Source organism: Amblyraja radiata, chromosome 5, assembly GCF_010909765.2.
Source record: "Amblyraja radiata isolate CabotCenter1 chromosome 5, sAmbRad1.1.pri, whole genome shotgun sequence".
Lineage (NCBI taxonomy): Eukaryota > Metazoa > Chordata > Chondrichthyes > Rajiformes > Rajidae > Amblyraja > Amblyraja radiata.
This window is the reverse complement of record NC_045960.1, coordinates 30,822,960-30,882,170: the sequence shown is the minus strand read 5'-3', so window position 1 is coordinate 30,882,170 and position 59,211 is coordinate 30,822,960. Positions and strand designations below refer to the sequence as shown.

Genomic DNA, 59,211 nt, shown 5'->3' with positions numbered 1-59,211 from the left:
GGCCGAGATGGCCTGTTTCCGTGCTGTAATTGTTATATGGTTATAATCAAGAGATCATAGCAAGATGAATCAGCTTGTTTTTTTTCCTCAGGGTAGTGGAGTCTAAAACCAGAAGGCACAGATTGAAGGGGAAAGAGGGAAAATGTAAAGGGGAGCTGATGGCAATCTTTTCACACAGGTGATGGGTATGTGCAATGAGCTGCCAGAGGCAGCTGTAAAGACAGAGTTACTCCAGCATTTTGTGTCTATCCGGTGTAAACCAGAATCTGCAGCTCCTTCCTACATATTTATAGGATACTTGGATAGGAGTGACTGAGGGATATGAGCCAAATGCAGGCATATGGGACTAACTAGTTAGGCAACTTGGTTGGCATGGATGAATTGGACCGAAGGACCTATTTCCCTGCTGAATGACTCTATGATCGTAAATGACAGATGGTGTATAATCCTAACAAGTATGAACTGTTGGATTTTGGGCGGTCAGTGCAAGAGAAATGTATATAGTAAATGGCAGAACTCTTTGGAGCATGGAAGTACAGAGGGATCTTGGGATTCAAGTTCATAGCTCCGGGAAAGTGACAACCGAAGTGGATTGGGAGGTAAGAAACGTGTATTACATGCTTGCCTTCATCATTTGGGGCATAAACTGTATAAGTTGGCAAGTCATACTGTAGCTCATTAAATCCTCGGAGAGGTTGCAGAAGTGGTTTATCATGATGTTGTCTGCATTGGAGAATATTAGCTTCAATATAAGGAGTTTGGATAAACTTGGATTGTTTTCTATGAAGTATAGTCGGCTGAGGGGCAATCTGATAAAAGTATACAAAATTATGAGAGGCATTGATAGGGAAGATAGTCAAAATCTTTTTCCCAAGGTAGAAAATGCAAAATACTGGAGGGCATAAGTTTAAGGCGAGAGGGGGAACTTTTTTTACACAGAGAATGGTAAGTATCCAGAACAAACTGCCAAGGCTGGTGGTAGAAGCAGATATGACAGTCATGCTTAAGTGGCATTAGAGGGATATTGAGCATGAGCAGGCAAATGTGATTAATTATATTTGGCACTGTGATCGGCAGACTTGGTGGCTTGAAGAGCCTGTTCTTGTGCTGTACTCTCCTACACTCTATGCTCAGATAAAACTAACCTACATTATCTGACATCATGTCTGTGTCTTTTAAAGGGAGCTGATCTCAGACTAGAAGTGTCACACAGGTGAGATGGTGATCCAAAGTGAGCCAGGCCTACTCACTGTCCCCCATGATGCATTGACTGCTTCCTTTATGAAATGGAAGCAAGGAAGAAATCGTTACAAACTTGGCTGCAGATAGGCAAGGGTGAGTGGGAAACAGACGCAAAGGAATGCACAAGGGTGGTTAGTCAATGCAGAACGCAAGGTGCTGGAGTAACTCAGCGGGTCAGGCAGCAACTCTGGAGAACATAGATAGGCGATGTTTCGGGTTGTCACCCTTCTTCAGACTGACATTTTACACTGATTGGAACTTTAAATATTCATGGCATGTTGATCTTCTTGATTCTGAGGCAGAGAGGATGTTTCCACTAGTGGGAGAGTCTAGGACCAGAGGGAAGAGCCTCAGAATGAAAAGTTGCACCTTTAGAAAAGAGATGAGGAGGAATTTCTTTAGTCAGCGGGTGGTAAATCTATGGAATTAATTGCCACACACAGCTGTGGAGCCCAAGTCATTCGGTATTTTTAAGGTGGGGATTTACAGATTCTTGATTAGTAAGGGTGTCAAGAGTTATGGGGAGAAGGCGGGAGAATGGAGTTGAAAGGAAAAGATAGATCAGTCATAATTGAATGGTGGAGTAGACTCGATGGCCCAAATGGCCTGATTCTGCGCCTCAGATTTCATGCTGAAGTGAATACTGAAATCAGCAAAAGAGGGATGGTTGCAAGGGAACATGGTTCCTCTGAGGATTCAAATTTCTCTGGTTTCATTATCGGTTTTGAATGGTGAAACATGCTGGGAAATGGGACTCACTAGTTAGGAAACTTGGTTGACATGAACAAATTGGACCGAAGGACCCATTTCCCAGCTGAATAACTCTATGACCCTAAATGGCAGATGGTGCACAATCCGAACAGGTATGAACAATTTGCATTTTAGGAGGTATATAGTAAATGGCAAGACACTTGAGCATGGAAGTACAGAGGGATCTTGGGGTGCAAGTCCACCGCTCCCTGAAAGTGACAACCAAAGTGAATCTTTTTCCCCAGAATGGAAAAATGAAAGACTAAAGAACATAGCTTGAAGACAAGCTAGGTAAGGTTTAAAGGAGATGTGCAGACCAAGTGTTTTACACAGCGGGTGGTGAGTGGCTGTAACGTGTGTTGGGGGTGGTGGGTGAAACAGATGTTGGTGGTATTTAGAAGACTTTTGGATAAGCATGTGGATATGCAGGGAATGGAGTAATATGGGTTACGTGCAGGTAGATAAGTGGGTCTTGACATCATATTTTGCTGACACTGTGGGTCGAAGGGCCTTTTCTTGTGCTCTCATCTACATAGAACTGAAATGCAAATTTTGGTAACCACTTTGCATTATAAGTTTGCTTATAATGTTGCTTTAATTCATTATTCCAATCCCATTTCTGTCTTTGACTTGCTGCAATGTTCCAACATAACATAAAATAAGCTTAAGGAACAACAGTACCTCATCTCTGTCTAACAACATGCAGGCCTGGGAATCAATAATGATTTTGATAATTTCAGATAACCAGCCTTTCCTGTTTGCATCAGCACTGGCCCGTTCTGATACAAGATCATCCAGGTGTAACATGAACTCTGTCTTTCTTTCTTCACCATTATCGCAGTTAGTTTTATTTCAGAATTCCAGCAACTGTTCTGTACATGATTGCATTCCAGAAGATTATTTTCTCCCTTAATTTTTTTCAGTTACCTGTTAGCAACTCAACTCCGAAAGCAGTGTCATCTGGATAACCTAGTTCTCCACTTAATCACAGGTGTACGTTTTGTGGTCTCCATTCTCAATTCTTTTGTACATTAATGCAAATTTTTTTTTTTTTTACTTTTCCAGTTCTGACAGAGGCTGTCGACAGGAAACACTATCTCTGTTTATCTCTCTCCATGGAATGCTGCCGGACTCACTGAATATTTCCAGTAGATTCAGATTTCTTAACATCTACACTTTTCTGATTTTAATTTGAAGTTAATACAAAATGGCGAATAAGCAATCGCACTGACTCCAGCAATTCAAGACTACAGGAATCAGCATTTTTATCTGACAAGTTCTCAGAATAGGTCCTTGTGTGTTGCCATGTGTTTGGTGACATTTTTTTGGAATATCACACATCAATCCAATAAGACTGGTTTAGAAAAAAAAAATTTGAATGAAGAGCAAGAGAAGAACTAAAAGAATTTGACTCAATTACATGAAAAGGAAAATAGATGGAGGAAAATAAAATCACACAAGAGCAAAACAGTGTTGGAGGATCTCAGCAGGTCAGGCAGCATCTATAGAAGGGAATGTACAATTTGGGCCAGGGTTCTTATTCAGACTTATAGAAGTAGGGGGGAGAGAGTTAAGTAAAGAGTATTGTCAGAAATATACTCGTGAGATTGGGGACGGTCAGTATTAGAGACAGGCATTAGAGTTAAGAAATAGAATCAAACTATTCAGTCATGGTTGATCTATTTTTTCCCCTCAACAATTCTCCTGCCTTTTCCCAGTAACCTTTGACACCCTTCCTAATCAACTTGTTAAGCTAGAAGACACTAATGCAGAAAAGATTCAGGAGAATGTTGCCAGGACTTAGCTATAGGGGGAGGTTGGGCATGCAAGGGTTTTATTTCTTAGAGCGCAGGATGCTGAGGGGTGATTTAATGGAGGTGCGTAAGATGATGGGAGGGATAGGGTGGTGAATGCAAATAGTCTTTTACCCAGAGTAGAGCAATCAAGAACCAGAGGACATAGGTTTAAGATCAGAGCAGAAGAGTTAACAGGAACCTGTGGGACAACTTATCACACCACCAGCTACCCACTCATCTCTACGACAGACGAAACACAAAAGCTCACCTGGTGACTTTGACCATGTCACCTCCTGACATGCCAACGTGGCTCTGGGCATGGGGAGCTGTTCTATAAAAAAAAGAGAACGCTGACTGGGCCTACAATATCCCGAGTTCACAAGAATGGGCAGAGGAATCAAACATGTTTTGCACCAGTTGTTAACGAAAAAAGATTCTACAAAGGCCCAAAATATACAGCAAGGAATTAAATATCACAAGAGAATTAGTACTAGGTCAAATAATGGGCATGTTACCAATGAATCATCGAGATCTGTCGCATCCCAAGATCTTAAGGCAGGCAAAAAAAGAATGTGGAAAGTAATTGTAACTTTCTAAATATTGTTAGATTCTGAAGTTCAGGAATACTGGAAAGCAGTCTGTTATTCAAAATATGGCAAAATATTCATAGAAAATCAGAATCTAATATTTGTTTGCCAAGCCTGCATGACTTAAAAAATTATTATAGGTCTTTAAGCAAGTATCAGCCCAAGTCGATAAAGAGGAATCATATATTTGGATTTTCAAAGCTGTATGATAATTGGCCACACATGTTGCTTTCAAGCCAAGAGCTTATCGTGTTGAAGGTAATATTAGCATGGACAGCGGTTTAACTGATTAGCAGATAGGAATGAGTAGTGTTAAGCCCCTGTCCCACGATGCGAGTTTACCCAAGAGCTCTCCCGAGTTAAAAAAAAATTCAAACTCATTGTATTTCATCACAAGTGTTTTTTACTCTTGGAAATTTTTCAGTTGAAAAAACTTCACGAGTTTCCACGTTTCCCAGGTACCTGCCGTTAGCATTATGAGCCGCTACGAGACATCCACGAGCACCGACGTACCCGCTACGTACTTACAACTCGGGAGAGCTCTTGGGTAAACTCGCATCGTGGGACAGGGCCTTTAAGGGAGCCATTTTCCACCAGCTGTAATCAGTGGAGTGCCACAGGGATCTGTGCCACTGCAGCTATTTACAACATACATATGGTAACGATTTAGAGGAAGGAAGTAATTGGACTGCAACCAGATTTGCAGATGATACGCAAGCAGATGGGAAGAGAGAAACTATAAAGTTGGAATGTGGAATGTGGAAATGTGAAATTATTCACTTTGGAAAGTAGAATAAGAGATTTAAAAAGGAAGGCGTACATGTTTGTAACACTCCAGACGTGTAGGTTTGTATGTTAATTGGCTTGGTAAATGTAAAAAATGTCCCTAGTGGGTGTAGGATAGTGTTAATGTGCGGGGATCGCTGGTCGACGTGGACTGTATCTCTATCTGTAAATAACTTGCATACAACAGTAGCATAAAGAGGTTATGGAATCCTTGTACATGCAACACAGAATGTTAACATGCAAATATCACAGGTGTTTTGACTTTTATCTCAAATGGGTTGGGATAAAATAAGGACATTTTATTACAACTGTACACGGCATTACTGAGATCATATCTAGAGTACTGTGAGCAGTTTATCTAGATAAAGTTTATCCAGAGGAGGTTTACACAAATAATTCTGGGAATGAGTGTGTTAACATATGATGAGTGTTTGACGGACTGGGTTTGTACTCACTAGGGTTTACAAGAATGAGGGAGGACCTCATTGAAATGTACAGAATAGGCTTGGATAGAGTGGATTTGGAGATGTTTCCACAAGTGGAAGAGCATCTAGGTCTCAGAATTAAAGGACATTCCTTTAGGAAGCTGAGGAATTTTTTTAGCCAGAGGGTTGCAAATCTGTGGAATTCTTTGCCACAGAATGCTAGGGTGGCCAAGTCAATGGATCTATTTAAGGCAGATAGATTTTTGATTAGTAAGAGTGTGAGGGGTGAGGGGTTATGGGGAGAAAGGTGAGGAGATATAGATCAGCCATGGGTGAATGGCAGAGTAGACGATGGGCTGAAGGGCCTAATTCTGCTCCTATCACTTATGACCATATGCATTCAAAGGAGTTTAAAAGAATGAGAGTTTAAAAAAAAGCGTCCAGCACTAGCAATCAGTCTCAGAATAAAGGGAGCAGAAGTAGCAACTATTTTACATTGGAATGGGGAAGAATTTCATCTCTTCAAAGTAGTTTATGGAATTGCCTCAGAAAGCTATGGAGGTAGAACCATATTCAGTCGATATTGTATTTTAAACGGCAAGGGAATCAGTTACGCCAACTACAATCTTATTAAATTATGTAGATGATCCAGGGGCTCAAAAAGGCAAACTGCAAGTCTGGTACTTCCCTTAGATGGGATTGGCCAAAACTGGGGAGTTACAACATCAAATTCAGTGGTCAGCTGTTTAAGACTGATCGATCTCACCTGGAGGGCAATAAATTCTAAACTAAAGAGGGCAGTGGAGGCTCAGTCGGTGAGAGTTAAGATTCCCGAGTATTAAGAGAATCCATGGATTTAAGAAAGCAGTGTACGGATGACTTGACCATGATCAAATTGAATGGAGAAATAGGCACGAGTTGACATATAGTCTAAGTCTACTTCTTCTACTTACAGATGAGCCAGGTCTAACATATTACCTTCCCTTTCTCCCCTAGTAGAAATTACACCAGTTTTGTTTTTTCAACAGCCAATGTACAGTATATCTGCTGTACTGTAGTCAAATAGTTCTTAAGTGGCACCAACCAAATGAAGGAACTTTCTTTCCTCTCAAAATTATCTTCAGCTTTAGCAACCTGCTTCCAAATGGAATAAAACATTTCAATATTTGTCCCCCTCGGTAAATATATACATTCCATTTCAGATATTATGTGTCGTTACTCTTATTCTTTTTAAACATCAAGACTAATGATTATAACATGTCCTAATTCACCTTTGTCAATTGAGTTGAGCTCAAAACATCGAAATTCCAGGATATTTAAATTTAACATCTTTCATTCCCAACCAATTAGACATTATTAACTTTGTGATTCCAATTTTTATAGGCTACATAGCAAGTGCATGCATTCATATTCCAGACCACCAGTGAAAATTCCAGAATGCCATAAAGCAGAATTTGACATTGTGTCATATCCTTATATTTAATCTTACATATCACGAACACAGAGGCCCAGAGCTCCCTCAGTTAGTTTGGCAGAGGAGCAATCCCATTTGTGGCTAATTCATTAATTGCAAAAAATAAGTTAGATATCCTATTCCTGCATCTAGAAACTGTGCTGCGCCAGGTATTTTAGAGTGTCTATCCTCCAAGTTATCATAATCCACTGCTCTCCATGTTATCAATGACTTGTATGCACGTGCTCTCTACAAAAATTTCATGTTGCAATTTCTTGATCAAACTTTATCTCAATATCTTAATGTTACCTAATTTTTAAACTTTCACTCATGACCTAGTCTTTTTTATTAAATCAGCAAGTGGTAGGGGTAACATAAACATTTGGCTGGTAGACAAAAAGCTGGAGAAACTCAGTGGGTGAGGCAGCATCTATGGAGCGAAGGAATGGATGACGTTTCGGGTCGAGACCCTTCTTCAGACTGAAGGTCTATCGTAGATTTTTCCAGCATCTGCAGTTCTTTCTTAAACTTAACATTTTAGCTGGTACGGTCAAATATTTAATGTTGTCTGTTATGGCTCTGGTAACAGTGATACTGAACAGGCTTGAACCACTGCTGCTTGTATGTTGATGTACAGCAGCATTGGTGGGTAGGGAGTGGCAATATTTTGATTTGGCCTCAATAGAAACAATATTTCCAAATCTGGAAGATTTGCAACTTGGATGAGAGTTTGCAGTCCTTACTCTAAGGTAAAAATTACTTAACCGAGTGGGATTGTTGAAGAACTGTTGTCTGCGTATCTTGTAGGCATCTGGGATACCCATTTTGCAACAGTTCCAATGGTTGCTAATTATGCAACCCATTTGATCTTGAAAAATGGTGCTGTGATTTGTGTAGCATTGTACCGATCCATAGGTGGAAGCAGTCCGTAACACCCCTTCTGTGCTGAATGGAAGGTGGAAAATATAAAAGCATCATGAAAAAGCCATTAATCAAAGAATCAAAGTGGGGGGAAGCATCATCAGTTATCATGGCCCAAGACTGAATACAGGTTCAAGTGCTCCAGCATGTGAGACTACACTGTTTCACGATTTGAGATATTGCAAACAGAACTGAGCACAGAAAGTCCCCAATTCTGATGAAGTGGCAACAACTATTAATTGATGGCAATCCCATTGACATCAGCCCATGAATAAGCTTGCTGAAAATGGCTGGTACTGGGATATTGCTTGGATGACTTGTTTCCAGCAATCTTTTCGCGAGCACTTAGTTGGACTTTAGCTTATAATGTATTCTTCAAATCTTCAATGACTTCAATTGTAGTCAGCCTTTTTAGATCCACCTTTTAAAATAGGGTTGTAAATAAACCAGACTGTTCACATTCTAAGTACATGATGATTTCTGCCGTGTGGGCACAACATTTTTTTTAGAATATTGTCCAAAGACAGTAACATGAAAGTGGTCTTCTATCAGTAGAAATTGATTCAAATGTCATTATGTAAATATTCTGTTTATCTAAATGCAATGAGCAAACAATTTAGTATGTCAATTAATTGTACAGTACAAATCTAATTCACATGGAAATCCAAGTTAACAATTACTTCCATTTTCCCTGTTAGAGCACAGGCATCAATAAGCGCATATATCACAGGCATACAAAAATACAAGAGACTTCTTTGAAATAATTAGTCTTGCGAATGGCACCATGAAACTTTGTGGAACATCAGTTGATCTGTTTTCATTGGAGGACCATGCCATTCTTACCATTCCATGCTTTTGATAGGCAGTGCATTTCCTTCCATGCAGGCCAATTCTGATCAGCTGCAATAGCCAATTTTTATTTCCTTTAAAAATAAATGGTGTGCCTAGGTTTTGTTTATCCCAGGCAAATAAAACTGAAACTCATCCATCGAAATACATTCCAACAAAGAAGCTTTGACACTTTGATCTTAATGAAGTGCTCATAAACCAAGCTGACCTTGCACCTGAAAGTTTCAAAACAATCAAAAACACATTTTCATCGAGTAGATATAGACGTTTTCCTGAAATTACAGATTTACATTTGAAAGTTACAAGTTTTCTATGAAAAACGTCTACTAACTCAACTACATTTTAGCAACACAAGCACTTGGTCTTTGCGGTACATAATTGTCTTATCCCACCTTAATTTCAAAAGGAAAGGCGATTTCCAAGATATGGCATAAAAGTAATTCCATCTATTGGCAATTGGAATGAAAACAGAACATCTAAGCAAGAATGCTGACAGATTTTGAAGTGACTATTTACATGACAGATGCACTCTGTCGTTCAACATAACCCTTTGAGACCAAGGAAGCCTTGCTGCACAATATAAACAACAACCATGAAAGTTAAGATTACATTTATTATGTGAATAGTGTAAATTGGTATGTTACAATTGTGTACATCCATCTACTTCAACTTTGTAGAGAACTGGAAATTTACAAAACAAAACATAATTGGTCTATAAAACAGAAAAAAAAATAAATGCTATTCAAAAGTGCTTTCCAATACTCAAAGGATTATGTTCAAGTAAATTTGGATTCTAATTTATGCGCTGTATAATTTGAAATTTTTGCTTGCAGATTACATGAAATTGCAATGATAAAAGATGACATTGTTTGAAGTTCAATGGAATATTCTTGTTTCAAACAGGTGGTAATCGCAGCGAGTGAGGATTGATACTCAACCTAGGAACAGGAGTTTGGCTGGAAATATGGATGCTGAGCCAATGATCAGATTCACTGCTAGAGTGCAGCATGCTTTCTAATGACAAGCCTCATTTTTTTTGAACATCCAATTTATTGAACTAAAATCTTGTTCTCATTATAAATAAAATCTGATGAAATACTGGCAATGTCATACTTTATTATGCAGAGCAGAGCCAAACTAACTGCTAAATTTTCTGGTAGAAACTGTGGACGGACATTAACTAAGACGATTTATTTTTATTTTTAAAAGCAACATTTGCTAAAAAGTTGCGTTAGGAACTTCAGAACAATGCTATGCATCATAAAGCATTTCTTTTCAAGTAAAACTGGGCGTAGAAAAAAATCTCGCTGGTAATAGTTGCAGCAATTCTTTTTGGAGTATGAAAGATTCATCTCAAAAGTTACACTGATCAGTTTGTAGCAAATTATAAATGATAAACGCCTGGAACTCACCAATAGTGAGATTCTCTTTATTGAAAAGGCATGAGGCTCCTGGTATAAGTTTAAATTAACTTCTGCAGCATTATGGGCTATATAGTTTATTCCCAATTTTTTTCTATTACGTTTCCTAAGTTACTACTTTAAAATCTTAATGCAATACTTGTTTTTATGTTTTGATATATTTCCAATGGTTGATATACAGTATGCATCACACCATGTAACTATTTTAATAAAACTAATTTACAGTGCCTTTTAGGATCCATTTGATGATGCTGTATATGAAGTTTTCTTTTTAGCTTTAGCTGATCAATTTTAAAAATTAAGATCAACAAGCAGCCATGCAAATATTTAAGTGATTTTCAATACCCTAAAATCCAGGAAAGGTTTGATGCACTAGCTTTTCTAATTAATAGGATGTGATTTGATTCCAAATTTAGGAACCCTCCATTTTCATAAGCTCACCAAATATGCATTCTTTTAAAAAATAAACATCAAATTCACATTTACCTGAATTTAAAATAATTTGACCATCCACAATCCTTACTTGGGAGGACCCGTTAAAGTCAAAATAGCTTTCACAAATAATATTTTGAATTCACCAATGAATGTAAATTGTAACATTTGTAAATTCTTCAATAAATTATGACTTATAGCAGGGTTCTTACTTAAAATTAAATACACATCTATTAATTGTATTTAAACACTATAACCAAATGAACAACATTGGTGGCATCTTTGGTTTTCATATACAGCATAACGTTTTTTTTTTTTAAAAGACCTTACAATAAAACACTAAGCTCAACCAGAAAAAATGGTTCAACTTTAAATGTAGTGCACATTTTACAATCCTGTTCCCTTACTGCAGAGACTATAAGGAGGGCTCTCCTAAGAAAAACAGCAGCATCATGTCATGTAAACAGTTCACAATAAAACAATATTAACATCCCAATATGAATACATTTGCCTTGTGTTCATATATTCTCACAGTCTCTCATTTGCTGTATGTCCATTCCTGGAATAGTTATATGGTAAACTTCGCCTCTGTAGCCATCCATTCAGAGCCACTAAGATGGTCCCGTAATAGGAATGGTTATTTGATCGTCTTTCTAGACTCAAAAATCAATGGATAGGCTTGTTCCACTGCTGTAGCAACAAACTGTATGCAGGGTGCTAGGAATCAGGGAAAATAAAAGTTAAAGATAAATTAGACTTCACAGTTATCAGAATGTAATGTTATCAAAGATTAAGATGTTTTCTTTTAAATATATTGGTTTAATGCTGCTGATTATGACATTTCCATGAATATATCATATGTTTAGAATATCACCAGGCAGATAATCTCACGGATATAGTCTAAGTATCTTGTTTATTGGGGAATTCCAATACTGCTCAATATACCAAACAAGTACATAGCAATATGTAGTCTAAACCAGATAACGATGGTTCTGTTATATGCCTTTAAATCCTTAAAAAAAAACTGGACCCAAAACCAAAAAGGGTGGTGAATCTGTGGAATTCATTGTCACAGATGGCTGTGGAGGCCAAGTCAATGCATATTTTTTAAGGCGGATATTGACAGATTCTTGATTAGTACAGGTGTCAGGGATTATGGGGCGAAGGCAGGAGAATGGGGTTGAGAGAGAAAGATAAATTAGCCATGATTAACTGGCAGAGTAGACGTGATGGGCCAAATGGCCTTATGCTGCTCCGAGAATTTATGAACATTGGGTAAATGAGTGGGTGTTCCAATTAAACTGTTTTACCACACCATACCAACAGAAAGCCCAAAAATTAAATTAACCTAATTTTTCAGTCATACTATAACAAAACAATTCCTATTTCTATTAAAGAATGGTGAAAACAATTGTAAGTAATAATTTATTTTGCCACACCTTTGTTTCAACATTTTGAGTGACCACTGTTATTTATTTTAATGCTTTATACTCAGTGAAATTAGGCAACTATCAATTTCGACCTCAAGATTTCTCTGTGTCGGTTACGTTATTTTAGTGATTAGTTTAAAGATAGAGCGCAGAAACAGATCCTTCGGCCCACTGAGTCTGCATCGACCAGCGATCCATGCACGCTAACACTGCCCAACACACATGAGGGACAATCTTACATCTATATCAAGCCAATAAACCCACAAAGGTACACCAAAAAAGCTGGAGAAACTCAGCGGGTGCAGCAGCATCTTTATGGAGCGAAGGAAATAGGCAACGTTTCGGGCCGAAACCCTTCTGCAGACTGATTGGGGGGGGGGGGGGGCTGGGACAAGAAAGGAAAAAGGAGGAGGAGTCCGTTTTTATGGAGCGAAGGAAATAGGCAACTGCAGTTCCTTCTTAAACAATAAACCTACAAACCTATACGTCTTTGAAGTGTAGGAGGAAACTGAAAGTTTGGGAGAAAACCCATGCAGGTCACAGGGAGAACGCACAAGCTCCATGCTGACAAGCACCCGCAGTCAGGATCAAGCCTAGGTCTCCGGATCAGTAAGGCAGCTCCTCTACCGCTACCCCACCCACACTGCAGCCTTACCGTAATGGCAGCAGGGAATGTAGCCGGAGGTAGACAGGACGATAGGGGATGGTCAGGCAACCCAAACCACCCCCTCCCCATGTCGTTTCCTCTGCATCGCCAAAGATGAAACACCTGCTCCTTTAGACCCTCCCTCGACTCTGTCCAAGGATCTCGATAGTCCTTTCAACTGCATCTACACAATGTCCCAGATCCCAGTCGCTAAACATTAACTCCCCTCCCATACTGACCTTTCTGTCCTGGGCCTCCTCCACTGTTACGAGTGTGGCCCAATGCAAACTGGAGGAACAGATTGTATCACAGCAGTATAAATATTAATTTCTCTAGCTTCAAGTAACCTTTGCTTTCCCCCTATCTCCATTACAAGAATGATCCCAGGAATGAGTGGGTTAATATATGATGAGCATTTGACGGCACTAGGCCTGCATTCGCTGAAGAACGAGGTGAGACCTCATTGAAACTTACCGGATATTGAAAGGCTTGGATAGTGTGAATGTGGAGAGGATGTTTCCACTAGTGGGAGAGTCTCGGACTAGAGGTCATAGCCTCAGAATTAAAGGAATTTCCTTTAGGAAGGTGTTGAGGAGGAATTTCTTTAGTCAGAGGGTGGTGAATCAGTGGAATTCTTTGCCACAGAAGGCTGTGGAGGCAAAGGCAATGGATATTTTTAAGGCAGAGGTAGATTCTTAATTAGTACTGGTATCAGGGGTTATGGGGAGAAGGTAGGAGAATAGGATAGATCAGCCAAGATTGAATGGCGGAGTAGACTTGATGGGCTGAATGGCCTAATTCTGCTCCTATCACATGGAGAAAAATTGAGGCTCTGGTCAGGTGAAAGGAGGCGGCATGGACCACATATAGGCAGCTGGGTTCCAGTGCCTGATTAATTTTACTGATTGTATGCCTCCTTGTCACCTTCCCAATAGCTAACAATGAACCATTCTACATTTCCTTTTCATCGTCGCTTTGATCTGTCGTTTTCACACCTTACCCTTCCATAGCTCTAGACTCGCCCTCCCCTGACTGAAAAAGGATCTCAACCCAAAATGTCACACATTCCTTCTCTCCAGAGATGCTGCCAGTCAGGCTGAGTTATTCCAGCATTTTGTGCCTGACTTCAATGTCAGTTTGAAGAAGGACCCAGGCCCTAAACATTTTCTGTCCATTTCCTCCACCCAATTCTTCCAACACTTAACAAGGGACGAGGACAGCCCGGTGGACGCCGAGAACAAAGACCCAATGGACGTGCAGCGGAAGCTGGAAGCCCTGAAGACCAGAGAATCGAGGAGGGAACCGCTGGCAGCGACGACTGAGCTAATCTCTCGTCCTCCAGGAACTCACCTGTAGCTACATTAATGACTTTATGAATCCAATTGCAAGTTTTGAAAAGGCAGTTTGCACAATAAAATAATGATTTCCTGAGGGAGAGGAAGATGTAAAAGTTGGTAACAACTGTTGCTGACATAACTGTGGGATGTGCAGACATACCTGTTATTGTTATACTCCCCGTTGAAAAGATTTGAAGTGTAGCTTTTAATGCTTTAATTCTGTAAGATGCTGCCGGATGAAGTTCTGGCTCATAGCTATAAGAAAGGCAAGAACTTGCATATAACTAATTAAAATTACAATGGATTAAAATGAAATCGGAACACTCAAGTCCAGGAATCATTTTTTTTTAAAAGCTTCAAAGTTTAAATATAAACAAAATCTGGAAATGCAAAATATGTCTGCCATCATTTGAATAGAAAATTGTCAATTTTGGGCGTAAAAATATTCCATCTAATTGATCAACTGAGTTGGACAGGTGGGGCCGCAGCTGGGGAGCCTGGGAATGCGGCCAGAGGCCTTTATCGAGGCGCCGATGCTTCCCGAATTGCCACCTCGCGGGTCGGAGTCCAGCTCGGCAGAGCAGCCGACGGAGTCCGCAGCCCGGTTCGGCACCACGGGGGAGTAAAATGGGGCGTCGACAGCAGCGAGGCCTCACGACGATGGGACCTCAGTGGTGGCAAAGCCTCGCGGCAGCAGCGATGCCTCGTGGGTCGACCCGTGGAAGACCACCGTGTGGGAGGGAGGGGAAGAACAATGCAGGACCCGGCGTAGGGGGAAGAAACATGGAGCCGGCATGCTTTGTAACTGTGTCAGCGCCTTAGGTGGCCACTATTTGTATACATTGTGTTTGCAAGCAAATAATTTGACTGTGCCTAGTCACATGTGACAATAAAGTATTCCTATTCATATTTACTTCCTATAATTTTTTTTCTTGTTGGTTATTTTTTTTTAATAACTTTTATATTCATACCTTGCAATTGGACGATTCTTTTTGGTGAATTCTGGTAGCCTTATTTCAAATGGCATTGTACATACAGCCAGAACGTTGACTACTTTATATCCAGCAAACTTTACCTTTGGAATGAAGACAAGTTTTATATTTTCATATGTTTCTCTTACATTCATGCTTGGCAATAAATTATCCAGCTACAAATGCAGTTAGTATATTTGTCATTTAGACACTGGTTTTCCACCTTTGTTCTATGCGTTAATACACAATGTGTTCTGATGAGACAGAAATCTTTTCTAATTGGAATAGGCCTGCATAACAATCATAAGGAGTGGGTCAGAGTGCACATAACAAAATTAACTTTAGTTATCTTACAAATAACAGTGATTCACCAATGATAAGAAGATTTCTTTAATATAACAAATGACTCAGAATAAATTAGCAAAAGACAGTCAAGGTTTTGCCGCAAATGTCGCAGAGAGTAGACTATTGCCCCAGTGCCAGAGACCCAGGTTCGATCCTGACCTCGGGTGCTGTTTGTGGAGTTACAATGTCTCAGTGACTGCATAGGTTTCCTCCGGGTGCTCTGGTTTCTTTTGGAGGCGAAAGAGGGATAACATCGAACTAATGTGAGTGGGTGATCTATGGTCAGTGGCCTGAAGGGCCAGTTTCTATGCTGCACCTTTCAAATCAGGGTTGGACAAAATTATTCTTAAAGTGCAGAAATAGATGATTTGAAGGTAATTTGCTCAAATTATCCATTATCAAATCAATTTTGATGAAATCAAAATGTGTAGAAAAATGAGAAAGCTCATTTTGAAGAATATTCCCACCATCCTTGGTCCTCCACTCTTCCAATATTCCAGTGGTCCCCACCTTCAAGGTTTAAGGTCTCCATATTTATTTTAATTTCTTTAATTCTACTTCCTTCCGTGCACCCTCCAATTATCAGACATATTTTGCTAGAATCACTTTTAAATTCACGCGGCTACATCCGTATAACATTCCTCCCTTTACCAAAACTTCCATGAGACTTGAACTTAAATAATTAGTATGAAACAAAATTTTAAAATGCTGTTATTAGTATCTGCATTATTCTGAAGAGAGCTTTTTGGCAAGCAATTCCTCAGAACAGCGAGCTGAGAACCACGAAAAACTTTACCCAAGCTGACCAGACATGATCCAAAGGCACACACTAGCTGGGCAACATCCACCTGAGCTCACAGGTAGTTATACTATGACAAGAATATGAGTAGTGACAAAACAACATCGATTAGTGATTGAATATTTGACACAAGAACTAATCTAGGAAAAGTGAATAAAAGAAAGGCAGACTGAATGCAGTCAAGGTTTCTCTTCCCCGCCTCATTTGGAGGATTGCATTTAAAACATCCCCTCAACTCGTTATATCCTTTGAGGTCATTATGATTGGTCTTTCCACCTTACTGTATAATTGGTCAAGACATAATAAATTTCTAGGTTATAGCAGGGTACACCCCCTCCCCCCCCCTCCCCCCTCATCAGCAAGCAAGAGGTGAGCTAACTCAGCCCTAGTGGACAGCATTGAAGAGCCCCGACAGAAGACGACAAAGTCTGCATGGACCACAGCCAGCAAAGCCCTACTTTGAGCACACTGTCCTGCGGGACACCAGTATTGAGAGTCAAGGTGGAGGAAATGTTAGGATAAATTCAAACCTTTCAATGTGTGCCGGACAGGCAATCTAGAAGCCAATTGCTGATGGGGGTTCCAATCGAAAGTTCAAGTTCAGGGAGGAGCTCATTCACTATCTGTGCAGCTGCAGCTGCAGTCAATAAATTGCACCCAAGCATATATTGTCTTACTCTCAGTGATCCAGAACTGAATGAAGTACAAGTGAGATGGCATTCTCCATGGATCTATCTTTCCTGCACACAAATTACAAGGGATCTAGATTGTTCCGAAGACTGGCACACATGTGTGCCATTACCAATCTTTCAAAGCACTTCATTATGGTTGACGTTAGTCAGTTGTAGTAACTGTGACAAGTCATCATATTTTTCTTGGGGAATGGAATGACAAAGGTTTCCTTGAAACAGAAGAAGAAATCAATAGAATTTTGCATGGAAGAGAGACACAAAATGCTGGAGTAACTCAGCAGGACAGGCACCATCTCTGGATAGAAGGGGTGGGTGACGTTTTGGGTCTCAACCCAAAACTTCACCCTTTCCTTCTATCCGGAGATGCTGCCTGACCTGCTGAGTTACTCCAGCATTTTGTGTCTATCTTTGGTTTAAATCAGCATCTGCAGTTCCTTTCTACATATGTAGAATTTTGCATGTTCTAGTTTCTACCCACATCCCAAAGACATGCAAGTTAGTAGGGAAATTGGCCACTGTAAGTTGCCCTTCTGTGTAGGTGAGCAGTAGAATCTTGGAACAGTTGATGAGTGGGGGTAGGGTGGGGAAGAAATTAAAAAATGGCATTAATGTAGGATTACCTTATCGTTGGTTGATAATTAGTGTAGTCGAGGTGGTTAATACTCAGTAGGCTAAGAACCTGATTCTCTCTCTCTCTCTCTCTCTGTGACTCCAGTATCTTGCTGTCAAAAAATGTATTTCCTTTTATGCATCCAACAAATATTTGGCATGTACATACTTTTCTTAAAAAATATGTACATGTCTGTATCTTCCAAGTTCTTTATGTACTGTAGAGCAGTGATTTATTTATATAATTTTGCTGAATGAGGACTTTGCTGGTAAGGCCAGCATTTATTACCTATTCCTAATAAGGGATATAATCATAAAATGAAAACCAACCAAACCTCAAGGTCTTATTTTTGTACTTCAAGGTGAAAATAAATGATAGCCAATGCTGTAATTTAACATAGAAAAACATTCGGCCGTACAAGCCAGCAAATGGCTGATCACCTAAAATCTGTAACACGTTCCTGCTTTTTCCCCATATCCCTTAATTCCTTTAGCCCCAAGAGCTGAATCTAACTTGAAAACACCCAGTGAATTGGCCTCCACAGCCTTCTGTGGCAGAGAATTCCACAGATTCACAACTCTCAGGGTGAAGATGTTTTCCCTCGTCCCAGTCCTAAATGGTTTACCCCTTATTCTTAAACTGACTCTTGGTTCTGGACTCCCCCAACATCAGGAAAATGTTTCTTGCATGTAGCCTGTCCAATCCCTTAATAATTTTATATGTTTCGAAAGAATCCCCTCTCATTCTTTTGAATTCCAGCGAATACAAGCACAGTCGAACCATTCTTTCATCATAATATTGATAATATTGGCCAATTTAGTATGTGACAAAATGGAGGATCTCTGCCTTTGCAGAACTTGCTTGCCATCTTTCTGCAAAAAGCTGCCAAGCCACGAGTCTCATGGCTCCAGAATGTCTGGATCCTGGGAGGAAGTTAAGCACAGGGTGATGTCCAGATGTCCCCTCAATTGTTAATATGTATGAGGGTTTTGCAGAAAGAGCTGAGCCTGGCTGCAAATGCATGATCAGGATTGGTTATAGAATGGGGTGTTGTAAAAGTATTGTTAACTATGTTGCATGGTCTGTGCACTGTTGAATATGATTGGTCAAGGAGCAGAGCCTTGCCCAAATTGTTTATGCTACCTGGAGAAATGCTTCTTTACTTTGGTGAACTGTCTTCCAACTAGAACCTTCTGTAGAAACAATGTAATGGGGTATTTTGTGATTGGGTTAGGGAGCTGTCATTAAATGTATTATATGATCTTTATTTGTGCCCCCCCATGTATTTCGCACCACGGGTCCGATACTGTATAAAAGAGGGGACACCACATGAGTCAATGTCGATCTTCTGGGGTAGCACTTGGAACTGTGCTGACTTGCTGGAGGTGTCTATTCGCACGAGGCTGAAGGGCTTGGACGAGTAGAGACAAGAATCGGACCCGCGGTGTTGGTTGGGTATTGTATAACAAGTTTGTTTGTGATCGAGAATAAAGAAGTTTAGTTGATCTAGTGCTTGACTAACAGGGTGAGATTAGGAGCAGAATTACACTGCCATCCCAGGAATTAACCTGGTGAACCTACGTTGCACTCCCTCAATAGCAATAATGTCCTTCCTCAAATTCGGAGACCAAAAGTGCACACAATACTTCAGGTGCAGTCTCACCAGGGCCCTGTACAACTGCAGGACCTCCTTGCTCTCAAACTCAAATCCTCTCACAATGAAGGCCAACATGCCATTAGCTTTCTTCACTGCCTGCTGTACCTGCATGCATACTTTCAGTGACTGATGTACAAGCACGCCCAGGTTGTGTTGCACCTCCCTTTTTCCTAATCTGACACCATTCAGATAATAATTTGCCTTCCTGTTCTTGCCACCAAAGTGGATAACCTCACATTTATCCACATTATACTGCATCTGCCATGTATCTGGAGGATACATGCCAGGAGGAGGAGGAGCCATCTTGGTGAACGGCTGCTAGCCAGCAGCCGTCCGTTTTAAATTCGTTTTTTTAAATAGTATTTTAGTGAGTCCTGTTTTTTGTTTGTGGGGGATATGGTCTTTTAATGTGGGGGGGGTAGGTGTAACTTTATTTCTAGGTCCCTACCTGGTCGGTGTGGCAGCCTTTTCTCCGGGCTGCCCGTCGACCCGTCCTCGTGGCCTACCTGCGGGCTTGGAGCGCCGTTTACTGGCGGGGACCGCCCAGCACCTCGGCCTCGGCGGCGGCACAGCGTTGGAGCGCTGGAGCGGAGCGGGCGATGCCTTGCCTGGGTCGCCGCGCTGGAGCTCTGGCGAGCTGGACCGCTGAGAGCAACATCTCCGGGCTGCGGGTCTGCGGAGCGGAGAGGCGGCAGTGCGGAGAGGTGGCGCCGACTTTATCATCGGGAGCCTGGGAGCTCCAAACCGGCGCGGCCTTGTCGGCTTCGGCAGCCGCGGGCTCCAACCAGGAAGCGGCCGTTCCAGGTGGCCCAGCCGCCGAAAGGACTCTCCCGACGCCGGGGCAAGACCACCCGGTGAGAACGGCCAGGGACATCGGGCCTCTGTAGAGGCAATTGCGGTGGCCTCAATAGGCCTGACTTTGGGGTGAACATGGGGTGGGGACTGGACATTGTGCCTTCCTCCACAGTGCTATCCACTGTGGGGGGATGATTTTTTTTTGTCTAATTGTAGTCCTGTAGGTCTGTGTCCAAGATGGCTGCCGTGAAGGGAGAGTGGACGCTGGCGCGCTTTGGCTGCTGCTGCTCTCTCTTCACACTGTCTTTTTGATTTTCTGTTTTTGGATTGAATTCTGTTTTTAATTTGTGTCTCTGTGATGTCTTTTTTACCTGTTCTATTCCGATTATATGTTTTTATTCCGATTACTATGTAAGGTGTCCTTGAGATGTCTGAAAGGCGCCCATTAAATAAAATGTATTATTATTATTATTATCTCCCCACTCACCCAACCTATCCAAGTCACCCTGCAGCCTCATCGCATCCTCATCAGAGCTCACACTTTCCATCCTAATGCAGAATTCCACCATATTATGGTCACTGTTGCCCAAGGGGCTTTGCACAACAAGATCGCCATCTAATCCTTCCTCATTACACAATACCCAGTCTAGGATGGCCTGTCCTCTAGTCGGCTCTTCTACATATTGGTTTAAAAAACCACCCCATATACATTCAAGGAAATCCTCCTCCCCAGCACTGCTACCAATTTCGTTGGCCCAATCTATATGTAGATTAAAGTCACCCATGACAGCTGATAAACATAGACAAAACATTACAATTAGACACAAAAAGCTGAAGTAACTCAGCGGGTCAGACCGCATCTCTTGAGAAAAGGAACAGGTGACGTTTCATAAAATGATAAGTGATAGGAGCAGTATTAGGCCATTCGACCCACAATTCAATCATAGATAGATAAATACTTTATTAATCCCCTTTTCAGGGAAATTCAGATGTCATTGTAGCACACCGATAAAAATACAACATAACATTAAAGAAGAAATTTAACATCTATCTATATTATTAAAAGTCTGATCTTGACCGCTTTTGGCTCGCTGTGGCGTGATTTCCGAGAAAACGCCGCCACCTACGGCTGTCATTTTTGGCCACCTCGCTCAGAGCCCCGCTCAGCCTTCCGGGACGGGAGGATCTTTCCCATCGATGGAAAATCAGAGAGATATTAAATTTTTTTTTTAAATTGCCATTCTCTCTGCTGCCCCTGCTGGTGGGATGGGGGAGGGACTATAAAACCTGGAAGTGGCGTGCCTCACTCAGTCTCTGCAAGATGGAGGAACTAAGAGGGGCATGTCTCTGAGCTCTGAATAACACTGAACACATGTCTACTCAGCTGTGAGTGCCCTTAATGTGGTTTGAAAATGAAAATATGGTTGGTTTTAAGTAAAAATGCAATGCTAATGAAGTAAAAATGCACTGCTAATGAAGTAAAAATGCACTGCTAATGAAGTAAAAATGCACTGCTAATGGTTGTTTGGGTTGAAGTAAAAATGCACTGCTAATGAAGTACAAATGCACTGCTAATGAAGTACAAATGCACTGCTAATGAAGTGCAAATGCACTGCTAATGAAGTAAAAATGCACTGCTAATAGTTGTTTGGGTTGAAGTAAAAATGCACTGCTAATGGTTGTTGGTGTTTAAAAAATGTTGAGAATCTCTCTCCTGTTAATCACACCATGAAGGCCACACCTTTTCCGGTGGAAGGGGGGAGTGATTATAAAACCCGGAAGTGTGGGTGTGGCTCAGTCTCTATGATGGGGAGGGAGAGGTCACAACTCTGTCTGAGCTGTGAATCAACTGAACACACTGAATGTCTACTGAACTGTGTGTGGTGTTTTGTGTGGTTTTATGGTGGGTTCACCTTGCTTGAAATGGTATGAAACTGCATTTGAATATAATGGCCTTGCACCCTGCATGAATGGTATGAAACTGCACTTGAATTTGGTGGCCTTGCACCCTGCTTGAAGTGGTATAAAACTGCACTTGAATTTGGTAGTCTTGCACCCTGCTTGAAGTGGTAGGAAACTGAACCTGAATTTGGTGGCCTTGCACTCTGCTTGAAATGGAATTTCAAGGAATAACCGTGAGTCAACTGCCAGCCCACCAGCCGTGAGTGAGCTGCCAGCATATCAGGCTTGAGGGACTGAGCTGCCACCCCAAGAATCCACTGCTAATGAAGTAAAAATGCACTGCTAATGAAGTAAAAATGCACTGCTAATGAAGTAAAAATGCACTGCTAATGGTTGTTTGGGTTGAAATAAAAATGCACTGCAAATGGTTGTTTGGGTTGAAGTAAAAATGCACTGCAAATGGTTGTTTGGGTTGAAGTAAAAATGCACTGCTAATGGTTGTTTGGGTTGAAGTAAAAATGCACTGCTAATGGTTGTGTTTTAAAAATGTTGAAAATCTCTCTCCTGTCAATCACACCATGAAGGACACACCTTTTCCGGTGGAAGGGGGAGGGATTATGAAACCCAGAAGTGTGGGTGTGGCTCAGTCTCTGCATGATGGGGGAGGGAGAGGTATGAACTCTGTCTGAGCTGTGAATCAACTGAACACACTGAATGTCTACTGAAGTGTGTGTGGTGTTTTGTGTGGTTTTATGGTGGTTTCACCTTGCTTGAAATGGTATGAAACTCTATTTGAATATAGTGGCCTTGCACCCTGCATGAAATGGTATGAAACTGCATTTGAATTTGGTGGCCTTGCACCTTCCTTGAATGGTATGAAAGTGCACTTGAATTTGGTGGCTGCTTGAAGTGGTATGAAACTGCACTTGAATTTGGTAAGCTTGCACCCTGCTTGAAGTGGTTGGAAACTCCACTTGAATTAGGTAGCCTTGCACCCTTCTTGAAGTGGTAGGAAACTGAACCTGAATTTGGTGGCCTTGCACCCTGCTTGAAGTGGTAGGAAACTGAACCTGAATTTGGTGGCATTGCACCCTGCTTGAAGTGGTATGAAACTGTACTTGAATTTTGTGGCCTTGCATCCTGCTCAAAGAGGTAAGAAACTACACTTGAATTTGGTGGCCTTGCACTCTGCTTGAAATGGAATTTCAAGGAATAGCCGTGAGTCAAATGCCAGCCCACCAGCCGTGAGTGAGCTGCCAGCACATCAGGCTTGAGTGACTGAGCTGCCACCCCAAGAATCCATTTGGCCCACAATGTCCATACTAGCCCTCTGGAGACCAGTAGTCCCTGCAGCCAACAACACCCATACCAGCTCTCCAGGAAGCCCCCCCACCCCCCACCCCCAGCCACCAATATTGGAATTGTGGGAGAGGTGGAATATTGCGTTGGGGGACCAGCCCTCCCATGTGAACATGGGACCCAACGGGTCCCACTTAGTCTAGTTAAAACATAAAAACATCCCTCCACAATGGTTCCCACTGTGGGGGAAGGCATAAAGTCCAGTCCTCTTCCACCCATGATCGGGCCTGTTGAGGCCTCCGCAGCCCGATGTTTTAGGCCCTCACCAGACGATGGTGCTCCGGCTTCGGGTGAACACTCTCAGCGGCTTGGGATACCTGGAACGGCCATTTCCTTACGGAGACCGCTGCTCCCGAAGCCAACTGGCCGCGCTGGTCAGAGCTCCAACACTGGCGATCTCGGCGAGAGATCCCAGGCTCCCAATGTTAAAGTCAGCGCCGCCACCCACGGCTGGCTGCTCCACAAACCCGCAGCTCCGCGATGTTCCATCGGCGGACTCAGCATTCCGGAGCTCCGCTCCGTGAAGGTGTTCCAGACCTGTGCCGCCGCTGAAGCCGTGGTTCTGGCCGGTCCCCTCATGAAATGCCGCTCAAGTCCTGATGGTAGGCCGCGAGGACGGGGCGAAGATGCGGCTCGGAGGGAAGCCGCCTCTCCGCCTGGTAGGGACTGAGAAAAGCAGTTTCCCCCTTCCCCCCCCCCCCCACCCATATAAAAAGACTAGACCCCCAACAACACACTTTTAACGTACTAAAAATTTTAAAAAGTGAAAAGGCGGACAGCTGCAGGACAGACAGCCATATAGGACGGCGCCCCCATGGCTGATCAATCTCTAATTCCTATCTCTGCTTTAAAAATATCCATTGGCTTGGCGCCCACAGCCTTCTGTAGATTAGATTAGATTAGATATAATTTATTGCCACACAGCCAGGCTGGTGGAAATTTGGGTTGTCTGCAGCGATACAATAATAAAGAACACACAACCACAATAAAACTGTAACACAAACATCCACCACAGCATTCATCACTGTGGTGGAAGGCACAAAATTTGGCCAGTCCTCTTCCATTTCCCCCCCGTGGTCAGGACCAGAGTCCAGAGTCAGTCTCTGTACCGAGGAATTCCACAGATCCTCCACCTTCCGACTAAAGAAATTCCTTCTCCATCTCCTTCCTGGACCTCCAGTCCTAGACTCTCCCACTAGCGGAAACAGGGTTTCGTGTCGAGACCCTTCTTCAGATTGAGAGTCAGGGGAAGTGAACGAGAGATGTAGAGAGATATAGAACAAATGAATGAAAGATATGCATAAAAATAACGATGATAAAGGAAACAGGCCATTATTAGCTGTGTGTCAGGTGAGAACGAGTAAAGACAATGATACTCTACAAGATTACTTTGAAGTTAGTACGACTTGGGTGGGGGAGGGATGGAGAGGGAATGCAAGGGTTACTTGAAGTTGGAGAAATTACAAAATATGTGATGCTGTTCCTCCAATTTGCGTTTGGCCTCACTCTGACAACGGAGGAGGCCTAGGACAGAAAGGTCAGTATGGTAATGGGAAGGGGAATTAAAGTGTTTGGCAATCAGGAGATCAGGTATGTCCATGCGGACTGGGAGAGGGTATTCAGCTAAACAATAGCCGGGTCTACGTTTGGTCTCGCCGATGTACAAGAGTCCACACCTTGAACAATGGATACAATAGATGAGGTTGGAGGAGGTGCAAGTGAATCTCTGCCTAACCTTAAAGGACTATTGGGGTCTCATGACAGTGTTGAGTGAGATGGTATAGGGACAGCTGTTGCATCCCCTGTGGTTGCAGGAGAAGGTACCCGGGGAGTGGGTGGTTTGGGTGGAAAGGGATGAGTTCACTAGGGAGTTGCAAAGGGAACGGTCTCTACAGAAGGGGGAAAGGGGTGGAGATGGGAAGATGTGATTAATGGTGGGATCCTGTTGGAGCGAAAATGTTGGAGGATTATGTTGTATTCGACGGTTGATGGGGCGAAAGGCAAGGACTAGGGGACTCTGCCCCTGTTGCGACTAGTGCGAGGGGAGCAAGGGCAGAGCTGTGGGGTACCGAGGTGATGGCCTCATCTATGATGGATGAGGGGCACCCCTCTTGGATGTCCTGGTATGGAGCACCTCATCTTGGGTACAGATGCTGCATAGACAGAGGAATTGGGAATAGTGGATAAAGTCTTTGCGGGAGGTAGGATGGGAAGCAGTGTAGTCAAGATAGTTGTGGGAGTCAGTAGGTTTATAATAGACGTCAGTCAATAATCTCTTGCCTGTGATAGAGACAGTGAGATCAAGAAAGGGGAGGGAGGTGTCGGAGTTGGTCCAAATGAATTTGAGTGCAGGATGGAAATTGGTGTTGAAGTTGAAGAAGTCCATGAGTTCCGCATGGGTTCAGGAAGTAGCACCAATGCAGTCGTCAATGCAAAAGACAGAGTTCGGGAATAGGGCCAGTGTACGCCTAGAACAGGGACTGTTCAAAGTACCCTTCAAAGAGGCAGGCATAGCTGTGCCCATAGCTATGCCTTTGATTTGTAGGAAGTGGGAGGAGTCAAAGGAGAAGAATGGGCAACTTGCAGCCCAGTGGTATGAATATTGATTTCTTTAACCTTGCATTCACTCTCTCCATCCCTCTCCCACCCAAGTCATACCAGCTTCAAAGTAGTCTTGAGTCTCATTGTTTGTACTCGTTCTCACCTAGCACACAGCTAACAATGGCCTGTTTCCTTTATCATCGTTACTTGTTTGCATATCTTTAATTCATTTGTTATTAATCTCTCGTCACCATCTATCTCTCATTTCCCTCTACCCTAAAGGGCCTGTCCCACCTACGGGCCCTTGGCACGCAAATTACGCGACCTCGTGGTCGCGTTGAGCCGTGACGGTCCCGCGAAGTTCGCGCGCGACTTAATTCGACTGCACAGCCGTCTGGAGCGCGTGACGTCATTTGAAGATGGACACAAAGCAGGAGTAACAGCGGGACTGGCAGCATCTCTGGATAGAATCAATGGGTGATGTTTCGGGTCGAGACCCTGCTTCAGTCAGAAAAGAAAGGTCTTGACCCGAAACGGCACCCATTGCTTCTCTCCAGAGATGCTGCCGGTCCTGCTGAGTTACTCCAGCATTTTGTGTCTATCTTCAATTTTCTTGGCCCTGCTCTGGGAGTAGAAGTGGGGGCGGATCCGGACCGCAACGGCTGTGAGCCCCAGGCCAAGCTCGGCGATCGTTTGCCTGCTTCTGCTGCTGTTGGAGGTGAGACGTTGCGTCGCGCCAGGGTCTTGGACCTATCCCACTTTGGTCGGCAGTTCCACGACAGGCCATTGGCGCGCGAAGATTTTGTTTGCTTTAAAAATTTCGGAGCCCCGCGCAATGTCACGCATAACTACATGCCCCTCCGCGCTTCTCAGTGGGACCGGCCCCGCGAGACTATACGATGCCCGTGCGTGTCAACGCGACCACAATGTCGCGTAATTTGCGTGCCAAGGACACGCAAGTGGGACAGGCCCTTAATCACTCTGGAGGGTCTTGACCCAAAACATCACCTATTCCTTTTCTCCAGAGATGTTGTCTGACCCGCTTACTTCAGATTTTAGTGCCTTTCTTCAGTTTAAACCAGCATCCGCAATTCCTTCCTACAGATTATAAATAGAGTTACTTCCATTTATTAGAAAGGTTTGAATTCCAGTTGAATGAAAGTGTAGATGCCAACTCATTCAAAAAACAACAACCCAAATCCTTAACTGAAGTGACCAATAGTGATCTACAATCAGCTCAGCACTTAATGTTCTACAGAAATAGCAGCAAATAAAGAGTTACCTGAAAACCCAGTTTCTGCAGAACACGGGCTAATCTTCGAGCACCAGTTTTTGCATCTTCTTCACTAAATTGTAATTTACAGAAAAAGATTGTATCACATATTAGAGCCCCAATGTACATCACATGGGAATTCTTTGACAATAGAATGTACAAAGACACTATATTGCTGAAATCTTATGATTAAACAAAAAAAAAAAAAACAGACATCAAGTCAAATGAAACAATGGGACAGAGTCTTGTTAGGGTTCCGTTGGTCACCCATTATGAATTATTTCATAAGGAAATATGTACAAAATGCATTTTTGTCTTCACCTGCTCTATATCCTCACCAACAATGAACTTCACCCGCTGTTCTTAACACCAGGAGACTGCAGACAGGAACGTATGGTGTGAACATAGCAACTAAATACCCACATCAATTACTTCATGTTAGAGCCAAAACACATATCTAACACACAATGTACCCTGTAACACTTAATGCTCCCTTGTGATTAAGTTGCTTTCACCAGAATATTTACACACACAAATTCCTGGCAAAAATGTTAGTACTCCGACAATTACTTACATATATTTGGGAGGGGCAGGTAGTAGTTCCTCTGCCTATGATGTTGAAAAAATGTAATTCAGTCAATTACAAAATTTGGGATTTTTGATACAAATGATCAAAATGAAACTACTAGATTGTTAGGGATGAAAATCTGGTATCCCATATGCAACTTCAGCAATGTTTTTTTTGTTGGTATTTATGCGATATGAGCATCACTGACAAGGACAGCTTTTGAAGCCCGAACCTAATTGCCTTTGAGGTGTTAGTTTCTTCTTGAACCAAAGGACATTTGTACATAATATTTCCATCTAAATGAATTCAATAGCAAAATTCAGTTGTACGTAACTGTACCCCAACAAGACTCTGTTCCCCTGTCTCATTTGACAATGTCAGCTTTTTCATGTAATCATTAGATGTCAATGATTTGCTGGGTCTAGATAATTCTAAGATTTGGACAAGGACAATGGAGGATCAGTGATATCCTAAGTCAGTACAATGAGTGACTAATGGGGTACTTATGGCGGCATTCCAAGCCCTTGCTATTCTAGTCCATGATTGTATAGGTGACAGATTTGAAAGGTGTTGCCAAAAATAGATTCTGATTAACTGCAATGACGTTGTTGAGCAGCAACATTAACAGTGAGTAAATATTCAGGATGGTGGCTGGGATGTTAATCACGAAGGTTGCTTTGCACTAGATCGGGTCAAGTTACTTGAGTATTGTTGGCAGGTGTAGTTCAAAGGCAAGTATTCCATCTCGTCATCGATATTGCATGCGAACGATAGAATGACTTTGAAAAGTCAGGAGATTACTACAGGATACTCAACCTCTTTTGCAGCCACAGTATTTGGTGGATGCTCCAAGTAAATTTCTGGTCAATGGGAACCTGAGTGTATCAATGGAGGACTCACTGACGGTGACACAATAAAGTTAAGGACAGGTAGATTTGATTCTTTCTTACAGGAAATGTTAATTTGCTAGAAATTGGGGAACAACACTACTTATCTGTCCATGTAACCATTCCATTTTCTAAGGATTTGCAAATGCAATTGAACATCAGCAACATCTGCTGTAGCCTTATTGAGGACAGATGAAGCAGTTAAAACTTGCTGGCTCGAACGCACACTTTGAAAAACAAGTACAGTAACGTCCTGGGATTGGGACGATAGATGTCCAACAACCACTACCATCTTTAGTAGCCGGTGTATAGTTTGACAATAGGAAGGATGTAATTAGGCTAGAGAATGCAAAAAATGTTCAAGGACAAGTTGTAAGAAGAGACTGAATAGACTGGGACTGTTCCCAGGAGCAAAGGAGGCCAAGGGTTAACCTAATAGAGGTTTATAAAATCATGAGGGCCTGAGATATGATGAATTGTTACATCTCCTTTCAAGGGTGGCAGTGTCTAAAATTGGATGACTTGGGTGAGGGGAATCATTTAAAAAGAACTCGAGGGGCAGGTTTTACCATTTAGAGGGTAGTGAGTATATAATAATAATAATAATACATTTTATTTTCGGGCGCCTTTCAAATCTCAAGGTCACCTTACAAAGATTAAACAGAAGAGAAAAAAAACATAGTCGGAGAAAAATAAATAATAAGGACATCATCAATACACAAATTAAAGATAGAAATCGCTCCAAAGACACAAAAATCAAAAAATCAAAAAAAAACAATGTGAATATATGGAACCAGCTTGCACAGGAAGTGATAGAGGTGGGTATCGACACCATCATATTAAATCAGACGGATATCAAATGATGAGACCGAGTACAGGGAGAACCTCATGTCCTGGTGTTGAGACAACAACCTTTCAATGTCAGCAAGACAAAGGAGATAAAGATCAACTTCAGGAAGCGAAGCAGTACACAAACCACAGTTTGTATTGATGGTGTTGAAGTAGAGATAGTTGAAAACTTCAAATTCCTAGGAGTAAATATCATCAATTATGAAAAGCTTCTTGCATGATTAGTTAACCAAAGTTTTTACCTTGTAGCTCCAGTGCATATAATTTTCCCTGAAGACCAAATTGTTGCCGTTATTCTGGGTTTCCTCAGTTTCATTAACACCTTCTGCAAACAATTATAACAAAATATTAGCGATATGGTGCCTCAGTCAAAGAATTCCTGTTAAGTTTAACGCGAACATAAATTTACACTTTAATTTAATCTGGGTCACGAGTGCACAAAACTGGCATCTGCCAGTCTTGCAAGTTCTTGCGTATAACGATTCTCTAAATGTGATCTGTTTTTGACTCTGCTGAACATGTCTCATTTTATATTAAATTACCATAAATTAGTGCAATTCTGATTTATCCAATAATTTTACGCACTTAGCTATTGCCTTATTCTCAAAATGTTATTCATCTAATCATTTTTGCTGGATGCAAATTTTGCCTAATTGAGGATGGGGATTAAGGTTTCAGATTTTAATATTTTATTGATTCTGTTACTACAATGGACACAATTGCTAATTAAAAACAGTTAAATCAATATTTTGCATGCAAGAATCAAAACTACATGCAAAACACCTACTAAAATAATGAATACTGTAAATAATTTTTCAAAAGGTATTGAGGATCTGTGTCTGCAAAATAAACAAACAGTTCAATAGAATGAAATGGAGAAGATACTCTTGTATTGAAAAGGAAATTGAAGTAGACCACTGATCCACTCAGCCTTCAATGAAATATTTGACCCTACTTTCAATTTATATCCCATGGCATCCTTACCATTTTAAAATGTATTCACCCATGAAACTTTCAATAGACTCAGCATGCTGAACTTCAGAGGGGTTAACAATTACAGATTACTATCATCCATGACTGAAAAATTGTTTGCTCATATCCTTCCAAAAAGCTTCAGTTGAAATTTAAAATTATATTCTCTTGTTCATGGACTTGGAGAAATCACCCATTTAATACATCAAACTCTTTATAATTTTAAAAATACGAATTAGATTATTTTCCAATCCTTAAAACATAGAAGTTAAATATTTCCTCATAATGTAACCTTAAACCACAAGAACATTCGGATGAATTTGCCAATGTATTTTCCTGCAGCATGCTAAGATGACTGACATCGGTGGTGGGGAAAATGCTGGAGTCAATTATAAAAGATGAAATAGCCGCACATTTGGATAGCAGTAACACGATCAGTCCGTCAGCATGGATTTCCCCCCAAAATGTTGCCAAGTGATATTCTGAAGAAGGGTTTCGGCCTGAAACGTTGCCTATTTCCTTCGCTCCATAGATGTTGCTGCACCCGCTGAGTTTCTCCAGCACTTTTATCTACCTTCGATTTTCCAGCATCTGCAGTTCCTTCTTATTCACTTATCAGCTGTCAGGCTTATCTTTCAGCGCTTCTCCCCACAACTACTAGTCTGAAGAAGAGTCTCGACCCAAAACGTCACCTATCCATGTCCTCCAGAGATGCTGCCTGGCTTGAGTTACTCCAACGCTTTGTTTTAATAAAAAAGGAATCAAGAAGCCCTGGGCTAAATTTGAAGTCAATGCGCACTGCAGAAAACACTCAAATGGCTGGAGTCATAGCTCACACAATGGAAGATGACAGTGATTGTTAGAGATCAATCAATCTAGATCCAGGATATCACAGCAGGAATTCCTCAGGGCAATGTCTGTGGACCAACCATGCTCATCCATGACCTTCCTTCCATCTCAAGGTCAGAATTTGAGATGTTTACCAAGATTACAATGTCTAACTTCATATGCAATGGTTGCAGTTTGCTTGATGCTTTTAAACACATTTTGGTCCCCGTTTTGTGGGCTGCTCTCAAATACATTGGGCCCCGTTTTGTGTGATTCCTTTAAACACATTAGATTAACTGGAAAATGTATTGCATGCGAATTAAAAGAGTGTTGGGAGCTAAGTGATATCCAATATTCAGCGAATTAAGCAATAAATACAACCTTTACTGAAGTGATCAGTGAATTACTTTGGCATTTAGAAACTTTGAAAAATAACATTAAAATATATATCAATTCCTTGTAAAGTGATATATCGCTGTTTATTGCAGCATTAAGAATATCAGATGGTTTCCAGCAAGGAATACAATGGAGGATTGGCACAAACTACAACTTACCCCTACATCTCTTTTGTAGATCACGTTTGTTCCTTCCAGTGCAATCTTGCGCAGATTTAAATGGCATCTTGTTTTAAAGACACAGACCACATTTGTTATCAAAATATCCAGTGCAACATCATTGTCTGGTTCCATGGGTATGGCTTGTTATCCAACTGACCAACAGACTGCATACCATCTAGATAGTGCTGCACTAAAGTAGAACAACATGTTAATTTGACACGTTTATCAAAATGATGCACATCAAAGTAATAAGCATTCACTTCTCAAAAGGCGAGAGAAATGAGGTGTTGCATTTTGGAAAGTCTAACATGGGCAGGAACTACACAGTGAATGGGTAGGGCCCTGGAGAGTGTTGTAGAACAGAGGGAACAGGTGCATGGTTCCTTGAAAGTGGAGTCGCAGGTAGATACAGTGGTCAAAAAGGGTAGGGCAGCACATTCGCCTTCATCAGTCAGAGTATTGAGTATTGGTCATGTTGCAGTTGTATAAGACATTGGCAAGACTGCATTTAGAATATTGTGTTCAGTTCTGGGCACGTTTTGGGAAAAATGTTGTTAAGCTGGAAAGGGTACAGAGAAGATTTACGAGGATGTTGCCAGGAGAGGTTAGGTAGGCTGGGACTATTCCTTAGAGCACAGGACAATGAGGGGTGATCTGATAGAGGTGTATAAGTCATGAGAGGAATAGATTCGGTAGATGCAGAGTCTCTTGCCCAGAGAAGGTGAATCAAGGACCAGAGGAAATAGATTTAAGGTGAAAGGGAAAGGATTTAATAGGAATCGGAGGGGTAACTTGTTCACACAAAGGGTGGTGGGTGTATGGAACAAGCTGTCAGAGGACATGGTTGAGGCAGGGACTATCTCAACGATTAAGAAACAGTTAGACAAGCACATGGATGGGACAGGTTAGGAGGGATATGGGCCACACGCTAGTATAGCTGGGACATGTTGGCCAGTTTGGGCAGGTTCACAGCAGCGCAAATCAAAATGATAATTTTCTGGTAATGCACTCGAGGCAATGAAGAGAAAAATACTCACCATCGTCAGTTGGGCAGCCAATTCTTGATATCGGAGTGAAAGGCAAATGTAAACAATGTCCAGCAGAAAGCAAACCTGTAAATGGAATGAAATGAAGTTTTATGTCAGATAAATAAAAATGCATTCAAACTACAAAATATAAATAATGTGGCCACTTACAGAAATCATTATAAAAATAATTTAGTTGCAATAGACGCTTGAATACCAGTTTGAGTACCAAAAATGGTGTCCTATTGCTACGTTTAAGAAACAGGTACATGGATAGGACAGGTTTAGAGGGGTATTGGCCAAACGCAAGCATGTGGGACTAGTGCAAATGGGACATGTTGGTCGGTATGGGCAAGTTAGGCCGAAGGGCCAGCTTCCACCTTGTATGACTGAGTATTAGAAATAGACATATCTTTAAACTAGCAGAGAAAAAGAAAATCAGTTAGGTAAATGCATAGAAACTAGATTAATTTGCGCTTTTTGGTAAATCATGTACTCATTTCTTGGTCCACCCATAGGAAAAGCTGGACTAGAAAGATAGAAAATAAGTGCAGGAATAGGCCATTTGGCAATTCGAGCCAGCATCACCATTCATTATGATCATTCAAAATCAGTATCCCTTTCCTGCTTTCTCCCCATATCCCTTGATTCCGTTAGCCCGAAGAAACATAGAAACATAGAAATTAGGTGCAGGAGTAGGCCATTCGCCCCTTCGAGCCTGCACCGCCATTCAATATGATCATGGCTGATCATCCAACTCAGTATCCCGTACCTGCCTTCTCTCCATACCCTCTGATCCCCTTAGCCACAAGGGCCACATCTAACTCCCTCTTAAATATAGCCAATGAACTGGCCTCGACTACCCTCTGTGGCAGAGAGTTCCAGAGATTCACCACTCTCTGTGTGAAAAAAGTTCTTCTCATCTCGGTTTTAAAGGATTTCCCCCTTATCCTTAAGCTGTGACCCCTTGTCCTGGACTTCCCCAACATCGGGAGCAATCTTCCTGCATCTAGCCTGTCCAACCCCTTAAGAATTTTATAAGTTTCTATAAGATCCCCTCTCAATCTCCTAAATTCTAGAGTATAAACCAAGTCTATCCAGTCTTTCTTCATAAGACAGTCCTGACATCCCAGGAATCAGTCTGGTGAACCTTCTCTGCACTCCCTCTAGGGCAATAATGTCCTTCCTCAGATTTGGAGACCAAAACTGTACGCAATACTTCAGGTGTGGTCTCACCAAGACCCTGTACAACTGCAGTAGAACCTCCCTGCTCCTATACTCAAATCCTTTTGCTATGAAAGCTAACATACCATTCGCTTTCTTCACTGCCTGCTGCACCTGCATGCCTACTTTCAATGACTGGTGTACCATGACACCCAGGTCTCGCTGCATCTCCCCTTTTCCTAGTCGGCCACCATTTAGATAATAGTCTGCTTTCCTGTTTTTGCCACCAAAATGGATAACCTCACATTTATCCACATTATACTGCATCTGCCAAACATTTGCCCACTCACCCAGCCTATCCAAGTCACCTTGCAGTCTCCTAGCATCCTCCTCACAGCTAACACTGCCCCCCAGCTTAGTGTCATCCGCAAACTTGGAGATATTGCCTTCAATTCCCTCATCCAGATCATTAATATATATTGTAAATAGCTGGGGTCCCAGCACTGAGCCTTGCAGGTACCCCACTAGTCACTGCCTGCCATTGTGAAAAGGACCCGTTTACTCCTACTCTTTGCTTCCTGTTTGCCAGCCAGTTCTCTATCCACATCAATACTGAACCCCCAATGCCATGTGCTTTAAGTTTGTATACTAATCTCTTATGTGGGACCTTGTCGAAAGCCTTCTGGAAGTCCAGATACACCACATCCACTGGTTCTCCCCTATCCACGCTACTAGTTACATCCTCGAAAAAATTCTATAAGATTCGTCAGACATGATGTACCTTTTGTAAATCCATGCTGACTTTGTCCAATGATTTCACCACTTTCCAAATGTGCTGCTATCCCATCTTTAATAACTGACTCTAGTAGTTTCCCCACTACCGATGTTAGACTAACTGGTCTGTAATTCCCCGTTTTCTCTCTCCCTCCCTTCTTAAAAAGTGGGGTTACGTTTGCTACCCGCCAATCCTCAGGAACTACTCCAGAATCTAAAGAGTTTTGAAAGATTATTACTAATGCATCCACTATTTCTGGAGCTACTTCCTTAAGTACTCTGGGATGCAGCCTATCTGGCCCTGGGGATTTATCGGCCTTTAATCCATTCAATTTACCCAACACCACTTCCCGGCTAACCTGGATTTCACTCAATTCCTCCAACTCCTTTGACCCGCGGTCCCCTGCTATTTCCGGCAGATTATTTATGTCTTCCTTAGTGAAGACGGAACCAAAGTAGTTATTCAATTGGTCCGCCATATCCTTGTTCCCCATGATCAACTCACCTGTTTCTGACTGCAAGGGACCTACATTTGTTTTAACTAATCTCTTTCTTTTCACATATCTAACTCTCTTGAAAACATCCAGTCAATTGGCCTCCACTGCCTTCTGTGGCAGAGAATTCCAGATTCACAACCTTCTGGGTGAAAATGTTTTTCTTCATCTCAGTCCTTAATGGCCTACCCCCTTATTCTTAAACTGTGACTCCTGGTTCTGGACTCCCCCCAACATTGATAATATATTTCCTGCATCTAGCCCATCCAATCGCTTAATTTTATATGTTTCTATAAGATCCTCTCTCATCCTTCTGAATTCCGATGAATACAAGCCCAGTCGACCCATTCTACCATCATATGTCAGTCCCACCATCTCAGGAATTAACCTGGCGAACCTACGCTGGACTCCCTCAATAGCAAGAATGTTCTTCCTCAAATTAAGAGACCAAAACTGCACACAAAACTCCAGATATGGTCTCACCAGAGCCCTGTACATCTGCAGTAGGACCTCCTTGCGCCTATACTCAAATCCTCACTATGAAGGCGAACAAGCCATTTGCTTTCTTCACTGCCGGCTGTCATTGCACCTCCCCTTTTCCTAATCTGATACCATTCAGATAATAATCTGCCTTCTTGTTCTGGCCACCAAAGTGGATAACCTCACATTTATCCACATTATACTGCATCTGCTATGCATCTGCCCACACATCCAACCTATCCAAGTTACCCTGCAGCTTCATTGCATCCTCCTCACAGCTAACACTGCCACCCAGCTTTGTGTCAGCCGCAAACTTGGAGTCAAGTCAAGTCAAGTTTATTCGTCACATACACATACGAGATGAGCAGTGAAATGAAAAGTGGCAATGCTTGCGGATTGTGCAAAAAACAAACAAACTACAAAACAGAATGGAACAGAAACACATATTCACATATTACATATTTGTGGGAGGAAAAAAAGAAAAAACAGCAATTAAAAAAAGACACCACACAACAATAAAATTGTACAGTAAAGTTAGTCCTTGGTGAGATAGGAGTTTACAATCCTAATGGCCTCTTCTCATCCTCTCCGTTTTCACAGCATGGCAAAGGAGGCATTTGCCTGACCGTAGCTGGGGCGGAAAGAGTCTCCCATGATCTTGTTGGCTCTGGAGTTGCACCTTCTGATATATTGTTCCTGCAGGGGGGGGGCGCGAGTGTAGTTCCCATAGTGCGTTCGGCCAAACGCACTACTCTCTGCAGAGCCTTCTTGTCCTGGGCAGAGCAGTTCCCAAACCAAATCGTGATGTTTCCGAACAAGATGCTTTCCACAGCAGCTGAGTAAAGCACTGGAGGATCCTCAGAGACACTCTGAATTTCCTCAATTGCCCGAGGTGGAAAAGGCGCTGCCTTGCCTTACTCACCAGTGCTGCAGCATGTGATGTCCATGTCAGATCCTCTGAGATGTGGACTCCCAGGTATTTAAAGCAGTTCACCCTATCCACAGTATCCCCATATATCTTCAATGGTGTGTACGTCCTCAGATGATGTGCCCTCCGAAAGTCCACGATCAACTCCTTGGTTTTTTTGATATTCAAGAGGGGGCTGTTGTCCTGACACCAGAGTGCCAGATCAGCCACCTCCTCCCGGTAGGCCTTCTCATCGTTATCGGGGATCAGGCCCACCATCACAGTGTCATCAGCAAACTTGATTATTGAGTTGGAGCTGAACCTAGCTACACAGTCACGTGTGTACAGGGAGTACAGTAGAGGGCTGAGGACGCAACCTTGGGGGAATCCTGTGCTCAGGGTGAGGGACTTCGATGTATTTCCTCCCATCTTGACTACCTGGGGCCTGGCGGTGAGAAAGTCCAGGACCCAGGCACACGGGGGTGTTGAGCCCCAATTCCAGCAGCTTCTCGGCAAGCCTGGTGGGGACTATCGTGTTGAAGGCTGAACTGAAGTCTATGAACAGCATCCTCACATAGCCCCCCCCTTCTGGCTGTCAAGATGAGAGAGTCCAGGACCCAGGCACACGGGGGTGTTGAGCCCCAATTCCAGCAGCTTCTCGGCAAGCCTGGTGGGGACTATCGTGTTGAAGGCTGAACTGAAGTCTATGAACAGCATCCTCACATAGCCCCCCCCTTCTGGCTGTCAAGATCAGAGAGAGCGGTGTGCAGAACCTGGGAGACCATATCGCGGGTGGATCTGTTCGGACGGTATGCGAATTGTAGCGGGTCCATGTTACGAGGGAGGAAGGTGCAGATGTGTTTCTTGACCAACCTCTCAAAGCATTTCATGACTACGGAGGTGAGGGCCACCGGACGGTAGTCATTCAGACAAGCTGGGGAGGCAATTTTAGGTACAGGTACAATGATGGATCTTTTGAAGCAGGCAGGGACCACGGACGGCCAGGGAGAGGTTGAATATTGTAGTGAGCACCGGGGCTGGCTGCGTAGCACAAGACTTAAGTAAACCCCCCAAGATGCCATCTGGGCCTACAGCTTTCCTCGTGTTCACCCGTGTCAGAGCCCTCCTCACGTCGTGCTCGGACAACGAGAATGTGTGCACATCCCCAGCAATGGACCTCCCTTCAGCTTCGATAGCCAGCACGATGGCGGTGTTGTCGTTAGTTGGCAGACCTGGGGTGATGCTTCCCGTCTCGAAACTAGCGTAGGAGTTCAGGTCACCACTTCGGGAGGTGCCGGCACTTCCGGTTGAGGGGGGGGGGGGGGGGTGCTCCGGTAGTTGGTTCCGGTCCGTAGACCCTGCCACAGGCGTCTGGTGTCCTGCTGCTCCATCTGTGACTCCATCTTGTCTCTGTATCTCCTTGTTGTGACTCCTTCGCAGTCGTTAGGACTCCACCTTGTAGACGTCCATATTTCCGGATGACAGGCCCAAGTTGTAGGCAGCGGTGCGAGCATTCAAGGCAACACGAACGGACCTGTCCACCCAGGATTTTTGATTCGGAAAGGTGCTAACCCTTACCGTGGGGACGATGTTGTCGGCTGTTGTTGCGATGAAGTCCGTGACTGCTTCCGTGAATTCACTGGCGTCACTGGAACTTGCTTGGAACATATTCCAGTCGACATCTTTTAGTGCATCTTGCAGCATGGCCTCTGGTTGGTCGGACCACCGCTTTACATCCCTCATCACTGCCGCTTCCCAAACTATCCTTTGTTTATACACCGGCAGCAGGAAAATGGCAGCGTGGTCAGATTTTCCCAAGGGGGGGGGGGGGGGGGGTGTGAAATGGCCTTGTAGCCCTTCCGGAACGGCATATAGCAGTGGTCCAATGTTCTCTCCCCCCTGGTGGCAGACGTGATGTGTTGGTAGAAGTTCGGCATGACCTTCTTGAGATTTGATTTATTAAAATCTCCAGCCACCACCATAGCTGCATCCGGGTTCTTGTTTTGATGTCGACATAGCACATAGTGTAGGGCCGATAGTGGCATGTTGGTGTCCGCCTGCGGTGGAATGTAGACGGCTGTGATGATCACTGAGCCAAACTCCCTGGGAAGGTAGAATGAGTGGCATGAGATCGTCAGGTGCTCCAGGAACGGGAAAGCCTCTTAATATTTCCAGTTGTTATAGGTTATGAAGCAGACTCCTCCACCCTTGGATTTCCCAGATTCTTCTGTTCTGTCAGCACAGTAGACAGTGAAGGACTCGGTTGGGCAGATTACTCGATCCGGAATCAGCAAGGTCAGCCATGTTTCGGTCAGGCAGAGGATGTTGCAGTCCCTTATGTCCCGCTGGAATCTGACCCTCGCCCTGAGGTCATCCAGCTTGTTTTCCAGGGACTGGACGGTCGCCAGAAGAATGCTAGGCAGAGGGGGACGAAAGGCTTGGGCTCTCAGCCTATTCCGAATCCCCCCCCCCCCCCCCGCCGCTTACCCCGATGTTTTCTCCGGGTTTTCATTGGAGCCGCGCTCCTATTGTTGTTGCTGCGGAGCTCTCTGTTGATCTCTGCTGGCCACGCTGGATCAGTATGTACAGCGTTTAAAAAGTCTCCGTTTACGCTAGAGTTTAGATTTAAGAGAGTTTCCCTGCCATACTTTGTTAGTACAGGTGCACAACCTTTTATCCGAAGATCCAAATAACGAAAACCTCCGAATAGCGGCCATTTTTTCGGTCCTTGAAGAAAGGTCCTTGAAAACGTTCACCAAGGGCGGCCCGCAGAGGTGACAGCGGAACCTCCGGTCGGTCCTCGAAGAAAGGGGAACTAAATCCCCATTCATAAAAGAGAAGGCGAGGCTATATTGCGCGGGAGGGTTAATAATTGACAATATGCTGCTGCCTGCCCGCTGAGTTAAAAAGCTCCCACGGTAGACTCACGATAAACAGTGTATCGTGAGTCTTGCGTGGGAACTTTTTAACTCAGCGGGGCAGGCAGCAGCAGATTTTCGCTCCCTTCAGTTTCACCCCACATACACCCCTCTGCTTCCCGGCCATGTGTGTGACCCCTTCCCTCCCCTCTCCAGCTCCCCGCCCGTTGCACCGGCGTGGGGGCTTTGCACTGTCTTCACGTCGGCGATTGCAGCAGGACCGTGCCAGTCACCGGAGATGTCAGGACCAACGGGACACCGACCCCCAGGCCCACCGCAAGCACGGAGATCCCAGAGACCCACAGCCAGCAGCAGCCCAGCCCCGTTCCAACTCCAGAGGAAAACTGCAAACTGGCCGGAGACGTCAGGACCACCAGAAGCCGTTCACCGAGCTGCGCCCCCTCATCGGGACACCGACCCCCAGGCCCACTGCAAGCACGGAGATCCCAGAGACCCACAGCCAACAGCAGCCCAGCCCAGCCCCGCTCCAACTACAGAGGAACCTGGGTTGCGGATGACGGTGCGCAGCTCGGGGCGTAATAGGGGCCCATCGGGGAGCGGGTTCCTGTTGGTCCTGACGTCTCCGGCCACCTGCCATCCTCCGGAAACTGTACCGCCCTTGCAGGAGAGTGGGGTTGTTTGCAGTTGCAGAGAGAGGGGGCAAGGGCGGTACAGTTCCCAGTCTCAGCTCCTGTCCAGGGGGGTGGCCGGAGACGTCAGGACCAACGGGACACCGACCCCCAGGCCCACTGCAAGCACGGAGATCCCAGAGACCTACAGCCAGCAGCAACTCCAGCCCAGCCCCGCTCCAACTCCAGAGGAACACGTAGGGGCAGAAGCTGATGGTGTGCAAGGTACGTCTTGTTCTTGGGGTGGCGGATGAGGGGGCGCAGCTCGGGTTGTGGGCAAACTGCCACTTGTCGCCGTAGCGGCCCATCGGGGAGCGGATTCCTCTGGAGTTGGAGGGGGAGAGGGGTATTGTGCTATTTGATCGCCCCCTGCTACCCCAGGGACAGGGAGACACAGCGGCTTTTTAGACTGGTGGGCAATCACTTCCAAAGTTCTGCCCACACAGTCAGTACACCTCTCCTACACTGCATTTCATACAAACATTTATTCTGCAAGAAAAAACTACATTGAAGACTCAAACTCGCGACCGAGTTTACTGCCGGGATCAAGGCGCAATCTCGCGACCTTGCGGATATGAGCCGAGCACTCTACCACTGAGCCAGCCTTTAAAATCTACGCTAAAAAATTTCCATTCCGAAGACCGACAAATTCTGAATTACGAAAAGTGTCTGGTCCCAAGGCTTTCGGATAAAAGGTTGTGCACCTGTACTAGGGAGTTAGAACTTAAAAATAAGTTAAAAAAGAACATGAATGTTAAAAATACGCAGTTTCCACGGAGCTGCCACGACGGCGACTGGACAGGGCCCAGGGCTCGAAATTAGCAGTTGCCCGGTTGCCAATGGCAAACCACAGTCCTGCTGGGCAACCTAAAAACCATGCCATTTTGTCCGGCTTGGCAAGCACCCGAGACACCTAGCGTTTAATTCTGAGCGGGCCCCCTCTCCATCTTTTTCTCTCTCTCTCTCTCTCTCTCTCTCTCTGTCAATCTCCACCTGCCACCCGTATCCGTGTCCATGTCTCGGGTCTCCGCCCGCTGCTCATCCGCCGGCATGGCCGGCCGCGTTACACATGCGCACAACCACGGCCAGCAACAAAGATCCTATAGCGAGGATCTTTGGCCAGCACATCATCGGCCGTGGTTGTGCACATGTGCCCCCTTGCACATGCGCACTGCAATTGGTCGGCATCGGCCACTTTCTCCCTCCCTTTGCATGATGGGCGATCTGGCTGCCATTGCTGTCCACTCGCCGCGACCGTTGAAAACCAACACAGAATCACTGCTGGAGCTGGAGTAACTCCCTGGAGTAACTCTTGCTTCTTGGTTTCCTGGTCCTCCAAAAATATTCGAAATGCAATTTAAACAGAATTTAAACACCACCACCAAACCACGAAAAATAACAGCCTATTGCATTTTATCTGTTTATTTATTGTGTATATACATATGGTCTATGGTATATAGACACAGTGAACTTTTATCTCCTGTTCTGTATTATGTTTACATATTCTGTTGTGCTGCAGCAAGTAAGAATTTCATTGTCCTACCTGGGACACATGACAATAAAACTCTTGACTCTTGACTTGGACTTAAACAAAAAAGGGTTCTTGGGGAAAAAAAGAGCTACCTTAAATGTAATTGCTTCTGGTTGGGTAACTATAGTAGGGTGAAGGCTATTCCATGCTTTAATTGTGCGGCGTAACTCCATGGAGCAACCAGCATCTCTAGATAGAAGAAATTGGGTGATGTTTCGGGTAGAGACACTTCTTTAGATTTCCTAGTGTTTTAGTTTAATTTAAACATACAGCGTGGAAACAGGCCATTCAGCCCACCAAGTCCACACCGACCACCAATCACCCGTACACTAGTTCTATCCCACACATTAGCGACGTAAGTCAAGAGTGTTTTATTCTCTCATGTCCCAATGAAATCCTTACTTGCAGCAGCACATCAGAATATGTAAACATATTCTGCAAACAATGTTATAAACGAGAAAACAAAACAGTGTATATTTATATATGAATATAACTATATACACACACACAATTTCCCTCCTGGGATTAATAAAGTTCTATCGTATAGTATCGTGTGTGTAGGAAAGAACTGCAGATGCTGGTTTAAACTGAAGATAGACACAAAAAGCTGGAGTGACTCAACAGGTCAGACAGAATCTCTGGACAAAAGGAAAATATTACGTTTTGGGTTAGGTGTGAAAAAGGTCCCTGCACACCTTTGGAATGTGGAAAGAAACAAGAGCACCCGGAGAAAACCCATGGGAAAAGGAGCAAACGCCATAGAGACAGCACCCATATTCAGGATCAATTCCGGGTCTCTGGCAAGTTTATGCAGCAACTTTATGGCCAATGTACTGTCCCATAGTCTTGAACTGAATTAAAACCTACAGTAGCTGTAAAGGGCATCATTTAGAGATTTAAGACTGAAAATAGATAGTTTCTTTTTTTTAGTAACCAAAGTTATCAACATATAATTTTTTGTGTGTTGGAAAATAAAATAAAGTGGCGCAGCTGCTGGACTTGCTGCCTCACACGCCAGGGATCTGTGTACGATCCTGTCCTCGGGCACTGTCTGTGTTGAATGTGCACATTCTCCCTGCAAGCATGTAGGTTTCCTCCCACATCACAAAGATGCATTGGCTTTGTAGGTTAACTTGTCTCTGTAAAATTGCCCCTCACATGTAGGGAGTGGGTGAGGAAAGTGGGATAACAGAGCTTGTGTGAATGGGGAGACAAAAATGCTGGAGAAACTCAGCGGGTGAGACAACATCTATGGAGCGAAGGAAATGGGCAATGTTTTGGGTCGAGACCCTTCTTCAAACTGATGTGAGGGTGGAGGGGGTGGGAAGAAGAAAGGAAGAGGTGGAGACAGTGGGCTGAGGGAGAGCTGGGAAGCGGAGGAGAAAGCAGGGACTACCTGAAATTGAAGGTCGATTTTCATACCGTTGCGTGTAAACTGCCCAAAAAATTTACGGTGGGCCTCACTCTGGCCATGGAGGAGGCCGAGCCGGATTCAGAACGGGAGGGGGAGTTGAAGTGCTGAGCCACCAGGAGATCAGTTTGGTTATTGCGAACAGAGCGGAGGTATTGGGCAAAGTGATCGCCAAGCCTATGCTTGGTCTCACCGATGTAGAGCAGCTGACACCGAGAGCAGCGATGCAATAGATGAGGTTGGAGGAGGTGTATGTGAACCTCTGACGCACCTGGAAAGACGGCTTGGGTCCTTGAATGGAGTCAAGAGGGGAGGTAAAGCGACAAGTGTAGCATTTCCTGCGGTTGCAAGGGAAAGTGCCAGGATGGGGGGGGTGGTTTGGGTAGGAAGGGACGAAATGACCAGGGAGTTACGGAAGGAGCGGTCTCTGCGGAAAGCCGACGGGAGGAGATGGGAAGATGTGGCCAGTGGTAGGATCCCGTTGGTAGACAAAGCTGGAGAAAATCAGCGGGTGAGGCAGCATCTATGGAACGAAGGAATAGGCGATGTTTCAGGTCGAGACCCTTCTTAAGACTGATGTCGGGGGGGGGGGGGGGGGTCGGGAAAAAGAAAGGAAGATGCGGAGACAGTAGGCTGTGGGAGAGCTGGGAATGGGAGGGGAAGGAGGAAGAAAGCTAGGACTGCCTGAAATTAGACTACCCAAGCAAAATATGAGATGCTGTTCCTCCAATTTGCGGTGGGCATCACTCTGGCCATGGAGAAGGCCCAGGACAGAAATGTCGGATTCAGAATGGGAAGGGGGAGTTGAAGTGCTGAGCCACCGGGAGATCAGGTTGGTTATTGCGAACTGGGTGTCGGTGTCGGTGTTGTGCGAAGCGATCGGCAAGTCTGCATTTGGTCTCACTGAGGTTGATCATACGTTGAATAATCCAACCAGAATTTTGATTGGAAGTGGAAAGAAATAATAGAATTACATTCATTGCAAGGTGTAAAAGGAGATGAGATACTGTATTGTAATTTTGCTGCATGTCATTGTGGTATATATCATGTCTTGATTGGTGAATATGTTTAGTTTGCGACTTTATTTGAAGCAGAAATAATACATGAATGCTTCATTGACCATAATTCTGACTGGTAACTACGCACTTCGTCCAAGCACATTATCGCACGTGTCATGCAAGCAGTCTTAAATGACCACCTAAACTGTCATTTGGCAACCTAAAAAGCTGCCTAGGTTGCCCGGCTGGCAACAGGGAAAAAAGTTAAGCGAGAGCTCTGGGGCCGTGCCATTTTGCGACAGGCCCTTAACCACACTTTTTAAGAAAGGAGTGAGAGAGAAAATTGAATTATAGACCAGTTAGCCTGACATCGGTAGTGGGGAAGTTGCTCGAGTCAATTATTAAAGATGTAATGGCATTGGTCAATGTCAGCATGGATTTATGAAGGGGAAATCATGCTTGACTAATCTGGAGATATTACTTTTAATTCCTTTCTCCAAATCGTTAATATATATTGTAAATAACTGGAGTCCCAGCACTGAGCCTTGCGCCACCCCACTAGTCACTGCCTGCCATTCTGAAAAGGACCCATGAATCCTACTCTTTGCCGCCTGTCTGCCAACTAGTTCAATATCCTACCCCCAATACCATGTGCTCTAATTTCACACACTAATCTCTTGTGTGGGACCCTGTCAAAGGCCTATTGAAAGTCCAGATACACCACATCCACTGGCTCTCCCTTATTCATTCTACTTGTTACATCTTCAAAAAATTCCTGATTAGTCAAGCATGATTTCCTCTTCATAAATCCATGCTGACGTTGACCAAATGCGCTGCCATTACATCTTTAATAATCGACTCGAGCAATTTCCCCACTACCGATGTCAGGCTAACTGGTCTATAATTCCATTTTCTCTCTCCCTCCTTTCTTAAAAAGTGGGGTTAAGGGCCTGTTCCACTTAGGCGACTGCCAGGGACTAGTTCTAATGGAGTTCACCTACGACACCTGACGACAACCTACGACAGCAAAAATTGTCGCCACTCTCGCCCAAAAATCTTCAACACGTTGAAAATTTTGCAGCAGTCACCTGTAGTCGCCCCCAAAAAATCACCTAAGTGGGGCAGGCCCTTTACATTAGCTACCCTGCAATCCATAGGAACTGATCCAGAATCTATAGAACTTTGGAAAATGATCACCAACGCATCCACGATTTCTAGGGCCACCTTCTTGAGTACTATGGGATGCAGACCATCAGGCCCTGAGGAATCATCTGCCTTCAGTCCCAACAGTATACCTAACACCATTTGATTGATTGTGTCTTCCTTAGTGAAGACAGAACTAAAGTACTTGTTTTGCAGATCACCAAGGAGTATATCATGCAAAAATCATGTAATTTGACATCACCCACCAGAAATTCCATCCTATCACAAGTGGTAAAAATCGAACTCAACTCAATGAGCCCTCAACTCATATTAGTGCCTGCTTTCTGGCCCCACAATGGGCAGCGATAGGATGCCATAATATCCCTCCCACTTTGCCCTTGCAGTATTCCTCATCTGCATGCATTTTTATATGGTGATAACACTTCAACTGCACTGACCTACTTTCCAGTGGGTACATGAGATGGCAGCTGCAAACGCAGGCTGCAGTTACTGCCTACCAAAGCATAAATTAGATTTTAATGCCTCTTATGGAATAGGTGACGTTTCAGGTCAAAACCCTTCTGCAGTCAGTCTGAAGAAGGGTCTTGACCCGAAACATCGCATATTCCTTATCTCCCGAGATGCTGTCTGGCCCACTGAGTTACTCCAGCTTTTTGTGCCTATCTTCAAAATAATATCACTGTCTTCTCAGGTCACTCCCCCCCCCCCATCCATCTTGTGACCTTAATTACATTACTTTGGCTCGTTTCGCCAGACCACAATGCTCACATGGGCAACATTAGAATCCTGGAACAGAAATATGAACCAGGAGCAGATCACTTGGCCACTCAAACCTGCTCCTTCATTTGATAACATCACAGCTGGCATGACTTTAACCAGCACTCATTTTCCCAATCTACTCAATCACCTTTCACCCACTCACTTATCAGGAACCTACAAATTTTACTTTCCAGATATTCAAAGACTCCTCTTTCACTACCACTCAGATGCTGCCTGACCAGCTGAGTTACTCCAGCATTTTGTGTCTTTCCCTGCCAAATATTATTCCTGGCGTTCAAGCACCACAGCCGAGTTCCTGTCCTGAGCCTTAAACTTACTTTTGTCATTCAGGTAATGGGAAACTGCATACGATTTGCTTTGCAATGCTTCTGATATGGCACTGTAAACACGCAAGCTTTTTTTCAATAAAATGCTAAAAACATTCAGCCTCAGTGGACACGGAAACAGAGTCATTGCTTCAGGTCCAGGACCTGACAAAGTCTTTGATTTGAAACAATAACCGTTTCTCTTTCCACGTTTTGCTTGACCAGAGGGAGGCAGAGAATTGTTTCCTAACAGTGCCAGAGACCCAGGTTCAACTCTGACCTCAGGTGCTATCTGTACGGAGTCTGTACATTCTGGTGGTATGTACAGAGTCTGTAAATACCACCAGGGGGAGCCGCACCTTGGCAGCCTTTTCTTCAATCTTTTACCTTGCCAGAGATGCGATTGTTTTCTGCACCGTATTCCGGTCACTCTGCGACCTAACATCACGGAGCTCGCGATCTTGCTTGGGGATGTGGACTTGCCATCGGAGCCGACCCCTTGCCCGGGATCGATGCTCCAACCACAGCCTGCAAATTTCACCATCGAGGAGCTTGCAGTCTCGGGTAGAGGCCGATGACGGGAAGCTCCAAATGACGCAGAAGGTTTCGACCAGCCCTGACCCGGGGTCTGATCGGCCGGAGCGGGGGAGCTGAGATCCCCCCCGCCTCATGCAGGAGCTTGATCGCCCCGACCGCCTGCTACGGGAGCCAAGATCGGCCCGTCAACGGAAGGCTCAAGGCCCCCGACCACGGGAGAACAAAGAAGGGATTGTGTGTATGTCTAGGAAATTGTCTTTGTTTGTATGGCTGTGGAAACAGAATTTCGTTTGAGCCTCACTGAGGCTCAAATGACAATAAATTGTATTGTATGTAAGAGATTTAACTTTTTTTTCGCCTTCCATCACAGTGAGGAATGTGGATGTTTATGTAAAAAATGTATTTTGTGCATTGTTTCTTTTTATTGGTACCACTGTATGGCAAATGAAATTCCTTGTACGTTGCAAAACATACTTGGCTCATAAAGTATTATGATTATGACTATGACCGTGTGGGTTTTCTCCGGGTGCTCTGATTTCCTCCCATATTCCAAAGACTTACACATTTGAAGGTTAATTGTCGTCTGTAAAAAATAAAATTGTAAATTGTCCCTAGTATGTAGAATACTGCAGGGTACGGGGTGATTGCTGGTCAGTGTGGAGGTGGTAGGCCAAAGGGCCTGTTTCCACACTGTATCTCTAAAATCTAAGTGTTTCCAGCATTTGTGCTTTTATTACACAAATACATTGCACGGTTTAAAGAATCTATTGAATAAGAAATTGGATTCAAAACAGTAATAAAAATGTATACCAAAACAACCTTTCAACATTTAAATAATTGCATGTCTTCCTCTAGGTAGACAAAAGTGCCGCAGAAACTCAGCGGGTGCAGCAGCATCTATGGAGTGAAGGAAATAGGCAACGTTTCGGGCTGAAACCCTTCTTTATTTTCTGGGTTGTTGCGGAGTGAGTCGATGGCTGTACGTTCGGGGGGGAGGAGAGATTGGAGTGAGACAGGGTAGTGGAGAAGTTGAGGCGGTTGATGTCGCGACGGTAGTTTTGGATAAAAAGTTCTAAAGCCGGAAGGCCACGAGGAGGGGGTTTGTTGGAGACGGGAAAAGGGATCATCAATAGGGGGCGAGGACTCCTTCCCTGGAAGAACACTGTGAGGTGGAGACGACAGTAGAAGAGCTCCAAGTCGTGGTGGCCGCGGAACTCATTGAGGTGGGGACGGAGGGGGACAAAGGTAAGACCTCTGCTGAGGACCGACCGTTCGGTGTTGGAGAGGGGGAGGTCAGGGGGGGATGGTGAACACACGGCAGGGATGGGGGTTGGGGCCGGGGGAAGGCAGGTACTGGACTGAGGCCGGGGCGATGTCTGGCGGAGGGGTGGGTGGTTAGGGGGTGGGGGGTATGAGGACTGTAGTGTGGGTGGGGAAGAGCAGGGGGTCACATAGTTTGAGGGGGATGGGGAAGACCCAGTGGAACAGCCACAGAGGTTACCAGGGTTAGGGAGACTAGCACTAGGACCCAGTGCAGTCAAACCCCGGGGAGTGGGAGTTAGCAGCGTGGAGGCTTCAGGCCCAGTGTTTTCCTCTAAACAGGCTTTGATTTGCATACCAAACATACAAAACTAATTAATGTAGCAGGAATCTTGCCATAATTCAATTACAAGTTTGTTATGAGATATAGAAACAAAGGCTATGCTACAGCATACAAGAAGCCCGTTTGATTTGCTTCTATATCAATTCTTTCCTGGAAAGATCCAAATTTAATTTCACTGTTCTGCACAAGCCTAAGACTTGATTCCAACAACTTGTGTGTGGATGGCCTAAATTTGCCACAGTGAAATCCAATCTCTTAATCCATTGATGACATCAGAATTTGCATTTCTGCAGAAACACTGGGATTTCTGCCATTAGTCTATCATATCTGCAGAGGCAGCATATAAGGAAGCAAATTTTTTTTTTAACGGAGACAAGGAATTGCAAATGTTGGAATCCTGTGTAGAGTAACTCTGTGCACCATGCTAAGTAAAGGAAGCATATATACAGGATTTATGTAAAAGCTGAAATGCCATGTTTGAAAATTATTCGTGTGGTATTTACAATGCACATATAATTAAATGCGCTAAACACAAAGTGCTGGAGGATGCCCGACTCACTGAGTTCCTCCAGGACTGCTTTACTCCAGATTGTAGCATCTGCAGTTCCTGGTGTCTCCATACACAATTTGTTATTTTTCTGAATAGAATTATTTATCAAGCAATAATAGTGGTTTAGCACACATCTAAAATGCGGACACATCTTACAATAAAGCAGACAATTCTGAGTATGTTTAGTGCACAAGTCATGTCAGTTCATGCTATTTCCCCATAATTGATCGGAAAGTTGCTAACAGACTGAAGAAATCTGAATAACTACAACAGAGCTGTCTGTATTAAAACAAACAACAACTGAAATACAAATTTTACAATCAATCTCGAGTAATAATGCTGCTATATGTACTTTCACATTGGGTCTGTATTTCTGTCATTTAATGTTTCAAACTGCACTGCTTACAATACTGTCTCAACTTTTCACATTGCAAATTTTGGATATTGGACCCCTCATCCCACTACCCGACTGCCTTATAGCAATTCATTCTAAGCCAACATAGATATTCAAATTATAGTAATGTCCTAAGATCTAACTATCATCCCTATTCTGTCTCACAAGTAGATCAATAATTTGGATTAAATTGCTTGTGTTTCAGCATTAGCTAACAATAAGAAGCTACAAGTATCTTCTGGAAATACATGGACATTACTTCCATGGCCACATTCTTGTTCAGCGTCTTATTGAATTGAAAAATACAGTTTGGAAACAGGCACTTGGACGATTGATCACATAAGGATAAGTGCAGCGTATGTGTAGGAAAGAACTGTAGATGCTGGTTTAAATCAAAGGTAGGCACAAAATGCTGGAGGAACTCAGCAGGACAGGCAGCATCTCTGTAGAGGAATGGGTGACGTTTTGGGTCAATAGACAACAGGTGCAGGAGAAGGCCATTTGGCCCTTCGAGCCTGCACTGCAATTCAATGTAATCTTGGCTGATCATCCCCAATCAGTACCCCGTTCCTGCCTTCTCCCCATATCCCCTGACTTCGCTATCTCCAAGAGCCCTATCTAGCTCTCGCTTGAAAGTATCCAGAGAACTGGCCTCCACCGCCCTCCGAGGCAGTGAATTCCATAGGTCAAGACCATTCTTCAGACTGATGTCTTTTCAGTGTATGTCTTTGTTATAAACAGAGACTTGTGGGTGTGTAGATCCCACCATCAGGGGTAGTGGTGGTGGCAGCAGATAAGATATTGGCATTTAAGAGGCTTTTAGATAGGTCTATGGATATTGCTGGAAATATAAGAAAATAGATCATGCACAGGCAGAAGAGATTAGTTTACCTAGCTTGGCATCATGTGGACCAAAGGTATGTTCCTGTGCTTTGCTGTTCAATGCTCTAGTTCATGCAAATGCATCTTTCTCAACTATTTTGCAAACTAAGGAAGCCATCCTATTTTAAGCATTTGTGCTATTGTTTTGTTTATTTCTAATATTTTGCTTAATTTAATATTTCATACATATTCTTGCAGTTATTTTATTTAATATTGATATTAAATATAGATGACACATCTCTTACAATTGCTTGATGCCGGAAGAGGTAGAAATTGGAAAGTATGCTATTGAGAAATTTGGGTAAATGCAATGAGACAGGAAGATGGTGCAGTAAAATCGCAGACAAATCCCTCAAAAGTCTGTCAAGCATGTAGTGGTAGGATTATTTTATGTGGCATAAGAGTGAAAAGTGGGTCCGATTGATAATGTGAAACCTAGCCATTAATACCGAGAGAATTTAGTGTTTTGTGGGGTTCCAACAGATTACTTTAAATTATTAGACTATATCAGATGAAAAGAGATTATTATTCCTTTAGCTTTATTAACTAGGCCTTCAGATTAAAATGAGTTGATTCTGACATTAAACAAGGAATCCAATGATTAAACTTTAAAACTTGAAAGACTAGTATTGACATATGTTTTTAATTATTTTATCAGACGGCCCCAAAACACTTAAAAGTTAATGATGCACTTTTTGATGCAGCACAGGCAGATAATTTGCCCAGAACAGCCACTCTTGGGCGATAAACACTCAAGTACTAATACAAAAATCAATATGAAATGCTCTAGCATTGCCAGAGATGCTCTAGCATTGCCAACATTGTAAAGGCATTTGACAAGGTAGGCCACTCTGGAAGGTTAGATCGCATTGGATCCAAGGAGAGATAGCTGTCTGGATAGAAAATTGAAATTCATGGAAGGAAGCAGGTGATTGTGGCGGGTTGCTTTTCAGACTGAAAGCCTGTGACTGGGGGTATGTCTCAGAGTTTGGTGCTGGGCTCATTACTGTTTGTCAATGATTTGGATGAGAACGTACATGGCACGATTAGCAAGTTTGCGGAGGACACTAAAGTGGGTGGTATTGTAGATTCTGAGGATGGTTGTCAAAAATTGCAGCAGGATCGTGATCGGATGGGCAGGTGGGCTAAGGAATGGTTGATGGAAGAAGAAGTACGAGGTGTTGCATTTTGGGATGTCTAACAGGGGCAGGACCTCCACAGTGAATGGCAGGACACTGGAGAGTGTTGCAGAGCAGAGGGATCGTAAGATCATAAGTGATAGGAGTTGAATTAGGCCATTCGGCCCATCAAGTCTACTCCACCATTCAATCATGGCTGATCTATCTCCCTCCTAACCCAATTCTCCTCCCCTCTCCCCATAATTTTATCACGTTTGCTCACTGCATTTCATCAAAACATCAATAATGCCTTCGTTTTGATGAAATGCAGTGAGCAAGCGCGATAATTCCCGATCTTTATATCTGCACTGCCAACAACTTCTGCTGTTATTTTCCCTTCAGCGCTCTCTTGTCTTTACCTTCGTTTTTCTTTATCTTCTGGACTCTAAAGTAAGATAAGTGTGCCTCACGGTCACCCCGACTGGCACAGTTATTTACAGCTCAAAAACTAACCGTTTTCGCGGTTTTTAACGGGTGTGAAAGTACGCGTTTTCAGCATCAATAACATGTACTGGAAGTGACGTTTGTACCCCAGTTAAATTTTGCGGTCACGTGGGTGAGGATCTATGATCCAGTGACCTTTCGTGAAATCACCCTATAGAGTGGTTGAGCAGGCTTATTCCTTGGAGCTCAGGAGGAAGAGGGGTGATGTTATAGAAGTGTACAAGATCATGAGAGGGATAGATTATGTAAACGCAGAATCTTTGGCCCAGAGAAGGGGAATCAAGAAATTAAATTTAAGGTGAGGGGGGAAAGATTCAACGGGAATCCGAGGGACAACTTTTTTTTTTTTACACCAAGGGTGGTAGGTATAGGGAACAAGCTGCTGGAGAAGGTAGTTAGGGCAGGTATTAAAGGTACATGGATAGGATGGGTTTAGTGCGATATGGGCCAAGCAAGGGCAAGGGGGACTGGTCTAGATGGACCACGTTGGTTGGCAAGTTTGACTGTAGGGCCTGCTTCCATGTTGTATGACTGACTCTTTAACATCAGGCTGCCAGCACCGTCAGGCTTTCTTCACTTCTGGTGTACTTAAGGTACATTTGACCACGGTTTAATTTCTGTATATAATGTGTCAAGTTGCATACGATACTGTGGATTTATCATGTCTTGCCTAGATTGACAGCTGACCATTACTCCCCATGTATAGAAATATAGATGTGCATATATTCATATAAAAGCATCAGCCATCCTTGATAATGTTGAAGGCCCAGCACATGTTGTTAACATGTCACATGAAATAATTCAAAATTCTGTAACAATCATCCACGCTTGCTGTGTAGTAACAAAACAAGCACAATTATGGCATGGAAACATTGTAAATCAAAATGTTAATTTAAAAATTAGATGAATTTCTGAAGCAGATTTTTCTCAGCAATGGACAAGAAAACAAAATAAATGTAAATTGAAACTGAATCCCAACACACACAACAGTTCCATGCAAAATAAAGATAACATCAGCTCAGGATAGATAGGATGTGATGGGCCAGATGCATATTTTGTATTTCATAAATAAATACCCATGTCATTTGACCATAGAGTTATTAAAAACAGTCACTACTACCACCTAACAACTCAAATCATTTTAAATTGTCACCAATTACAAAATGCCTTGAGATGCCTGTACAAGTCCAAAGTATATGTTAAACTGCTGATAATAGTCACCTCACAACAGAGGGACCATTCCCACACGATGTACACATGGACAAATGCTTTCATATAGCAAGTCTTTCCATCAATAAACTCATGAAAAGGGAAAAAATATTATGGTAATCGATTTCACTTGCTTGAATTACCTACAGCACAAGACTTGCAGGTGGAGCACTTTTATCAGCCATACATCAACCGCCGATTGGTGTTTCCATTATTTTTAAAGTGCAAGTACTCTTAATCAGCAACTTTATTTGGTGCAACTAAGATCGACTTCAAGACAATCAACTCTAACATGGTTTTAGTGTCCTGCACACATCAACTAGATTAAGATAATAACCATAGAGACGATGCAAACTAGGCAGTATCGTTCATTGGGAGCTATCGTCTACTGGCTTCCTGATGCAATACAACAGAAACGCGCCCAACCCAGCACATCAATAGGCAAACATTCATTTCTCGAAAGAAGCACCCTCACATATTTTACCCCGCGATCTCATGCAAAAAAAGAACTGCAAGGTTACACGGCGGGGACACGAAAGGGCGAAGTAACAAGGCTGGGCCACAACAAAGAGGCCGGGTCGGTGCGGTTACAACATGCGGCGTGGATGCACGGTCCAGCTCCCCGGCAAAAGGGTCAACAGATCAGCCGGCCAGTCCGGTGAAGCATCGCTGCAGACGACCATGCAACACCCCCCCTTCCCCCGCCCGCCACGGTAACGACCCGAGCGCGCAGCCGGAGGCGACAACTCACCGGCAAGCGGCGACGCGGGGGGCCGGGCCGAGCCGAGGTCCTCGACGGCGGACAGAGGGAGGGGAAGGAAAGAATGGGGCGAGGGGACGAGTGCAGACTCCAGCCGGAGGGCTCGGCGCCGCTCTCCCTCTCCAGCCCGGTCCGAGGATGGCGGACAAGCGAGCTATTGCCACAAAAGTACCTAACTAAGAAGGCCTCGGCCCGGCCTGAGCTGAGCTGAGTTGGCCCAGCCCCCGTGGGGGGAGGGGGTTAGACTCGGTAGAGTGTCAGGTAGGGGAGTGGGTGGGTGGAGGGCACCGCTCGGTTCGGGCTGGACGCTGCTCTTGTTGCTGGCAGTGGCGATGAGACGGGAGGGTCGAGGGAAGAAGGAGTCGCCGCTTGGGCCGTTTAACGGTCGGCCGCCAGCGTTCCGACTCTTGTTACTCTTAAAGCACGCAGCGGGACCCGGAAGCGCCAAGGCACCGTCTGACCGGCAGCTCGCTTCGCCAATCGGGCGAGGAGGCCGGGCCGCGGGGCCAATGGCAGCAGCCGGTGGGCGGTACTTCCGGGAAGGGACTAGGGTTTGGCGGGTGGACGCTCGCGCCCCCGCGACAGTCGGGCGCTGCTGGCGAGCGGAGCGGAGCAAAGAGATTCAGAAACAACCGAAGTGGAAGGTTAGCATTCCCAAGATAAACACAAAATGCTGCAGTGACTCGGCGGAGCAGGAAGCATCTCTGGATAGAAGTACATTTCTGGACAGCACTCCCATTGATAAGCAGCCCCCTAGTCTCCTTACAGTAGCAATGTTACAAAATTTTGAGATTTAAAAAATCAAGTCTGTAATTTATCCCATCAGATAAAGCATAAAAAGAAGTTTAATTTGACACCTAATTCACTTTCATATCTCGTATTTAAAAAGTTATGGCCATTTTCATACTGGGAAATGAGCATCTTGTTCCCTATTGATTTTCTATGGACATAACAAAAAAGCTGTTATCGTGGACAGTCAAAAGCCCATAACCTTCTTAAAAATTAAGAGAACTGAATGAAATTTTCAGTTATCGTAGATTGAACCATTCTGAAACAAATATAAAATAATCTTTCTTGGATGACCTGAAATTAAAGCATATAATTAGTTAGTTACCCAAGTGTAGCTAATTTCAAACTACAATTACTAGATCTAAACATCTATCCATTTCCTAATAAATGATTAACATTTTTAAATAGCCTAAGTGTCCAAATAATATTCATAAATAATTCACAATAAAACATGATTTTTAAATCTCATTTACATTAATTTATAGGCCAAATGGAAGGAATTTAGTGTTTAATTGCTGTAAATTAAAGTCAATTTTAAATCAGCTTTCTAGTGGGATCCTGTGAACGCGCTGGTTTAGAACGTTCACATTGCGGTAGATTTGTGCCCCCAAATGCCCAGAAAAATACTGCGGGATATAATGCGCCCAAAATGAGCTACTCGCAATATTAAACTTTGTATAAAGGGATCTTAAGAAGCCCTTTTTAATGTAAAAATATGCAGCCTACCTTCAGTTGTTTGCTCTATGCGACCCTGACAGCTGCCGGTGGTCGAGGGTTTAGAGATTGATTTTTAAACTACTATAACTATTATACGAGGCCTTTAAAACTAATAATAGCTTTTGCGACGGGGTCTTCCAGCGATTTTTCGTTAATAATTAACTAGGCTGAACATCTTCGATTTGAACAGCCTAGAGAAAATCGCGTTTTAAACTCGCCCCCCTCTAAACGGCGCCAAAATCGCGCACACCCGCAGCGACAGATTTTCAGCGACGCTTCAGGTAGGCTTTGCAACATACCTACTTACAGGTTAAGGCATTGCCATCTACATAATTGCATCCAACCAGATGCAATGAGCTTGTGAGGGACACAGCAGAAGCAGCGGTGTATCTTGCAGACTGCTTACCTCAGCGAAAAGATCCAATCCTACCCGTTTAAGAGTCGATGGCCCCCTCGCTGGTCTTATCAATCATCACGTCACTACCCTGTGTTTGTACATTCATCTTATCCCCTTCGATCACCCCTCAACGACCTGCTTTCCAAAGATTGAAGTCCTAGCTTGCCCAACCTCCCTCAATAGCTCATCTCAAGTCCTGGCAATCTTACCTACACTTTTCAGCTTAATGACATATTAACACCATGCATTTGGCAAGGTGACCAAAACTGAACACAGTATCCAAGGCCTCCAACACCTCATCAATGTCTTGTGCAACAGAATGATAACATCCCAACTCCAATACCCTGACTGATGAAGGCCAATGTGCCAAAAGCTTTCTTGACCACCCTATACCATTTCCATCTACCATCAACTAAGCACCTGAACTAGATCTCGCAGCTCCTCGACACTTCTAGACCATGCCATTCACTAAAGTCCTGGCCCTGCTCTGACTTCCCAAAATGAACGCCTTGCACTCATTCACATTAAACTCTATTGCCCAGCTGATCAAGAGTGTGCTGTAATTTTTGATAACCATCTTCAATCTCTTCTCTTTGCTCTCCCGCGCTCATTGACGGAATGATCTTGACTCCCGTAGCCGGTGGTGATTTTGTCCTCCGCTTCGGGAAGATCAGCTCCTGCAGCGAGGGGGGGATGTCAGCTCTCCCGCGCTGGATGATCGGACCCTGGTCGGGGCTGGTCTGCGTTCGTTGGAGCTCCCGACATCCATGGCATCTCCCGAGACTGCGAGCTCCCGATGTAAAATCCGCAGGGCTCTAGTTCAAACATTTTGTCTGGGTGCTGTTATCTTTTTCCATGTTACCATAATAGCCCATTATCTGTAATAGCCCATTATTTGTGATTAGCCCATTATCTGTTATTTGCACTTTATCAGTTTATTTATTCGTGTGTGTATATATTTATATAATGGTATATGGTCACACTGATCTGTTTTGTAGTAAATGACTACTATGTTCTGTTGTGCTGAAGCAAAGCAAGAATTTCATTGTCCTATCAGGGTCACATGACAATAAACTCACTTGATCTTGAACAAAGTGAAACTCGGGCGATTAAGGTCAGGCCCGTACGAAACTTTTCAAAAAGGGGGGTGGCATGACAGGATTACACATCACGTGCGCGAAGCATGGTCCCTCGATGCCAGGGTTTTTAGATGCTCTCTGATGCATTCTGAGCCTTATTTTGAAGCATTTTTGCACCAAATTTATGACCAATATTTCAGAAATTAACAGGAACCTGAGAGGTAGCTTTTTCACACAAAGGGTGCTGGGTGTATGTAACGAGCTGCTAGAGGAGGTAGTTAAGGCTGGGACTATCCTACTGTTTAAGAGACATTTGGACACGTACATGGATCGGACAGATTTAGATCTATATGGGCCAGACGCGTGTGAGTGGGACTAGTTTAGATGGGACATGTCGGGCAAGTTGGGCTGAAGGGCCTGTTTCCACACTGCATCATTCTATGACTAAAAAGTGAAGAAGAAAAATGCATGTAGATAAGTAGAACAGATTTGAAAGAGGAGTGAAATGTAAAGGCAGAGAGAGGTTTATGGGTGTAAAGGAACAAAGGAAAGGAGAGGGAAGAGTGGGCTTGGGCAGATGGGTGAAGGGAAAATAGTCACAAAATGCTGGAGTAACTCAGTGGGTCAGGCAGCATCTGCGGAGAATATGAATAGGCGACGTTTCACAGAGTGTTGGAGTAACTCAGCGAGTCAGGCAGCATCTGTGGAGAACATGGATAGGTGACATGTCACAGAGTGCTAGAGTAACTCAGCGGGTCAGGCAGCATCTGTGGAGAACATGGATAGGTGACATGTCACAGAGTGCTGGTGTAACTCAGTGGGTCAGGCAGCATCTCTGGAGAAATGGTATAGATTATATTTCGGGTCAAGACTGTTCTTCAGTAATATTCATGATATGACATGCATAGACATTCCTGAATGTTACCCAAACCATCGTGAGCTACTTTGTTACGGTGCTTGCCCTCTCCTATAACATCTCTGCTGCCTTGGGTGATGCAGGACAGGACACAAGTTTTGGGACACAGTGTGAAGCTGTTGCCGTCTGTCCCAGCATGGTAAAAACCTGGATGGAGTGGATTTGGAGAGGATGTTTCCACTAGTGGGAGAGTCTAGGACCAGTGGCCACAACCTCAGAATTAAAAGACATTCTTTTAGGAAGGAGAAGAGCAGGAATTTCTTAAGTCAGAGGGTGGTGAACTATGGGATTCATTGCCACAGACAGCTGTGGAAGTCGTCAATGGACATTTTTCAGGAGGAGATTGATAGATTCTTGATTGATACGGGTGTCAGAGGTAATGGGGAGAAGGCAGGAGAATGGGTTTGAGAGGGAAAGATAGTCATAGAGTGATACAGTGTGGAAACAGGTCCTTCGGCCCAGCATGCCCCATCTGCACTAGTCCCACCTGCCCACGTTTGATCAATATCCTTCCAAACCTGTCCTATCCATGTACCTGTCTAACTGTTTCTTAAATGTTGCGATAGTCCCTGCCTCAACTACCTCTTCTGGCAGCTTGTTCCATACACCTACCAGCCTTTGTGTGAAAAACATACCCCACAGATTCCTATTAAATCTTTTGCCCTTCACCTTAAACTTATGTCCTCTGCTCCTCGATTCACTTACTCTGGGCAAAAGACTCACCCATATCTATTCAAATCATGATTTTATACACCTCTATTAGATCATCCCTCATACTCCTGTGCTCCACGAAATAGTCCCAGCCTACTCAACCTCTCCCTATAGCTCTGGCTCTCTAGCCCTGGCAACATCCTCATAAATCTTCACTGTACCCTTTCCAGTTTGATGACATATTTCCTGTAACATGGTGCCCAGAACTGAACACAATACTCTGAATGCGGCCTCACCAACTTCTTATGCAACTACAACATGACCTCCCAACTTCTATACTCAGCCTGGCCAGCTGAGTTACTCCAGCACTCTGTGAAACGTCACAGAACAGGGCAAGATTAGCAAGTTTGCTGATGATACAGAAGTGAGTGGTTTTGCAGATACTGAAGATGGTTGTGAAAGATTACAGCAGGATCTGGATCAATTTGGTTGGTTGATGGTTGCATGGTTCCTTGAAGGTCGTATCGCAGGTATATCAGGTGGTCAAAAAGTATTTTGGCACTTTGGCCTTCATCAGTCAGAGTATTGAGTATAGAAGGTCATGTTGCAGTTGTATAAGACTTTGGTGAGACCGCATTTGGAATATTGTGTTCAGTTCTGGGCACCATGTTATAGGAAAGATGTCAAACTGAAAAGAGTACAGAGATCCCATCCTGGATCAGTCCAATCAGGGTTGTGTCATCCGCAAACCTGAGAAGCTTGACAGAGGTGTCTGTGGAAGTGCAGTAATTGGTGTGGCGAGAGGGGAGAGTACGCATCTTGCGGTGCTCCTATGCTGAGCGTTT

The 59,211-nt window shown here is 43.8% G+C and overlaps 1 protein-coding gene across 1 annotated transcript; it reads right to left on the bottom strand.

Moving 5' to 3' along the window:
- Positions 1–8,530: 8,530 nt before the first annotated feature.
- Positions 8,531–54,268, bottom strand: tbpl1 (TATA-box binding protein like 1). Its single transcript, XM_033020926.1, has 8 exons — positions 53,809–54,268; positions 32,718–32,792; positions 31,678–31,870; positions 29,566–29,648; positions 27,029–27,092; positions 15,047–15,150; positions 14,236–14,330; positions 8,531–11,379 (listed from the first exon to the last, which is right to left on the bottom strand). The coding sequence occupies exons 3-8, from the start codon at positions 31,810–31,812 to the stop codon at positions 11,300–11,302; spliced, it is 561 nt and encodes a 186-aa protein (XP_032876817.1). The 5' UTR covers positions 31,813–31,870; positions 32,718–32,792; positions 53,809–54,268; the 3' UTR covers positions 8,531–11,299.
- Positions 54,269–59,211: the final 4,943 nt, after the last annotated feature.

Excerpts from the sequence above, each read along its gene's own strand:
- tbpl1 (XM_033020926.1), bottom strand. The coding sequence starts at position 31,812 with ATGGAACCAGACAATGATGTTGCACTGGATATTTTGATAACAAATGTG. Across the intron at positions 27,093-29,565 it reads ATATGCACTGGAGCTACAAG|TGAAGAAGATGCAAAAACTG; the intron begins GTAAAAACTTTG and ends ATTACAATTTAG. Across the intron at positions 14,331-15,046 it reads AAGAATCGTCCAATTGCAAG|CTATGAGCCAGAACTTCATC; the intron begins GTATGAATATAA and ends CCTTTCTTATAG.